A 62,741-nucleotide genomic window follows, 5' to 3' on the forward strand; every position below is an offset into this window, starting at 1 on the left:
GCCCTGAGAGGACATGGTGGCACCATGGGTTAGGCCACTGAGCAATGCACGCTGCAGGACTGCGACGGCGCTGGCATCTGAGAGGCAGCTGAAGGCCTTGCCCCTTGCCCCTTGCCACCACGTGGGACCCTGCTCTGTGGGGCAGAGAGAGCTGAGCTGGGTTTACTGAAGTGCTTGGCAAGCGCACCCTGGGCAGCAGGCAGTGGACACAGCGGCGGCAGCGCCAAGCACCGACTGTCATCTGAGGCCGAGTGCCCAGGCCGGCGGCTTTCCTTGCTGCTCGGGGTCTTTACGGGGCCTCCTTCTTGCCGGGGTCCCCTGTGCCCCCCACAAGCTCCAGATGGAGCGCCTGGCTTTGCCCTGGTCAGGAAAGCACAGCTGCAGAGGCAGACAGCTCCTCGCCTCAGCCGCAGGGTGAACTTCCCGGCGCTCTGGGGCCTGGCAGCTGAGCTGGGGAGGAGGGACCAGGAGCACCAGCGTGGCACTTGCAGGGTTAACGAGCCTCAGGCCTGCCCTGCCTGGGGCGCCAATCCGGTGGGTCCGAGATCCCGACAGGGGTCAGACTCAGACGGAAGGGAAAGCTAACACCTCGGGGGAAGGCCAGGAAGGGCCAGGCAGTCTCCCGCAGCACCCTCGCCAGGCCAGGCTGGGGTTCGCGGCCCGGGCCCCGCCCGGCGCGCAGGCCCCGCCCCGTCACAAGGCCCGGCTGCGTCTCCCCCGCCGCAGCGCAGGCCCAGCAGAGCCGGCCGCGGGGCTGAGCGGCTGCGGGCCTCCGGCCGTCCCTGTGCGCAGCGGCCTGCGGCGCCCCGCGAGCGGTGAGTCCTCGGGCCGAGCCGGGGCGGGTGCGGGGGGCGCGGCGCTCGGCGCTCGGCGCTCGGCTGCCGGCCCGACCCCACAGGGCCGCCTGCGCTCCGGCCGGGGGACGGCCGTGGGGGCGGGGGGCCGCCGTGGCCTGCGCTGCGCCTGGACGCACGGCCCGAGCGCCCCCTGCGCGCCCCCGAGCGACCCGAGCGCCCCCGGCCGCCGCGCCCCCGAGCGCCCCCTGCGCGCCCCCAGCAGGCCCCCCGCGCGCCCCCGGCTGCCGCCCCCACCCGCCTCGCTCCCAGGCCTGTTCGTTCCGCACGCCCTCTGAACGGCTCCCTCCCGCACACCCCCGCACCCCGCTCTTCCGGGTACCCCGCTGGCAGACACCCCGCCCCAGAAGGCCGGACAAGGACGGCGGGCTTCGCTCCGGGAGGGGGCCGGGGCCGCGGTTGGTCACAGATGGTGCAGGGATTTCGTGGGATGGAAATATCCCCCTAGTCGGCTGCTTACGGGCCCCTTAAAGCTGCTTACGGGGCGGCTGCGAGCGGGAGGGGAGGGCCTTGGGACACCCCCACACGGCCCCTGACCGCGCCCCCCGCCCCTCCCCCGGCTGAGCGGACCCTGGGGGCGCCACAGCGGGGCGACGCCTGTGCAGCCCTGGGTGCATCCCTATGTGCCCCCGGCCCTGGAGCAGCCCCTGCAGAGGCTGCCCAACCCCTGCTGCTTCTCCTGGCACTCTGGGGTCCCCCTGCCTCCCCGTAACCCTTCCTGGCCTCTCCTCTAGGGCCAACCGCAGGACCCGAGGCCATGTCCCACGAGAAGAGTTTCCTGGTGTCGGGGGACAGCTACCCTCCGCCCAACCCCGGATACCCTGGGGGGCCCCAGGCCCCCATGCCTCCTTATGCTCAGCCTGCCTACCCCGGGGCCCCATACCCACAAGCCCCTTTCCAGCCCTCCCCCTATGGCCAGCCTGGGTATCCCCATGGCCCAGGCCCCAGCCCCTACCCTCCCGGGGGCTATCCCCAGGGGCCCTACCCTCCCGGGGGCTACCCCCAGGGGCCCTACCCTCCAGGCGGCTACCCGCAGGGGCCCTATCCGCAGAGCCCCTTTCCCCCTAACCCTTACGGACAGCCACAGGCCTTCCAGGGACAGGATCTTGACTGTGAGTAGGGGGCGGGGAGGGGGGCAGGGCAGGTGGCTGAGATTGGTACCAACCCTCTGCTCCCTTGGCCCCCAGCACCCCAGCATGGGAACTACCAGGAGGAGGGACCCCCATCCTACTATGACAACCAGGACTTCCCAGCGGCCAACTGGGATGACAAGAGCATCCGGCAGGCGTTCATCCGCAAGGTGCGGGGGACCAGGAAGGGTGCCGCCCACCCTGCCTGGTGGGCTCTGGGGCTCAGGCTCCCAGGTGGGCTCTGGGATGCTGGCTCCCAGGTGGGCTCTGGGGCTGTGGGCTCCCAGGTGAGCTCTGGGGCGGTGCTGGCTCCCAGGTGAGCTTTGGGGTGCAGGCTCCCAGGTGGGCTCTGGGGCGGTGGGCTCCCAGGTGGGCTCTGGGGCTCAGGCTCCCCAGTGGGCTCTGGGGTGCGGGCTCCCAGGTGGGCTCTGGGGTGCTGGCTCCCAGCTGGGCTCTGGGCTGTGGGCTCCCAGGTGAGCTTTGGGATGCAGGCTCCCCAGTGGGCGGGCTCTGAGGTGCTGGCTCCCCAGGTGTTCCTGGTGCTGACCCTGCAGCTGTCGGTGACACTGTCCACGGTGGCTGTGTTCACCTTTGTGAGCGACGTGAAGGGTTTCGTCCGTGAGAACGTCTGGACCTACTACGTGTCCTATGCAGTCTTCTTCATCTCCCTCATCGTCCTCAGCTGTTGTGGGGACTTCCGGAGGAAGCACCCCTGGAACCTCGTGGCCCTGGTAACACCCCCGACGTGAGCTCCGGGGCCCTGCTGTGGGTGGGGCTGAGCGTGACCCCTCCCTCCGCCCACATTCCGTCCTGACCGTGAGCCTGTCCCATGTGCTGTCCTGGCCCCCACACCCCAGCTGAGCGTACCCCTCTCTGCCCACAGTCCATCCTGACCGTGAGCCTGTCCTACATGGTGGGCATGATCGCCAGCTTCTACAACACGGAGGCCGTCATCATGGCCGTGGGCATCACCACGGCCGTGTGCTTCACCGTGGTCATCTTCTCCTTGCAGGTGACGGGCGCCCCAGGCAGGGGTGGCTGGGGTCCCAGGGTCCCTGGCCCTGCTCAGCCGGCCCGGGGCGGGGGTGCCCTGCTCCGCCATCCCGGGGCGGGGGTGCCCTGCTCAGCCATCCCGTGACGGGGGTGCCCTGCTCAGCCATCCCGTGACGGGGGTGCCCTGCTCAGCCGGCCCGGGGCGGGGGTGCCCTGCTCAGCCGGCCCGGGGCGGGGGTGCCCTGCTCAGCCGGCCCGGGGCGGGGGTGCCCTGCTCAGCCGGCCCGGGGCGGGGGTGCCCTGCTCAGCCGGCCCGGGGCGGGGGTGCCCTGCTCCGCCATCCCGGGGCGGGGGTGCCCTGCTCCGCCATCCCGGGGCGGGGGTGCCCTGCTCAGCCGGCCCGTGACGGGGGTGCCCTGCTCCGCCATCCCGGGGCGGGGGTGCCCTGCTCAGCCGGCCCGGGGCGGGGGTGCCCTGCTCAGCCGGCCCGGGGCGGGGGTGCCCTGCTCAGCCATCCCGTGACGGGGGTGCCCTGCTCAGCCGGCCCGGGGCGGGGGTGCCCTGCTCAGCCGGCCCGGGGCGGGGGTGCCCTGCTCAGCCGGCCCGGGGCGGGGGTGCCCTGCTCAGCCGGCCCGGGGCGGGGGTGCCCTGCTCAGCCGGCCCGGGGCGGGGGTGCCCTGCTCAGCCGGCCCGGGGCGGGGGTGCCCTGCTCAGCCGGCCCTCTCCCCCAGACCCGCTATGACTTCACCTCGTGCATGGGGGTGCTGCTGGTGAGCATGGTGGTGCTCTTCATCTTCGCCATTCTCTGCATCTTCATCCGCAACCGCATCCTGGAGATTGTGTACGCCTCGCTGGGCGCCCTGCTCTTCACCTGCGTGAGTGGGGTCGGGGCGGGGCCGGAGGTGTGCGCGTGGGGCCCCGGGGTGGGGGCAGCAGGCCCTCAGCCGGACCCTGCTGTGGCCCAGTTCCTGGCAGTGGACACCCAGCTGTTGCTGGGAAACAAGCAGCTGTCGCTGAGCCCGGAGGAGTACGTCTTCGCCGCCCTGAACCTGTACACGGACATCATCAACATCTTCCTCTACATCCTCACCATCATTGGCCGTGCCAAGGAGTAGCCCGAGGGGCCGGCTCCCCCGGGCCCCGTACTGCACTGCAGACACCCCCTCTGGACGGGCTGTGGTCACAGCCTGCCCCTTCCTTCCCCTCCCTGTCCGAGCCACTTCCTGTCTACTTGTTGCATGAATCCTGTTGGGCAGCCCGCTCCAGGGCCTAGGCGTGAGGGCTGGAGCCAAGAGCTGAGGGTGCACGTCTCCCCTCCCTGCCCCAGCCCCCTGGCCTGGCCTAGCGCACCCCTGCCCCGCCTTAGGGCGCTGCGGGGCGGGGGCGACCCTGACACTCCTGGGCCCTGAGGGCAGGAGACGGCATGTTTCAGGGGAGGACAGAGCCGTCCCACCAACCTGCTGTCACTCAAACCCCAATAAATGGACCTTGCGCTGTCTGCCTTCCCACTCCGTGAAGGACACTGTCCGCCCCGGGTGCTGCTTCAGCTCCTGTCCCCTTGCTGTCACGCGGCCGCCCCCTCAGGTGTGTGCCAGGATCCCTGGGCAGGGGTCGGATCCACAGCAGCCTGAGGTTGCCAGCTGCACATGGTGTCCAGCCCGCACTGGAGATGGCAGGGCTGTGTGTGCCACCGCCCCTTCTGGACACGAGCCAGCATGACAGCTGGTCTGTGAGCCGCTTGCCTCTTGTCCGGGGCTGAGGACAGCAGCAGAGTCTCTGGCCCCAGCCCAGGCCTCCCGGGGTCTCCTGGCTGCTGTCCAGTCCACCCTGGGGGGCGGCTGGGCCAGAGCGCTCCGCCTCTGCATCATCCCTGCAAGAACGCTACAGACAAGAGCGCCCGTCGGAAGCCTGAACCAGGACCAGAGGCTCAGCCGGGCAGGCTGCTCTGTGCTGCCACCCCCTGCCATGGACGCTGGCCAGCCAGCTCCGCACCCTCCCCTGGGGGCCTGGTTGCCCGGGTCTTGCGCATGGCCCTCTGTGGCCCCTGTCCCCACGACTCCATAACTCGGCCTGAAAACCCTGTGGCTCCTCTGGCTGCCTGTCGGTCCGCACAGGGAGGGCCCCACATCCCAGGGCTGTCACCCGAACAGGGGGGCCCCCACGCCCAGGGACTGTAGGCACCTCTTCTACAAGACCAGGTTAGTCCTCCCAGGACCCGCTCCTTCCTGGCTCCTCGGGCCAGAGCACAGCTGCTCTACCTCCTGCCCTGGCCTCGGCCTCGCAGGGCAGCCTCCGGCCCTCAGCTAGTGCTAAGTCATCTGTCACAAGACCCACCTACTTGGAAGCCGTGGCCAGGTGCCTTCAGGGTGAAGTCCTGACGCTCGGGCCCTGCCCGTTGCCCCCTGGCCACTCCGGCAGCCTTGCCACCTCAGCCCCAACCCTGACCTTGCACGCCACGAGCCTCCCAAGATGACCACAGCCCTCCTGGGGCAGGCGTCAGGCTCCAGACTGTCCCACACCTGTCCTGCGTTTGCAGGTGCTATAAGCAGGTTGACAGGTGAGCCAGGAGCCCACCGAGAACTGGAACACAATGCGGAGAGTCAGGACATCCCGCTGAGGCAGAAGCAGCAGCCCGGGGTACCCACCCCAGGGACTGCTTGCACAGAACCTTCTGGAAGGAACACCAATCGGCTGAGGGGGAGGTATTAGGGGTTGAAGGTGCCAGCCTAGAATCCAGGGCAAAGGCCCCAAGACCCAACAGCCAGTGGGAGAGGCGGGGCCGGGCAACGGGGAGGGGCTTGGGCCGCACTGGGCACAGGGTGTGCTTAGTGGGGGAGGCAGGGGTCGCACCGGGCACAGGGTGCGGTTAGGTGAGTAGCCACAGCAGGGTCAGCACAGCGTCCCGGCAGCTGGCAGGGAGTGGGGTTGGGGTGCCAGCACCCTACGGTCTGGCCGGGCAGCCCAACAGAAAGTGGGTGATGCGTGGGACTGTAGGCTGTCAGCTGTGAGGCCACTTCCCAAGAAGCAGCAGGTCCTATCCGTGGGGCCTTGTGGCTGGGTGCGGGCCTGGCACTTCAGATAGTGGCTGTGCGATGCCAGGAACTGGCCTGGTACCCCCCGATAGCGGGCCTGCTGTTCTGGCGCTGAAGCACCCAAGATGAGGTGCTGTGGGGGAGAGGGACCCAGGCAGAAGCAGCCCCACGTGGCCCCCTGAGGTGGCGTCGGCACAGGCTCTGCCCCAGCCCTGGCCAGGCCCACACAGCTCATCCTGGTCATCTTCCCCCACCTGCACCTTCGCTCTGCAGCCGGGCAGCACCCCCGGAATAGGGCCCCCACCACGTTCCCTGGCACCTGACTGTCCACCCACAGGATATCCTGGCGGCTCTCATGGGGCAGCAGCGACATACCAGGCGGAGGAAAGCAAACTGATTTCCAGTGGACATTCATTTACAGAGGCCACGCTTGAGCCAGCTCCTGTGAGGAAGGCTGAATGACACAGCACCTGTGAAGGGAGATACACCTCTCTAGAACATTCTAGTACATTCTTCCTGGACCTAGGCTCACAGGGTCCCTGTCCACTGCATAGGGCTCACCAGGGCCATACTCCCTGGATGGCAAAGACTTTCAGAACAGGGACCCTGGCTCTCTGCCTGGGCCTGGGCACACCGCAGGCTGGCACTCAAAATGCCCGCATCCTGAACGGTTTCGCTGCTTGTAGCCCAGTCTCCTGCTAAAGCCTTCTAGGAAGCTGTGGATGGTGGCCCAAGTGTGGGGCCCCTGCACACAGCTGGGAGACCCAGGAGGAGAGTCAGGCTCCTGGCCCCGCCCTGCTGTTGCAGCCAACTGGGGCACGGACCAGCAGAGGCAAGATCTCTGTCTCCTCTCTGCCTGCCGTTTAAATACACACTTGGAAAACTGAAGCAAAGGAGTGGACGCACAGAGCACACACAGCAGGGGCCGCAGAGCAGCCGTGGGAGCTTGACCAACCTCAGCAGCAGCAGCAGCGGAGAGCCACAAAGCTTGGGGGCACAGGGGTGTACTAGAGGCAGGGACAGCTGAGCAGGTGGCCGGAGGCCAGCATGGGGAGCTCCCGCACTCGCCCTGGGTGAGCAGCAGCAGCAGGCCGGTGAGGACGACGGGGAGGCTAGAGCAGCAGGGGAAGGGGCAAGGCCAGGGCTGCTGGGCACTGCTGCTGGCCCAAGGCTCCGAGCGGTCACTGCCCGAGGGTCCAGTCTGGCACACCACCCACACCCGCATCTCCATCTGCTCCAACCCTACTCAGACGGTGCCATGGACCTGCCCCGGCATGCAAGTGGGCAGTCGCCTGGGCCCAGCCCCGTGACCTGAAGGGCCTACCCCTGCTGCTAGTGTCTGTGACACAGAGGAGACCCGACAGACGCTGACACACTCGGCCGAGCAGGAATGCAGGAGGCAGATTCAGAGAGACGCTGCCACGCAAGGGACCATCAGACCCCCAACATGATGGGCGAGTGCACCCAGTGGCCTGGGTCACGTCGACCTTGAGGGCTCCGGAGACCAGAGCCTGGCCCATCCGCCCCCTCTGCCACAGAGCACGGGAGCTTTCTCTCTGGAAGGAGGTAAAATGGTGTAGAAGGGGCAATTTTTATACACAATTACCTTTCATTCAATTACAAATTGCTAACCCTCTCGAGCAGCATTGTGCCTGAAGACAGAGAGCAAAAGTAAGACAGAAATAGATGTGGAGGTGACTCAAATATGAGAGCCAGAAAATACATACTTTCTTAAAAATCGTTCCTTTCTGGCTCACGGGTTCTGTTCTAGGTTCTGTTTTCTCTCTTTCAATATTACTGATTGGAAAGGCAGATTGAGGGAGAGGGCCGGACCATGGGAGACCTCCCGTGCTCTCCCCTCAGATGGCCGCAGCAGCCAGGCTGAAGTCTGCAGCCTCAGTGTCCCAGCTGAGTGCAGGGACGCACACACTTGGCCGTGTCCGCTGCTTTCCCAGGCGCGTAGCAGGGGGCTGGACTAGAAGTGGAGCAGCCAGACTTGAATGGATGCCCCTGTGGGATGCCAGTGCCGCCGGCAGAGGCTCCACATGCGGCCCCAGGAGCGACATTCTAAAGCACAGGTGATTACAGGTGGAAATGGGGGACAGTGGACACTGATACAGAGAAATTACCCCAGAGAACCAGCGTCTACGAAATAACACAGGTGAGCTTGCTCGCGGAGAAGGCGAGGGCTGGTGCCGCCGTACGGAGCAGGAGGTTCCACAGCCCCTGTCCGGGGAGCCGCCTCGAGGTCCCAGCGTCCTGCTACTGTGCCTCTGGGGAGGGAGCACCGTGAGCTGAAGGCCAACAGAAGACACACACGCGTGGAAGCCCACGAGACGAGAGAAGGAAGGGGAGCCCAAAAGCCAGCCACGACTGTCAGGGCACCAGCCTTCATCTACAACACACACACAAGAGGAAGCCTTGGCTGCCATTTCACAGACCCCCGTCACAGCTGAACTGCACCCCTGTCACAGCTGAACTGCACCCCCGTCACAGCTGAACTGCACCCCAACACAGCTGAACTGCACCCCTGTCACAGCTGAACTGCACCCCTGTCACAGCTGAACTGCACCCCAACACAGCTGATCTGTACCCCCAATGTCACAGCTGAACTGTACCCCCGTCACAGCTGAACTGCACCCCCACATCACAGCTGAACTGCACCCCGCCACATCACAGCTGAACTGCACCCCCACATCACAGCTGAACTGCACCCCTGCTTCCAGGCTGAACTACACCCCCTAAAGCCCTCGCATGGGATTTCTCATGGTGAGCCCAAGCTGGAGGAGGCCACATGCAGGGCTGCAGGCGCGACACATGTCCCATGGCACACCCTGAGGAAGTGGCCATTGCCCAGGGCCTGGCATGGTGACAGGCCTGGAGACCCTGCTCCTGGGACCTCCTGCCTCCTATTGCTCTGGTTCTGCAGGCTGGGAACCACTCTGTCCCCAGCAGGATGCTGACAGCAAAGTGCGACAAACCCCTCCCGGGCAGGACAGTACAGGTCCCGGCCTGCTGAGCACCCTGCAAACCCGCTAGGCGCACAGGAGCGCATCAAGCTGGCGACGTCCAGACGGCTAGCTGAGTGGGAGCCTGTGAGGCTGACCTGACGCACACAGGGCAGGGGCAGGGCCAGTGACCCAGCACACACCCACTGACAAGCGCATGCAGTGAGGAGAGTTGAAGAGAATCATACACTCATGTTAAGATGAGAACTTCCTTGTGAGAAATACCTCAGGGGCCCAGTGCGGTAGCCTCATGGCTAAAGTCATTGCACGTCCGGGATCCCATAAGGGCACTGGTTCTAATCCCGGTGGCCCCACTTCCCACCCAGCTCCCTGCTTGTGGCCTGGGAAAGCAGGAGAGGACGGCCCACATCCTTGGGGCCCTGCACCCGTGTGGGAGACCCAGAAGCAGCTCCCAGCTCCTGGCTTGGGACCAACCCAGCAGGTAGAAGAGCTTTTTCTGCCTCTCCTTCTCTCTCTAACTTCCTGCAGCACACACACTTCCTGTGGAAGCCTTTCTCCCTGGAGCTGGGAACAGGCTCAGGGTACTTCCTGTGGCGCCTCCTACTCCACACTGTAGAGACTGCCCCGTGCAACAAGCAAGAAAATTAAATGGCATGAAGACTAGGATAGATGGAATTAAATTTTCATAACTTGGCAAAATAGTGACCACAAAAGAGAAAAGTCCGCGTGATACCCAGGTACTGAGGTTCACTGTGATCCCGAGCCCGGCGGCTGTGTGCTGTCAGAAAGGGCGAACCACGCTGGAGGGAAGCTGGACCAGCAGTCAGGCCCGTCACCAAGAGCAGGTGTGAGACAACGGAAAACCTTCAGAGTACAGGGAGCTGGGAGGCCGAGACTCCTGCCTCCTGCGCCCTGCGAGGACACCTGGGCTGGGCTCTGCGCTCGCGGCGTTGGCCGGGCCCAGTCCCCGTCCTTTCGCGGGCGTCTGGCGGCTCTCCTGTGTACCGTCCCTTTCTGCGCCTCTGAATGCTTAAGAAGTCCAAAGGACTCCACCCACACCAGGAATGCAAGGCGTGAGCTCACCGCACACCAGGCTGAGCTGGGACATTACCAACAACTCAGGTGAAATAGAGCAACTTTGAAAACCGCGAGTTTTTCAACAGTGACTCAACAAGAAATGGCAACTGAACAGCCTCGACTTCCTCAATTAGACTCATAATTAAAACCTCATCATGAAGAAACATCCAGACCTGAGCAAATCCTGTCGAACATTTGAGGCAGGAGTAATGCAGAAATGGCACACTTCCTTCAGAAAACCAAAGTTGAGGAAACGCTTGATAACCCACTTGGAAGCCAGCAAAATCTGAGGACGCAAACGAGGCAGACATGTACAGGTCTGGCAGAGCCCAGAATCCGTCACGCACAAACCCTGCAAACAGTATTATGACCAGGGAGTACCACCTTGTTAATACAGTGTGGGCCTGCTGCAGCTGAAAGGGAACATTTGGGATTGGAAGGACAGTGAAAGGCAGTGAAATATTTCATGATAGAACCTGGGGGCCTGAGAGATAAGGAGCACCTGCAACTAGCCTCCGCCCCTAACTGCATGGCCCCCTCCCTGTTTATGTTACTGGTTCCCCTCCCCTGTTCATGGTTATTGTTTTATGGTTTTATGATTTTAGCCTTGGTTTAGCCTTTAAAAAGGATGCTATACCATGACTCGGGGTCGATGCCTAGCCTCCTGCGTGAGGAACTGGCCCCGGCCTCAGCGCGCTGGTGATTGAATAAAGCCTCTTGCTTTTGCATCAAGTCTCGTCTTCGGTGGTCATTGGGGAAACTCACTCTCTCGAGACAATTGGTAAGGTTTTTCCCTGTTGGGGGGCCTTACACAGCCACACCACAGGCCAGGCACCACGGCGTGGACTGTTGCGGCCCTGGCCACAGGCCAGGCACCACGGCGTGGACTGTTGCGGCCCTGGCCACAGGCCAGGCATCACAGCGTGGACTGCTGCGGCCACGGCCACGGGCCAGGTGTCACGGTGTGGGCTGCTGCGGCCACGGCCACGGGCCACGCGTCACAGCGTGGGCTGCTGCAGCCACAGCCACTGGCCAGGCGTCATGGTGTGGGCTGCTGCTCACGGCGTTCATCTCCTTGGCTCATGGCTGCAGACACAAGGCCTGCTGACCTCAGAGGTGGTGTCTGGCATGGCCTCCTTCCCAGCGTAGGCACTGGAACCTTCCCCTTCCTTCTAGACACGAGTCCCAGTGGACAGAGGTCTGATGCACCTGTCCTCACGTCACCTTAACCCCCTCACTGCCTGAGGAGGTGATGTCACCCCGAGTAACTGACCATGTCAAAGATTGAGAGTAGCAACCTCTGCAGAAGGACACTGTGACCCTAGAAGGTCAGGAGCACAGGATTACAGTTGACTGGATAATATTTGCATGAGAACAACAGAATGGGTGCCTTTTGTAGGACTGACTAGATACCGTTTGTATGAGAAAATAGATGTGTGGCCAGCATGAGAAATATACAAGACAAAAGGAATTCCAAACAAAAGCACAGAAACGGTTGATGGGTTTGTTGGTAAGCTCCATACCTCCTCCCTTATCCCACGTGACCCTCAGTGTATAAAGTCTGATGCCACCAATGAACTCCGGCTCTTGACCATCAGAATCCACACATGTTATTATCGGCTCCGTGCCCCAAGTCCATCGCTGCGGGACAGCGACAAACCTCAAAGGGTGTAAAATGCCTGAAAAGCTCAGTGTTCGCTCACGGTTAAAGGAAAACGACAAACTTTCCACAAAACAAGAAGCTGGGAAACTGGTGAAGGAGCTGCAGCCTCCATCGGTTAAGGAAAAGGAGGGTATTTTTACTTGGAAGGGAGATTCACAAAAAAAAACCGAACGAACGAAAGAAAGCAAAAAAGAAGAGAGAAGCACCTTCCATCTGCCACTCCATCCACGGCGGAGAGCGGAGCCCTGTGACGCAGTCCCCGGACCTCTCCCCGTGGTCAATGAACCTGAGTGGCCTGAGAGGAGGCAGGAGGGGTGGGATGTGGAAGGTCAACCTGACAAGCAGGTGCTGGCCATCAGCCAGCTGCACTCCCCATTTCTTCCCAAGCCACAAGCAGGGAGCTGGACGGGAAGTGGGGCAGTCAGAACTCACACCAGTGCCCATACGGGAGGCAGAGGATTAGCCTGCTGAGCCACCACGCCAGCTGCGCAACATTTACAGGGGACACAGTGGTGTCCACCTCATGCTTAGGATGAAGGGGGGCTTTTCCCATCACGGAGCCATTGTGGCTTTCTGAGAGTCAGGAATGAGATGTTCTCTGCCCCTGGGAGGCCTCAGGCAGTTAGTTGTCCTGCCCCAAAAGGAAAATGCTGACACTAAATGCTACCGGTCCGGCTTGGGTGAGCGTGAGAAAGGTGTGCAGGCTGCACGTGTCCCAGGAGAGCAGAGGCCTGGTGCGAGGGTCAGCCCTGAGGTCATGGGGCGTGCCAAGCAGGGCCCGGAGCAGACCACGCACAGAGGGGCGGTCCTGAGCAAACGCCCCTTCCAGCACCGTGCGACCAAACAAGCAGAGAAGGCAGAAGCAGATGTCTCTGCTCACATCCCAAAGGACGACAGGAAAGAGGAAGCAGCCCGAGCGGCAAGCCACCCAGAGGCGGGACAGGCAGCCAGCAGGGCTTAACAGGAAGAGCCGGAACCGAAAGCCACCAGCCATCTGTCAGGGACGGCATGCACGAGCTGGCCTTGTGCCCGGGTCACGGACAGCCCAGAAAATGACGGACGCCTTCACACGGTCTCCCTGACAGGCCTCATCTGAGGCTACAGACCAAGTGGGGAAACGCCAGTACTGTGACATTCCTGGACACCGCCAGACAGCACTGTACATCAGCGTGGCGACTCAGCAGGCTCAGCCGCTGCCGGCAGCGACGGCATGTCCGTCCAACCAGCACCTCGGTGGAATCCTGGCTACTCCGCTTCTCACCCAGCCTCCTGCTGCTGTGTGCCCTTGGAGCAGGCAGCAAGGGCTGACTCGAGCACTTGGTCCCTAGGAGACGCGCCTGTGGCTCAGCCCCAGGGCTTCCAGAAACTCGGAGGGGGAACCAGCAGATGAAAGATAGCTCTCTCTGTCTCTGTTTTTTTCCAAATAAAATGAAAAGTTAATCGAAATAAATGCATTGGACAGGGTATATGAGAACTGGGGGCGGGGTGTGTCAGGCTACCCCCAGCTGGAATGCTCCCTTGCTGGGCCCACGGGACTCGAGCAGCCATGTGGCCCCTGCGTGGTTCGGGAACAGACACGAGACAGAGTGGGCAAGTGAGGACTGACAGGAAGTTGCAGGAGACCAGGCACCAGTGCCCACAAGCCTCCTCCCATGGGCTGCCCACCACTGGCTGGGCCAGCGTGCGCCCAGTGCCCACGAACCTCCCCCCACGGGCCCCCTCAGCACTGGCTGGGCCAGCATATGTTCAGCGTCCACCAGGCAAGCCTGGGACAGGCTCAGGGCCAACATTTTAACCAGAGGCCAGCTGCTGCTTGCACGGACCAGCATTCCACTTAGGTCCCGTTGTGGTACAGTTCCAGCACCACAATCACGCTCACTGGTTCTGGGGGCTGGAGCTATGAAATGTCCCCAACCCAGGCTCCCAGAGGACAGCCCAGGGCTAGCCCGAAAGGCATAGCTTTCAGACGGTGCATGGTAATGTCTTTGAAGACCTGCCTGAAACCACACTCCTGGTCAGCTGACCACGGTGGGCCCACAGAGCCTGGAGGCCCTGCAGAGCCCGACCCTGATGTGGAACCAGCAGGACACTGAGAAGCAAACAGCAAGCAGAGGAGGATGGGGAGGCCAAGGGCGCCGGGCCGTCTGACGTGGAGGCCCAGGGTGCCGGGCCATCTGACGTGGAGGCCCAGGGCGCCGGGCTGTCTGACGTGGAGGCCAAGGGACTCCCGAAGAGTAGCCCGTGGGGACCCCAGAACCGTGCCAAGACAGTGCTCCCGCGAACCCTGGCCTGGGAGCCTCCCCGCCTGCACGGGGCACCCAGTGCTGGTGCTATGGGCTGCCTGAGCCACTCACGGACGCCTGCAATAGAGAGGAACCACCTTGGCAGTGGCCAGCTCTGTCCTGCTGGGCACGTGGGGGCCAGGGGGCAGCCAGACACTGAGTAGAGTGAGCAGCTGTGGTGGATACTGAGCTAAGTCTGGCCCCGCAGAGTGTGGCCGGCTAGAAGACGGAGGTGACAGGCCCGGGCACTCATCACCCATCCCCACGGGGGCACAGGTTGAGCCCCGAGCAGTGCCTGGCACTGAACATGGACTCCATGTCAGTGGAGGGACTGAGTGACATCAGACCGCAACAAGACACCAGTGCGCAACCACTGACTTTTTAGAAAAGAATTATTTCGTCAAGTTTATTTGAAAGGCAGCATTCACAGAGAAAGAGAGATCTTCCATCTGCGAGTTACTCTCTAACGCTCCCAAGAGTCGGGTCTGTTCCAGGCAAAAGCCAGGAACCCAGAACTCACCCAGCGCCTCCCCCGTGGGTGATTGGCCACCCGCCGTCTTGGCACAGCAGTGGAGAGCTGTTAGGGAAGCAGCTGGACCCACGTGGAGCATGGACTCCAGGCTTCCGCCTGAGCCAGCTCCGTCTGCTGCGGCTCTCTGGGCAGGGAACCAGTGGATGGTCTCTCTCTGTCTGCTTCTCCTTGTAACTGCCTTTACATAATAAATCTTCAAAAAAATTGCTTCCAGTACCCTTGTCCACGTTAGCAAAATCCTGTGTCGGAGGAACTGAGGGCATGGGCAGAGCTGGAGACACAGGGCGACAGCGCCCAACAAGCCAAGCAAAAGGTAGGCAGCCGGGGCCAGCACGCAGCGACCACTGCACGTCTGTGGCATGGGCGTGCCTGCGTGGGCCGTGCTGTGATGGCCGAAGGGGTGCCCCGTGCACCTCCAGGCATGAGCACCACGGCCTGGGCCCTCACACCACACGCCGGGGTCCAGCCCTGTCTCTGACAGTGTCAAGGCCTTGTGGGCCAGGCACAGCTGCCATCCCACCATCCCTTGTCTCCGTGTGGCACACCTTCCCTGAGCTCTGACCTGGCTGGCTCCCTCTTAGCATTAGAGCGCCCCTTCCTGCCAGGCTGGATTACCCCCGTCTGGTCCCTGTGCCCCACCTCACAGTCACTTCTGGGACCGTGTGGCACGGTCACCAGCTGAAGGCACCGTGTTAGCAGGTGGGGGTGTGCACAGCAGGGGTGCGACCTGTGTGCTGCTGGAAAGGGGCTCCCTGACCTTTGTGGGGCGCTGACAGGTGCTGAACGGGCGCCTGAATGCCCTGTGAGCCTGCAACCCTTCCCAGTCATGAACCTGTGCCTTACAGACAAAGCTACTCGCAATACAAACATGACACTTGTCAGAGTTGGTCCCATATACACCCATCAGCTTCAAACAAATTCCAAATTTCAAAACACCCCAAAACTCACTCCCTGGATTGGCCTCCTCTAACCAGCAGGCAGCAAGATCTAAAAAGCTCCTGTGTCTGACAGGTTTGTCAGGAACTTCACTCTTGATTCAGTGAAAGAAGCGAGAAGTGACACACGCCCGGGACCAGCCAGCGAAAACCGAAAGTGCTGGAAGGAAGTAGTCACGCTTCCCAGAAGGGATGCCTGCCCCGAGGTCTGGCTGGGACCCGGCGAGGGATGAGCAAGCCCCATCCACGGCGCCCAGCTCCGGGAGTGATGCCCCTGTGCCTGCCCTGCACAGACACCAGGCATGGCAGTCCTGCTGGAACAGCCTAGTGCAGTGTGCGTCACTCCACACGCCATTACGCCAGCCCTGCTCACAGTTGGCACTCACAACCTGGCAACTGCTGGTCTCACCACTCACCAGTGGTCACATGAGCCCCAAGACAACAGGCTTGGGTGCAGTTCCTCACTTCCACGTTCCCACAGACGCCGCAGGACAAGCCTTTAGAAGGGCCTGCCCGCCGGGACAGGAGTGGGCAGGAACCGGCCCACTCCTTCACTGGGGACAGGCTGCAGTTGGCCAATGCTCCTGCTGCTCCCACCCTTCACCGTGGGGAGTTGGCAAGGGTGAAGCCAAATCTAGAATTCCAGAAGGGTGGAGGGCAGGGAGGGCAGAGGCTTCGCGTGATGCCAAAAGGAGACAGGGTGAGCAGCCGCCAGCAAGGGAGGGCGTCCAGGAGTGAAGCTCGTGGCAGTGCAGGAGGCGGAGGAGCCGGGGGACCGCACTTGCTCCTGAGGCCCGAGACAAGGGAGTGAACTGTCTCCCAAGGGCCAGTAGGGGACACGGAGAGGCCACCTCCTGTGGGCCCAGGGCTCCGTGCTCATTTAATGCTACAACTGGCTGTTAAAAAGCAGGTCAGTGGCTCAGTGAGTGGAATTGCCACCTGTACAGCCAACAGCCCACATGGCACCAGCTCAGACCAGTCGCAACACTGGTGATGTGCCTGGGAAAGCAGCAGAGGGTGGCCCAAGCACCAGGCGTCCACTCCCACGCGGGAGGCTCCGGGGTGGGCCAAGCGTCAGGCGCCCACTTGCACGCGGTAGGCTCCGGGGTGGCCTGGCCTAGCCCCGAACTTGAGACCATTTGAAGAATGGCCTGCAGAAAAACGGTACCTCCCCGTTCCACAACTCTACCTTTCAAATAAATAAGTCTCTATTTTGGGGGGATGAACACTTAGCCCAGCAGCTGACACGCACGTGGGATGCCCGCACTCCGCATCAGAACGCCCGGGTCTGAGCCTCCCTGCCAACAAGGGCTCAGAGAGGCAGCAGGAGCTGGCACACAAGGGCAAGCCCTCGCCACCCGTGGAGGAGCTCGGAGCACATCCAAGTCAGGAGATGAAAGATCTCTCTCTCAAATAAGTAAGTTCTAAAAGCTGTGAGAACAGAGGGCCAATTAGTCAGGCTGCTGAGGTCCCAGGCCCGACATCCCAGCGTCTGGCTCCGATTCCAGCTGCTCATCAGCTGCCCACCGGAGCAGAGCCAGGGCCGACATCGGTCCCTGCCCTCCATGGGAGCCCGGCATGGAGCTCCTGGCCCTGGCCTGGCACGGTCCCTGCTGTGGGCACTTGAGGAGTGACCCAGGCGCAAGCGATCTCTGCCTGCCCTGCTTTACTCAGATAGCCCCGGGAACCTGAGCAAAGCATTCTACCATTGTCGAGCACCTCCCCTTTGCCTAATCTCTGTGCCACTTCTTCAGGGAAGGGTGCCTGGGACAGCTGGCCTTGCTGGGCACCAAACCTCTCAGCACCTCAAGGGCCACTGGCAGCAGGCATAACCAGGCTCACAGGATAGAACCAGGTCAGTTGACTGACAGCCACTCCTCACTATACTGTGGGTGTGACATGATGTGCCTGCTGGGGGCCAGTAATGAACCCCAGGCCCCAGCAGGACACCTCCCCCAGTCATCCAGCAGCCGGCACGCCATGGCTGTTTGTTAGCGTTGCAGGTTACCTTAAGGAACCTGTCTACACTGTAGACGTTGGTGAGTCTGAAGCCCGGAGGACCGGAACCTCACACAGCATCTCGACGTCACAGCCATTTCTCAAATGTCCGTTGGCTTTCATCTTCTTTGAAAGGCAGACAGAGAGGTCTCCATTCGTTGGTTCATTCCTTCCAACGCTGCAGCAGCTGAGTCTGTCCTGCCCAACTCCCAGGGCAGTGCCACAGCCGGGCGGCGGGCCTCACCCGCGGCTGCCTCCCAGGGCTGCTTGGCAGGAGGCCGGAGTGCGAGGATGAGCAGCCAGGACGCAGGGGCCGGTGGGTGTCCGCCGCGCCCCAAGCACTCACTCCCCTGAGGCAGACCAACCCCGAGGCCTTCTGCTCCGGCACATGTCAGCTGGAGGGCTGGCCAAGGGCCTCCCCCAGGACTCGACACTCCTGACCCCACATCCACAAACCTTCCCCGCAAGGTCCAGACCCTCATCAGCCCAAACACCTGGCACCACGGCCCAGTATGTGAAGTGCCTCCACCGTGATGGTCCCCACCCGGGCCAAGAGGTGCTGGAGGGAAACCCAGCTGAGACGCCATGCAGACAGGAGGCCAGGCAGAGGTGAGCGAGGTCAGACCCCATTGTGAGGTCTGGATGGAATGTAGCTCTCAAGCTGAAGCCCGCCTCAGCTGGTCTCCCCCCGCCTCGAGCCCACCAGCAACCCCCCACCGGCCCAGCCCCCAGGACACGGCAGCCCCTGACTCCCAGGGTCAGGTGTCCCCTGTGGCCAGCTCCGGTGAGAGGAGGTTCACGTTCCGGGAGCCAGGGAAGAAACGCCACCTCGGCTTCTGGAAGGACTGAGACAGAGACCCCAAGGAGCCGCCCGGACGAGCAGGCCAGGACGCAGGAAGTCCACCCCGTGGAGGAGGGCACCCACGGCCAGCAGCCCCAGGCTGACCCTGGGCACAGGGGCCAGAGGAAGACAACCTGCAGTGGGGCACTGCCCTTGGCAGCCTCAGCATGAGCAAGAGGCGCATCTGGCAGGGTGTCAGGGCGGTGCAGCTCCCCCCGTCCCCGTCCCCGACCCACACCTGCCGTCCCTCTGTCCGCGCGCTGCTCACGCAGGATTCCGTTGAGTGCCAGTGCCAGGCCAGGTGGGCTGCGGAAAGCCGGAGCGCAGCAGCGAGCTCTGCCGGCCATGTCCCCCAGCTGTAGCCTGAGTTTGGCAGGGCAGAGGGCAGAGTAGGGCACAGCTCTGACCTCACAATACCCAAGTGCCGCTGGGCCAGCCTTGCAGACTCTGGCGCCCTCTTCCAGCCCGGGCAAGGCCCAGGGCCCTGGGCAGCCTGAGGTGCCCTCCGGAGGGCCGCACCCCTCCCGCTGGCCCGGGGCATGTCTCTACTCACCAATTACGAGGGGCTGCGCCATCAGATAGAGAGGCTTGTGCGAGAAAACGAGGAGCTCAAGAAGCTGGTGCGGCTGATCCGGGAGAACCACGAGCTCAGATCGGCTCTCAAGACCCAGGCTGGTGGCCTCGGCCTCAGCGGCTTCCCCAGCGGCCTCGGGGAGGTGGTGGCAGGCTCTGCGACCCGCCAGGGCAACAGTAAGAGCCGGGGGCCAGGAGGGCGGCAGAGGAGGGCAGCGGGGGCTAGGCGGGCAGAGAGCAACCCTCAGACCACTGGCCCCAGCAGGCAGGAGGAGGACAAGGCCCGGGGCCCTGCCCTCTGGAGCATTCCTGAGGGCAGCATCTGCTGCCCCAGCACCCCTAAAGTGAACTGCCAAGCAGCCCCCACCTGCCCCCGCTGCCCTGTCCCCATCCCCCACCCTCTGGGGGCGGGAGACCTGCAGGACCCAAGCTGGTGTTTCACCAGGCCAGGGCAGGTGCCGGCTGGACAGCCGCCCAGGCCAAGTGCTTGGCCCCAGCCTGGAGCAGCGACCAAGCTGAGGGTACTCGAGGCCAGGAAGCCGAGGGACGTGGGCGGGCAGTGGGCAGTGTGGTGACAGCCCAAGGAGGACTTCTCACAGCGGCAGGCCCCAGTGGGGTCCCAACGGGCACAGGGCCAACAGCAGGTGACAGATGAAATGCTGGTGACTGTTCCCTCTACCCCCTCCCCACGGCACCTTCCTTCTCGCCCATGGTGTCCTGAGCCTGCCCAGCCCCCGGGGACCCGCCCTGCCACAAGCCCGGCTTCACCCACCAAGCAGGAGGCCGCCCTGCTCCCGAGGGCACATCACTGCTGCCTTCCCTCCCACATCTGCCCATGGCACACGTCCAGCGTACCACTCAAGGTGTCTCGGAGGCACCAGCAGGCCCTGCCATCACACCCAGCTCCGCAGCATCTTAAACGCTGTGCCAGTAGCGCCATGCTCAGGGCAGCGGGCTAGGCAAGCCCCCTTTCCAATTCCATGCAGGGGTCTCAGGCCCCTTCAGCCTGCCCAGCTTCCTGCAGCATCAGGCTGAGGGGAGCCCACACAGCTGGGCAGGGCGCACCCCCGGATGGTCCCTTGCCGGCAGTCTGGCCTCCAGGCCTCAGGAGAAGCCCGTTGACTGTGGCTCAAGGACCGGCTGTGTGTGCGAGCGCTGGGGCACGGGGGCGAATGGCACACACCAGAGGCTGAGGTCTGTGTGGTGGCTTTGCGCACGAGGCAGCCGCAGCGGGTCAGCAGGGGCGGGGCCCACGGCAGCAGCTCCTCACAGCAAGAGTGCCGTCTGGGTCCAGCATGAACTCCAGGGAGAGCAGGTCAAGTCCGCCAGGGTCCCCAGCATCCGTGGGAGACAATGAAGGGACAGCAGGTGGAGAGGCCTCCACTCCTGCTAGACACTGGCAAAGCCATCTGCTTGGACACAAGGGCTGAGGGGGGTGCAGCCCCCGGCTCCCTGGGGCGGCCCACTGCGCAGGCCGGGCCCTGCAGCCGCCTCGCCGCCCACCTCGCCACCCGCCTCGGCCCCCTCCTCGCCAGGCCTGCTTGTCCTACTGCTCCTGGAACCAGGCTCCTTCGTGGGTCAGGCCAGGAGTTAGGGCTGTGCCGCAGCAGAAGGTGGGGGCAGGAGGTGCTGGCTGAGGAGTTCAAAGTCAAGTCCCCAAGGGCAAACAAAGAGGCCGACTCTGCCAAGGGCGGCAGGGGACGTGTAGCTTGGGGGCATGCAGACGCATTGGGCCCCTCTGGCACAGGCCTAGGAGCAGCCAGGAAGAGCGTGGGCGCAGGAGGAAAGAGGGGGGCCTCCCCAAGCCAGCACATCCAACCGCAGACCTCCAGGGAGGCCTCGAGTCTAAACTCCCGAGTGACCTTCCAGGTTTTCTCGAAGGTTGGCTATCAGGGTAAGACGCAGGAGGCCGACCAAGTGAGTGGAAATGCTGGCTTCTTCACGCCGGACCTGTGGTCAGGGCCCCCAACTGTGCACCTGCAGGTGGACCTGGGAGAGGGCGGGGTGGAGAGGCGGGGGCTAGGGGCTGTGGTGTTTGTACATGCCATCCATGTGGAGTCTGTGAACACCCAGGAGGCGGTCGGGGCTGGAGCCGGGGGACAGCAGGGACAGGGAGAAGCTGGCCGGGGAGCCGTCAGAGCAGCAGGGCAAGGTGGAGACACAGGCCCTCAGCCAGGCAAGCCCCCAACATGCCCGTGGCCTGGACCAGAGCGGCTCAGCCCGAGGCGGGCACAGGGAGAAGCAGCCGAGAAGAGAGGAGGGTTTCAGAGGTCCCCGGTGAGGGGCCAGGCAGGAGCTGGAGCCAGCTGTAGGGACAGGAACCAGGACAGGGACAGGGCCTGGCTGGTGCCCTGAGGACACGGCCGCATGTCTTCCACTGTCCCTGGAGGCAGGAGCAGAGCAAGTGAGAGGGACCCAGGGACCTCTATTCTAGAAATGTCCTCTGAGCTGGGAGCCACGCAGCAGCGGCCCACGTGGGAAGTCAGCCCCTGTAATCCAGCCTCTACAGCAGCATTGGGGATGGGAGAGGCAGAGCCGCCCCAAGCGGCCCCTCAGGAGACACCCACGGGAGCCCAGGGCCACATCCGGGGCGCTGGAGCCTGTGGGTGCGGGCCGCCCCCTTGGGTCCTCAGAACCCCCCCACCGTCCCCCTGAGGGGACACCCCCTTCCCCCTAGGGCCCCCTCCCGCCTCAGGGCCCCCCTCTCCTGCCTCAGGACCTGCCCTCAGGACACCCCCTTCTCCCAGGACCCCCCTCCTGCCTCAGGACCCCCTGCTCCTTAGACTGGTCCTCTGTCAGGACCACCCCCCTTTTCCCCTTAAGGCCCCCTTCCTCATACTTCGAGACCCTCCCCTCCCGTTGGACATGTGGACATCCTGCCTGCCCCCTAACTCTTCCCTGTCCCCACAAACACCCCACTCCCACTGGAAGCTTCTGCCTGAGGAAGCCCAGCCCTTCCAGGCCCGTGTGGAGAGCCTTGGCCTCCAGGTGTGGCCCCCGCGCCAGGACCCTCGGTCAGCTGTGTCTGTCCTCGGAGGACAGAGGGCAAGGCCGGCCATTGGCTCAGGGCTCTAGAGGGGCGTCGCCAGTGGTGGGCCTGGGCGGGAAGTCGGATGCCGGGGGCACAACAACTATGTTTCCAGGGAAAGCAGGTTGTCCAAGGGAGCAAACCCAGAAAGTGGCCCTTCCCGAGGCCCTGGTCTTGGCTGAGCTCACAGACTCAAGTCCCCTTAGGAACAATGTGCAGAAGGCAGCCCCTGGGGTCCACGCGGTAGCCTAGTGGCTAAAGTCCTCACCTTGCATCTGCCGGGATCACGTATGGGCACTGGTTTGTGTCCTGGCCACCCACCTTGCCATCCAGCTCCCTACTTGTGGCCTGGGAAAGCTGTCAAGGACGGCCCAAAGCCCTAGTAGCCTGCACCCGTGTGAGCGACCCAGAGGAGGCTCCTGGATCCTGGCTTCAGATCTGCTCAGCTCCGGCCGTTGCAGCCACTTGGCGAGTGAGCCAGCAGATGGAGGATCTTTCTCTCTGTCTCTCCTGAGACAGATCTTTCCAATAATAAGATAAATCTAAAAAAAAAAAACCAAAAGGCCATCACCACGCATGTTGCTGTCCATACAATGAGCACCCCAACAGACCCCAAACTCCAATTGGACCCACGGCTGCACCCACGGCCCCTAACCCCTATCCCTGCAGTAGCCGCCAGGGCTCCGGCGCCTGAGGGGTGTCGGGTCTTCACGCTGAGGGACAGTTCCTCGCCGGGCGCTCCTGCCAGCCACAGGGGAGGGTTCTGGTTGTGTCACGGCCACCTGTGGGGATGACCCAACGCCCCTTGGGGCTTCCTGACCATAAAGGAAAAAGGCTTTTCCCATTTTTCAACCGGGCTCTTTGTCTGTGTAGGACTTGGGTCTTTTACACTTGCTGAGGTCTGGGTGACGTGCCATGTCTCTCGTGCCTAGGCTGTGCATCTGCCACAGCCACGGCCGTGCCGATCCTCCACGATTTCGTCTCCATGTCACGCGTGTGTGCAGTGTGGCCGGAGTCTCTGACCTCACTCCCGTGGCCGTGGACATCCAGCCGGCCGCACACCCCCGCCTGGCACCCTAGGTCACAATTAGTGGGTCATGGACGTGTGGTTTTGCTCTGGGCACCAGTTCTGCCCACTCTGCGAATGCAGGCACGCAGCGCAGGGACCGTGTGCCGGCGGGCAGTGGGACGTGCAGGCGAGCCCCTGCCTTCCTCTCCCGGGTGAGCACTGGCTGTTCGGGACCCACAGCACCCCGTGTACGGCAGCCGTCTCTCCCATCCGCCTCAAGCTCTTCCCACGAGGCCTGATTTTGTGTGTCTCTTGCTGAATCCTAAGCAGTTATGCTTTTTGATGTGGTCATAGTTTGAGCTCTTGTTTTAATTTTTGCTTGCAAGGGTGTGAAAGTACGTGGCCATCCCACGTGGCTGCCTCCACAGCTCGTTTACCAGGCCACTCTGTAAACACTGACACAGCAGCTGGGCACTGTCAGGGGACCCAGGTCCCTCTCCCGTGTGGGGACACAAGGCTGGGCCCTACTGTCAGTGGCTGGGCAGGGTAGCATGCCAGCAGAGAACACGCCCCGGGCGAAGCCTCGGCTGCCCAGAAGGCGGCCAGGGGACCAGCAGCTCCTGCAGGAGGCCAACAGACAGGACGTGCACCCCAAATCGACGCAGGCCCTGACAGGCAGGGGCCACTCGCCCCAGGACCCCACCCCACCCCCAGGAGCGAGCACAGCGAGGCTCCCCAGGGCAGCAAGGTGAGAGGGTGCTGGGGTTGCTTGAACCCCTCACTCTGGATCGGGGTGTGGGCCTTCCCAGCGGCAGCTCAGCCCACTGCGCCACCCTGCCCCCTTTGCCTCTGGCCAGTCGCCCTCAGGCAAGCACCAGCACACAGTGGTGTGGTCACGTCTCCTGGACCTGTGGATGCCAGGGGCAGCCTCACCCGGGGTCTCACCCCCGCCCCACCTCACAGGGACAGTGGCCCATAGCCGCCTTCTCTCCTGCCATCTGCTGCCCAGAGGGTCCCGACTCTTCGGAGCAAGCCACAGCAGACTTACTATGTGGTCTGGGAGACCATCAGGTGGCCAGTGAATGTGGGGCACCACCCCGCATGGGGCCTCTCGTATTGGGTTCAGGGAGGTGCACCAAGGGTGAGGGTACTGCCTGGATCTCCACCGAAACACTGTCCCTACACATCATGCTGCCAGATCGTGGGGCTGCCCTGCGCCGAGCTGTGAGCTAGGTCAGGCGGCTGTGGTTCCGACCACACAGACTCAGTCCCGGGACTCTCCCTGTGACCCGCCAAGTAACTCCCACGCCCTCACACAGCTGTCTTCCCACACCCGCGTTTCTGGCTCAGGGCAGCCAGGGGCACAGGCACTGGGCTGTGGGTGGCTCAGCCTGGTACAGCCATTATGCCCCACCCCAGGCCCCACTGCTCTGGGACCTCTGGAGATCAGGCAGGCCAGGGAGAGGCTGGGGCAGCTGGGGCAGCTGAGGCAGCTGGGTTGGGCCCACCGGCTGGGGCAGGGCTGGGCTGGTGCTCCTGGTCAGGCTCACCTGGGGCCTTCTCTGTTGCCCCTCAGATGTCTTCCTGCCCACGGCCACAGCGACAGCCAAGGAACCCACGCTGGAGGAGATGGGAATCACGCCCCTGGCGCCGCTGGCCGACATGCTGGGAAGCCCACAGCCTGGAATGAGCCCCCTGGGCACCCTGCTGCCCAGCCCCACCCCAGCAATGCAGAGCAGCCCCATCTCTGGCCTCCTGAGTGGGCCACTGCCCCGCCACCTGCCCAGCCACCTAGCGCCCTCGAGCACTTTGTCCAACTCCCTGGGCCTGCCTCCCCCTGGCCACCTGGCAGGGTCGGTGGCCATGCCCTCCATGGGCACGCTGACCGGCTCTTTGGGCATGCTCTCCACTGGCTCGCTGACTCCCAGCAGCCCCCTGGCTGGCCCACTGGCCGTGTCGCAGAGTAGCCCTCTGATGGCCCCCATGGGGAGCCCCGTGGCGCTCTCGTTCAGCAGCCCCCTGCTCAGCTCCACAGCTGCCCCCATAGGTGTCCCTCAGAACCTTCTGGCCAGCCCCATGGGCAACCTGGTGCTATCGGAGGCCCCCAGGGTGCAGGTGGCGGAACCCCTGCACTCCTCGGGGCCCCAGGCCTTGGCCACCCCTGCGCCCGCGCCCAAAGGTAACGCAGGGGGCCGGGAGGGGGCGGGGGACATGGAGGGGGCCCGGCGCCGGCTGTGCTCGCCGCTGTCATCCTCACCCCTCCTCCCCAGAGCACGCACGGATGTCCCAGGATCCAGAGCCCCCCGGCGTGACGTTCGCGGATGCTCCCCTCCAGACCTCCACCCCCGCAGGCGCCACGGCCTTTGCACATGGCACCTCAGACCGGGCCCAGCCCGGGGCCCCCCAAGCACAGGGGGTCCCCGCCGCCTCTGCCCCGCAGTCCACCCCGGGCTACGGCTCCACTACCGCCGCGCCCGCGCCCTCCCAGCCCCCCAGCCACGTGCAGGCCTCTGCCGGCCCCCACTCAACCCCGCGCAACTCGCAGCCCTCCCCACCGCGCACCGTGTCCTCCCCGGCCTCAGTCAGCGACACCCGGGGCTCGCGCCCCTTGGAGGCGGCCCGCAAGAGTGTCCTGGAGCTGGATCGGAAGATGACCCACCGCAAGAGCAGCAAGTTCCCAGAGAGCTCCCGAGACGCGCCCCGAGGTCAGTGCCGCGGGGGAGGGGAGGGACGGCTGGCCCTGGCGGCTGGCCGGGGCGGCTGCCAGGCCCCTGCTACCCCCTGCTCCGGCCTCTGCAGAGTCCAAGCAGCTGGCCTGGGAGAGGCTGGTGGGCGAGATCGCCTTCCAGCTGGACCGTAGGATCCTGTCCAGCATCTTCCCGGAGCGTGTGCGCCTCTACGGCTTCACCGTGTCCAACATCCCGGAGAAGATCATCCAGGTGCGGGGCTGCCGACGCTGCCAGGGGCCTGGGACCCCTCCCACACACTGGGGGAACCCTCCCACACACCTCCAGGGGCTGCGGCGGGACCCCCCACACACACCTCCAGGGGCTGCGGTGGGACCCCTCCCACACGCCTGGGGGGGCTGGGGTGGAGACTCCCTACACACACCTCCAGGGGGCTGCTCTGAGGACCCTTGCGCACATCTCCAGCTTGGAGGGGTTGGGGGTCCCGGGCATCAGGCGCGGAAGGCCTCCAAGCCCGGCCCCACAGCCTCTCTGCAAGCAGACAGCGGGAGCAGGGGCAGGCACCGCAGGCCTTGGAAGAGTGGTTCTCTCAGTCTGGGTCAGCCTGCCCAGCCCGGCCTCCCCTGTGGGGACCCCGGGTACCTGGGGAGAGTGAGGTCACCGCCCAGAGCCTCTGGCTGGCAGGGGTGGGGTGGGCAGCCTTAGGCACGCATAGGCGACCTTGGCAGCCACTGGACATGCAGCAGCGTGCTCCAGGGGCCACTGTGGGACTGCTGTGGGGCAGGCCACGTGGCAGGAGTGAGACCATGGGTGTCCCTGCCTGCAGCCAGCACTGCGCGGGGTCCTTGGTTGTCCCTCCTCGGGGTTGGCACCTGTGGAGGGCATGCCTCTGTGAGGTCAGCTGTCATGGTGTGAGGCTAAACCTCACTGAACAGGCTTCTCATTTTATTGAACGATTTATATATTTCTTTGAAAGGCAGAGAGAGAGACATCCCAAAGCCCCGCACCAGAGCCGGACCAGGGCAAGGCCAGCAGTGCAGAGCCCCACCCTCGTCTCCCACGTGGGTGGCAGGAGCCCAGGACTGGGGTGCTGCTGAGCGGGAAGCTGGCTGGGAAGGGCTGTGGCTGCCCCGGTCCTCCACACCAGCCTTCCCAGCACTGTCCTTCCGCACGTCCACAGGGCTCTGCCTTCTTGCAAGGGCTCAGTTGGCGAGTTCCTTAGCTCAACTCCGCCACAGTGCTGGCCAGGTTGTTTTTAACTGGGGCCAGTGCCACGGCACAGCAGGTAGAGCTGCTCCACCAGCACACTCTGTGATTGCCGGCCCAGTCCCGACTGCTCCAAAGAGGGTGTGAAGCCGAGAGTAACACAGCGGGGCTTGAGGCAATGGGGTGCAGCACCCACGAAGCCCCTACAGTGCAGGCATCCCACATGGAAACACTGCTCCCAGTCCCGGCTGCTCCACTCCCATCCAGCTCCCTGCTCATGCACTCGGGGACACAGTGGAAGGATGGAACCCAAGCAAAAAGCCTGGACCCTGTGTGGGAGACCTGGATGGAGTGTTGGGGTGATGATGATGGGTGTGGGGGCCCTGGAATGTGAGGGATGGAAGTTGACCCCATGCCTTGTCCTAACTCACCACACACACACACGCCTTCTGTTTACATCCACCTTGGGGCAGCGACAAGGCCCTCCCTGGGCCTGGTACTGACCACACACGTGCTGCTCTGAGGTGGTTTTGTTCAACCCTTACACCTGCCAGGCCATGAGAGAAGCATGCCCACCCTGGGCAGAGGGGGTCCCCTGGGAGTCTCAGCTCGCTGGGCTCACTGCCCCAGAGCCCCGGGCAGCCGCCGCCACTGCCCATCTGACGGCCAAACGCCCTGCCCGCAGGCCTCACTGAACCCCAGTGACCACAAGCTGGACGAGGAGTTGTGCCAGACGCTCACACAGCGCTACGTGAGCATCATGAACCGGCTGCAGAGCCTGGGCTACAATGGGCGGGTGCACCCGGCGCTCACGGAGCAGCTGGTCAATGCCTACGGCATCCTGCGGGAGCGGCCCGAGCTGGCTGCCTCCGAGGGGGGCTCCTACACCGTGGACTTCCTGCAGCGGGTGCTGGTGGAGACAGTGCACCCCAGCATGCTCACCGACGCTCTGCTGCTGCTGTCCTGCCTCAACCAGCTGGCACACGACGACGGCAAGCCCATGTTCATCTGGTGACGCAGCAGCCCCTCCCCAGGCAGGACCATTAAAGCCCCCCAGACACCAAGCCACCAGGCTCCTGCTCTGCTAGGTGGGCTTGCCCCGCAGGCCACCCCTTCGGCACCCCAGACATGGGCTGAAGGCACCGATTGGAAGACCCCCCAGTCTCCCCCAGCTTGGCCACCAGGAAAGCAACGGAGGCCCCTGAAGTTTGGAGACAGGCACAAACCAGAGGGAGGGTGGTGGGCACATGTGCAGCGGAGGGCAGGGCTGCAGGGCGGTCAGGGCTAGGGCCCCTGGCCCACAGGCCGACAAGCAGAGGAAGGAGGAGCCTCTCTGGGGTCCGGTGCAGATGCGTCAGCAGCCAACAAGGCGCCCAGGCCCGCACTGGCTGTGAGAGGCTCCTGGTCCCTCCGTCATTCCCAAGCTCCAGCAGAGGGCAGGGGCGTCCAGTCGGACCGCTGGGCCGTTTGTCCCCTGGGCACTCTGCGACACATAGCAGGCAGGCCGGTAGAGGCAAGTGTCAGCCCCAACCCAAGCCACCCAGGGCCATTTCGGGCTCCCACACCGGTTGCGGATGCGCCATCAGAAAGGCGGGGCGCAAGCCGTAGCTCCTGTGCCCAGGAGTTCGGACCCTGTTAGCGCCGAGGGAGCTGGCTTCCGGCCGGCTCGCGAGCAAGCCGCGGCCTTAACGGTCCCGCCCCACGACTGAGTTCCTTGGGGTAGGACCTCAAGGCCGCACCTCCGCGGCCGCCCTTTGGGGTTCTCTGCGGGGCGCTAGGCGGGAGGCTGGACGGTGCCCCTGCGTTGTCTTTGAACTCAGACGCCTGGCACCCTGGGGCTACGCAGGCTGGGAAGAGCTGGCGGGTCCCCTGGTGCGGCTCTCCGACCTATTCCCGCTGATCCACCAGGACGCTGCGCGCACGGTTCTTGCCGCGGGGGTGGGGTGCTGGGGGCCGGCTTGGCTCCTCCGTGAGCGAGGCTCGAGGCGGGGTCCCTTTCTCTCTCTTTGGCTCTCCACAGCGGGCGCCCCTCTGCCCTGCGCAGGGCGCGCATCGCCCTACCGACCCTCTCGCCCATCGCCGCCCCTCGCGGACGCACCGACAACTCCACGCGCGGTTACAGTTCCTGGGGCCTTGCGGCAAAGGAGGCCTGCGTTCGCACCATGCAATCCCTACCCGACTGGCCCCCGGCCCCTGACGCCCTGCGGCCCTCGCCCTTCCCGCACCCGGCGCTGCATGCCCTGCACAGTCTGTCCCGTGTGCTGCTCTTCCCGACCTACTGGGCCCTGGACCAGCTGCTGGGCTGCTGCGCTCCCAGGGTGCGCCCCCCGAGGCTGGCGTGGCTGCGCACCGCGGCGGTTGGCTGCGTGGCTCTAGCGCTGCTGCTGCTGCTGGCGCTGTCACTGCCTCTGGCACTCCCAGGCCTGCTACTCTGGCTGCCTCTGCAGGCCACGCGCCGCCCCTTCTGCTACCAGCCCCCTCCGCAGTCCTGGGTGCCACCCCTGCCCTGGTGCCCTCCCGCCGAGGGCACGCGCTGCTTTGTCTTCCTAACTGCTAACCTGTGCCTGCTCCCCGACGGGCTGGCGCGCTTCAGCAACTTGCCACACAGCCAGCGGCGCGCGGAGGCCATCCGCACTGCGCTCCTGGCCGGCCTGCAGTCCTCCTCCGAGGACAGCCACTGCAAGCAGCGGCAGCCAGGGGCGCCCTGCGGGGTGCTCCTGCCTGTGTTGCCTGCAGGTCCGGACTTCGTGTGCTTGCAGGAGGTGTTTGACGTACGCGCCGGTTGGCGCCTGGTGCACTGCCTGGCGCGCAGTCTGGGCCCGGTGCTGTATGACGTGGGCACACTAGGCCTGCAACGAGGCCCCTACCTCAAGCTGCTGGGCAGTGGGCTGCTGCTGGCCTCGCGCTACCCGCTGTCGCGTGCCTCCTTCTGCTGCTTCCCCAAAGCATGGCGGGAAGACTCCCTAGCCTCCAAGGGATTGCTCTCGGCCCAGGTACTGACCCCAGAGAGCCCCGGCCCAAGGAGCAGGGGGTGCCTGCTTGGCTGAGACCTGCCAGTCGAGCTGGAACCCAGCGTCCCTGGTGTTGCAGGCGCAGCTGGGAGTACTGGACGGGCGCCATGTTGTCGGCTTCGTGCACTGCACACATCTGCATGCGCCTACGGGTAAGTCGCGCGTGGGTCGTCGGGCGCCTGCTCGGCTGCCGCACACCACCCAGAGTTCATAGAGAGCAAGAGTGGGGTGAGGGGTTCATTCAGGACGCACCCCGCAGAGGACGGGCACCTACGCTGTGAACAGCTGACGCTGCTGCTGGACTGGGCTGCGCAGTTCGAAGCCGAGAGCCGCCCCCACGACGAGACTGTGGCCTTCAGTGTGCTGCTGGGCGACCTCAACTTCGACAATGTGTCCCAAGGTCAGGTGCAGCTGCAGGCCAGCTGGGGCGGGAGCCGAAGGCGCTGCCCCACCCACCTGACGCCCCGTCTCTCTCCACCCGCAGACCACGCACAAGAACAGGAGCACCAGGTCTTCCGTTGCTTCCGGGACCCGTGCCGCCTGGGCACACGCCAGGAGCAGCCCTGGGCCCTGGGTATCGCACCCAAGTGCAGGTAGCATGGGGTGGCAGGGCACACCAGACCTCCTAACACCGCCCTCCTGGCCTCCACAGGGACCCTACTGAGCACCAGCACGCTGCACCACTCGACGGCCAACTCACCTGCAAGGTTGTGCAGGTGAGCAGCCGCCTAGGCCAGGCTCCCCTGGCTCGCCGTCCCCAGACACAGGGCCTGGAGCCCTGCCCTGGTGACCCGCCCCTCCCCCAGGGCCCTGAAGCAGGAGAAAGGCCGGCTGCTCTACCTGGAGGGCCCTCCCAACGGAGGCGCCCGGCCCAGCCCCTGGCAAGGCCGGCGGCTGGACTACATCACCTACCGGCCACAGTCCGAGGGCCCGCTGAGCCCAGTAAGTGCCAGGGAACTCGGGAGCAGACGGGCAGGGGACGACCCTGCGGCCTGAGTCCCGTCTGCCCACCCGCAGGAGGTGGAGCAGGTGAGCTTCAGCACAGCACTGGCCGGCCTCACCGACCACCTGGCCGTCGGCCTGCAGCTGCGGGTGTCTGCGCTCTCCTGACCATCCACAACAGACACACGGGGACAAGCCGCGGAGGCCCGCAGGTGTTTTATTGCCCTTCACACGGCCTCCTGCGCCCGGCGGTACTCGTAGACGCTGCCACGCTCGTGGAAGGTCGTGGGCTGTGGAGGCGAGCCTGGCGGGGCTGCGGGGTCCTCCGGGTCTCCGTAGCCCCCGCCGCCCGGCGTGTGCAGGCAGAACACGTCCTGCGGAGGGGTGCAGGCTCAGCAGGGGCGGGAAGGGAGGTCGGACGTCTCCCTCCGCTTGGCTACTTTCCAGGACCCCAATTAAACTTGGTTTCTGATTGCCTCCGCGCCCGCCTCCGCCGGAAGCAGGGCACACGGCCACAGCGCTTACCCCCGGGTACACGGCGACCGACGTCTTCCCACCCAGGTTCACGGTGCGGCCGTCCTTGCGGATCAGCAGGTTGAGGCCCCGGGCGCCAGGCTTGCCCCCTGCAGCAGAGGTGAGGCACAGGGCGTCCAGGGAGGCCCGGGCACCACAGAAGAGGGGTCCCCAGGGGCAGTCGAGGGTGGGGCGCACCGTGGAGGCCGTAGGGCTGGAAGGCACGACGCTCGCTCAGCACCGACAGCAGGGCCTCTTCGCGGAAGAGCAGCTCGCGAACCACACCGTCCCCGCCGCGGAAGCGGCCTCGGCCCCCAGAGCCAGGTCTCAGCTCGAAGCGGCGCAGGATGACGGGGTACCTGTGCGTGGCGGCAGGGCGCTCAGCGTGCACGAGGGGGGGAGGGTCTGTGCGTGGCAGGGTGCCAGCGCGCACGGGGGGGGGGTGTCTGTGCGTGGCAGGGCGCTCAGTGCGCACGGGGGTGGGGGTCTGTGCGTGGCAGGGTGCTCAGCGCGCACGGGGGTGGTCTGTGCGTGGCAGGGCGCTCAGTGCGCACGGGGGTGGTCTGTGCGTGGCAAGGCGCTCAGTGCGCACGGGGGGTGGTCTGTGCGTGGCAGGGTGCTCAGCGCGCACGGGGGAGGGTCCTGTGCATGGCAGGGTGCTCAGCGCGCACGGGGGGGGGGGGGGGGTCCTGTGCGTGGCAGGGTGCTCAGCGCGCACGGCGGGGAGAGGGCCTGTGCGTGGCAGGGCGCCAGCGAGCACGGGGGTCTGTGCGTGGCAGGGCGCTCAGTGCACACGGGGGGTGGTCTGTGCGTGGCAGGGTGCTCAGCGTGCACAGGGAACCATGCTGCAGGCTCCCGCTCCACCCTGGCCCCCCCGCCAGCCGCTCACCGCCGCTCCAGGATCTCGGGGTCCGTGATGCGTGTGTTGGTCATGTGGCTGTGCACGCCACTGCGTCCGTGCCAGCCGGGGCCCGCGCCCGCTCCGCCCGCCACAGTCTCGTAGTAGCCCATGCGAGCGTTGCCCAGCGTCACGTTGTTCATGCAGCCCTGGCGGGGCAAGCGCAGGGCGATCGGCGACCCCTTCCCGCCCAGCCCTGCGCGCTCTCCCACCCCCCAATCCCCGCAGCCGCGCCACAGCGCCCTCCGCACCTGCGATGCAGCGCAAGCCCCGAAGGCTCCCAGGATGACGTCCACTACTCGCTGGGAAGTCAGCACATTGCCGCCCACCACTGCCGCCTCGGGGGACGGGTCCAGGATGGAGCCCGCGGGGATGACGACACGGACGGGCGCCAGGCAGCCCTGTGCAGGGGACCGGGCAATGCTCAGGGTCAGGGCGCCCCGAGAGCGCCGGGAGAGGCGGGCGCGCGCGTACCTGGTTGAGCGGGATGTCGCTGCCCACGAGGCAGCGCAAGCAGTAGATGAGCGCGGACAGCGTGATGGCCCGCGGCGCGTTCAGGTTGCCGAACACCTCGGGCCCGGTGCTGCTGAAGTCGAACACGGCGCTCCCCTGCGCGGCACAAGGCGGGGCACCCAGTCAGCAGGCGGCCGGCCCTCCCCACCGCAGCCGCCCGTGCCCTCGCGGCCCACCTGGCTCAGGTTGACCTGCACGCGCAGGCGGATGGGGGAGCCATCGTCCATGTGGTCCTCTGCAGACACCTCCAGGGGCAGGCCCTGGGCCTGCCGGGCCGAGCCGAAGGCGCGCAGCATGTCACGCACTGCCAGTTCGGCGTTGGCCTGCGGGGAGAAGGCCTGGGCTGCAGCTGGCGCCCAGGACCGGCCACCCAGCGCCCACGCCCAGGCCCCAGCGCACCTGAATGTGGCCCATGTAGGCCTGCACCACATCCAGGCCGTACTGGCCGATGAGCTCGCCCACCAGCTGGATGCCCTTCTGGTTGGCGGCCACCTGTGCCCGGAGGTCCGACAGGTTGTCGTGCAGGTTCCTGGTCCCGCTGCAGCCCGAGATCTTGCCCGGTGCCCGCAGAGCCTCGGTCACAGCTGCAGTGAGAGGGTACCCCGCTCAGCCCTTTGAGCCCCGGGACTCCCCCATGGCCCCGGCTGGCTGCTCCGGGCAGGATGCAGGGAGACCCCAAGCTCACTGCCCTGCAGGAGTCCCCATGCTCAGCCAGCCTGGCCTCTGTCTGCCAGGCCAGGCTTGCCGCAGTGTCCTCACGCCGCAGCCCGGGCTCTGCTCCCTTCACTCGCAACCCAGGCCTCCCCATCCCCACATGCACACGTCCCCCTGCCAGCTTTGCCCCAGTGCATACACCACTGGGTGGCCCGGGCTGAAGCCGGCAAAGGCCCTGACCAGTAGGAGCCACAAAGGCCTCAGGTGGCTGCCACCTGACCCCTGGGTGTCCTGGCCACCCATCCACTGCCTCCCCGCCTGCAGCTCACCCTCCTCCTGGAAGACGCCACCCTGGACCAGCTTGAAGGACAGGAAGACAGCCCCCTCCTGCTGCAGGGAGGTGGAGTGCGGTGGCATGGAGCCCGGGGTGATGCCCCCGATGTCAGCGTGGTGTCCACGGCTGGCGACATAGAACACAGGCCGCGTCTGGCCTGGCCAGAACACCTGCGGGTGCAAGGGCACCAGTCACCCCACAGGCTCTCCCGGCAGGTCCAGCTGGCCTGGCAGGGGGGCAGGCACCACTCACCGGGGTGATGACCGTGAGGTCCGGCAGATGGCTACCGCCTGCGCTTGGGTGGTTGCTCAGAAGCACGTCCCCGGGGTGCAGGTCTGCCCCCAAGTGCTGGATCTGAAACCGGGCACAGGGAGGGGGCTGGAGGGACCGCGGGGGGTGGGGCGGGCATGGCCGCATGCAGGGAGGGCGTGGCCTTGAGGGAGGGCGTGGCCCGTGTGCACGGGGAGGCAGGGCCAGGAGGGCGTGGCCTGTGTGCGTTGGGGTGTGGTCAGAAGGGAGGGCGTGACGTGTGTGGGCGGGGCCTTGTGCAGGGGTAGGGCGTGGCAAGGAGGGAGGGGCAGGGTCTGTGTGCATGGGGAGGGCGTGGCCTTGCTGGCCGGGGCGTGGCTGGGAAGGCGCACCTGGAACTGCACTGTCTCCTGCATGGCGCCCAGGTGCACAGGGATGTGGGGGGCATTGGAGACCAGCCCCCCGTCCGGCCCAAAGAGGGCGCAGGAGAAGTCCAGCCTTTCCTTGATGTTGGTGGAGATGGCTGTGCGTTGCAGGATGCGCCCCATCTGCTCTGGGGGGGCACAGAGGGACCCGGTGCCCGCCAGCTCCACCCACCACGTGGCCAGAGGGCTTCAGGCCTGGCAGGGGGCACACGAGCACAGACCTGCCTCCCCACCCTGTCCCCGCCTGGCACACCGGCATCCGGCTCTTGGGCATGAAAAGGGTTCTTGGGCCCGGCCAGAACCTGGGCCTGGACAGAGTCCCACGGCTCCCAGTGAGAAAGAGTCCCACGGATCCCAGTGAGAAGTGCCAGTCCCCGCCCGCCGCAGGGCCCGAGCCAGGGCCACAGGCAGTCGGGACTCACCAGCAATGCTCATGAAGCGGTGGGAGAAGATGGATAGCTGGATGGGGTCCAGCTGGGTGCCCACCGTGCTTGGTGCCTCGGCCCCCACCGAGATGCGGATGTCCCCTTGCTCGGTCACCTCAGCCTGGCAGCCTGGCTCCACCAGGATGGTGCTGGGGACAGCAGCACCAAGGGGTCGTGTGGGGCCAAGGAACACACCGAAGCCCCCAGAGCCCTCTGCCCCGAGCCAAGAGCCCCAGCAGGACAGCGGCCAGGCCCCAGCCCACCTGTTGCTGTCGATAATGAGGCACGGCCCCTGCAGCTTGTGCCCGTAGCCCAGCTCTCCCAGCAGGTACACGGGGGTCTCCTGGTAGCCCCCCTCGAAATAGCACTGGGTCATCTGCAGAAGACGTAGTCAGCGGAGGCTCCCGCTCAGCACACTCAGCTGGGGTTGAGGTCCCTATGTCTCAGGGCCACCAACCTTGTCCACTCGGGGCGGCCCGGTCTGGGCTTTGGGGACATCCTCAAGGCGAAGACCACTGCAGCCAGTGCCCCTCACCCGCACATCGTCCACCAGCACCAGCCGCTCGGGGATGATAAAGCCAAACTCCCTCATGTACCTGCCCGGTGGGGTGGGGGGCAGCTGTGGGCGGGCAGGGCAAACCACCCCCAAGGAGCGAGGGGGCAGCTGTGGGCGGGCAGGGCAAACCACCCCCAGGGAGCGAGGGGGCAGCTGTGGGCAGCGCAGGCCACCCCACATGCCACATGGACAGGGCACTCCTGTACCTCTCCACAAAGGCTGCCCCGAAGTCGCCGGCGCGGGGAGAATGGGCAGTGGCTGGGTGCTGGTGGGCGGTCACCATCAGGGCACAGTCAGTGCCATGATAGCGCAAGTGCAGGAATCCCTCCGTCCTGATCTGGGACCTGGGCAGGACAGGGCAGGAAGGGTGTTGGCATGGAGTACACGCAGTCCACTGGACACAGGACAGGAGGAGAGCTGGCCAGGCAGCCCACCTGGGGAAGCCCTGGGCTTGCAGAGCATCCACACACTGCCCCTCCAGCTGGCTCAGCCGCTGGTCAAGCTGCGCGAAGCTGTCCGGCGTGTAGGGCAGGGAGCAGGGCTCCTGGGCCTCATGAACAACATCAGCCAGGGCCAGCCCCATCGCCGACAGCAGCCCGCTGTGCCTGCAGAGAGAGGGGGCACGTGGGGACCTGGGCACAGGGCTGGGGGCACATGGGCACGGGGCCATGTGGGGGTACATGGGCACAGGACCGGGGGGAGTGTGTGGGCACAGGACCAGGAGGGGTGCATGGGCACAGGGCCAGGGTGGGGGCAGGCTGTCCCTGACCTCCCACTGTTGCCTACCTGTGAATATGCACAGTGTCCATGCCCAAGGCCCGGGCGATGGCGCAGGCGTGCTGTCCTCCAGCTCCCCCAAAGCAAGCCAGCACATGGGCCGAGGGGTCGTGGCCTCGCGCCTACAGAGCCGGGCAGGATCAGTGGTCTCTCCCGCTCCAGCCAGGCCAGCCACTGGCTTCTGCACACCCCCGCCCCCTAGGTAGGCTGGCCCGGCAGGCACAGGCTCACCTGCGTGAGTGCACGAATGGGCCGGCACATGGCCTCGTTGGCCACACGCACGAACCCCATGGCCACCTCCTCCAGGCTCAGCGGTGTGGCCGGGCAGGGCCCTTGGGTGAGGAAGCTGTTGACCTCGGCGGCCACGGCGGCCAGGGCCTTGCGGGAGGCCTCGGGCGACAGGGGCTGGTCCTCTCCCGGGCCGAAGATACAGGGGAAGGAGGCAGGCAGCAGGCGCCCCAGCACCAAGTTGGCATCTGTCAGTGTCACGGGGCCCCCTGGGAGTGGACACAGTGTGTGGGGTGCCAGGTGGAAGGCGGGGTGTGTGGCACAGCCAGGACAGGGGTGGTGCCAGCTCTTACCTTTGCGGTAGCAGGCAGGGCCCGGGTGGGCGCCCGCGGACTCGGGCCCCACGACAAAGAGGCCAGACCTTAAGAGAAGGACTGGTGTTGGAGGTGACAGATCGGGGGCAGGCAGGGAGCCCGGGAGCACCCGGGAGCCCAGGAGCACCAGGGAGCCCAGGAGCACCAGCCCAGGAGCACCCGGGAGCCCAGGAGCACCAGCCCAGGAGCACCAGGGAGCCCAGGAGCACCCGGGAGCCCAGGAGCACCAGGGAGCCCAGGAGCACCCGGGAGCCCAGGAGCACCTGGGAGCTGACCTGAAGAAGAGGCGCGAGCCCCCACCAGCCGCCACTGTGTTGATGTCCAGCTGGGGCGCCTGAAGGGTGACTCCCGCGACGCTCGCCTCAAACACGTGCTCAAACTCCCCGGCGTAGCGGCTCACGTCCGTGGATGTGCCTGTGGCGGGGACAGGCACGGGTGCTGGAGCAGCCCCGAGGATGCCCCTGCCCGCCCACTCACCCAGCCATCTCTGGGGGCGCCTCAGGCATCCGTACCTCCCATGTCGAAGCCGATGACTGGCTGGCCACCCTCCAGCTGGTAGGTAGTGGCTGCATAGCCAACTACACCGCCAGCAGGGCCAGACAGCACGGCCCGGGAGCCGCTAAAGGCATCCATGGTTGCCAGGCCGCCATCGGAGCGCATGAACAGCACCTGCACGTCCTGCAGGTGGGCAGCGGGCAGGTGGATGCCAGGCAGGGGTGGGGGTGGGGGAGAGGATAGGGGCGGCCATGAGCGCCTGACAGGTGCTTGAGGCAAGGGGGACTGGAAGCCCCAGGGACCTCACCTTCAGCTGGCCCTGGAACCCACGGCGGAAGCCCTGCACATAGCGCTGAATGGCAGGCGTGAGGTAGGCGTCGGCGCAGGCCGTGTGCCCACGGGGCACAATGCGCACCATGGGCATGGTCTCCGAGGAGAGAGACACGTGCAGGAAGCCCAGCTCCCGGGCCAGCATGCCCACCTGCTGCTCGTGCTGGGCCCACCTAGGGCGAGAACCTGGGTGTGTGGGGGGCTGTGCCTATCCCTGGGTCCATGCACCCTCCACCGGCCCACAAGGCCCCGCTCACGTGTAGGAGTGCATGAGCACCACGGCCAGGCTGCGGATGCCACGAGACAGGAGCCCCTCCAGCTTCCCACGCAGCGCCCCCACGTCCACCGGCTGCTGCACCTCCAGCAGGTCTCCTGTGCGGCCTGCAGGAGACCCACGCCACCAGTCCAGGTCTCTGCCCATCTGCCACGCACCCACGCGAGCACTCGACCCGTGCACACACCTTTCACAGGTGTCCCAGTGCCTGGCTCTCCGCGGTACAGCACCAAACGCTCATCCACCTCCACCACCTCCTCGTACAACACCTCGGGCATGGGCACGGCCTGGGGGCAGGCAGGGGCTCAGGGAGGGCCCAGCCAGGTACAACACCTCGGGCATGGGCACTGCCTGGGGACAGGCAGGGGCAGAGGGAGGGCCCAGCCAGGGGCTCAGGGAGGGTCCAGCCAGGTACAACACCTCAGGCATGGGCACTGCCTGGGGGCAGGCAGGGGCTCAGGGAGGGTCCAGCCAGGTACAACACCTCGGGCATGGGCACTGCCTGGGGGCAGGCAGGGGCTCAGGGAGGGTCCAGCCAGGTACAACACCTCGGGCATGGACACGGCCTGGGGACAGGCAGGGGATCAGGGAGGGCCCAGCCAGGTACAACACCTCAGGCATGGGCACTGCCTGGGGGCAGGCAGGGGCTCAGGGAGGGTCCAGCCAGGTACAACACCTTAGGCTTGGGCACTGCCTGGGGGCAGGCAGGGGCTCAGGGAGGGTCCAGCCAGTCCAAGGTCCAGGACAGTCACCCCGGGGATGGCTCTGCCTCTAGACACCTGAACACAACCAACAACCTGCCCCCACAAGCCAAAGCCTCCTCCCAGGAACCCGGGACAGCAGGTGGTAGCAGGCAGGACCCCTCAAGGACTGGGGGGCACGGAGGAAGGGTCCCCAAGGAGCTGGGAGTCAGCACCCCGAAGGGGACTCACCAGATCAAAGAGTTTCACGCGGGCTTGGGTGCCAATGTGCAGCAGGTCCTTGAAGCCGCGGGTCACCAGCAGGGCTACCCGCTCCCCACGCCGTTCCAGCAGTGCGTTGGTGGCCACTGTGGTCCCCATGCGGATGCTGGCGATGTGACTGGTGTCCAGTGGCCGGTCCCGGGGCAGCAGCGTACCGCTCTCCTGCAGACTGCTGGGTCAGTGCAAGGCCTGTGGCCGGCCAGGGCCCCCCACCCCAGCCCTCAGGCTCTGCGGCCCCACCTGCTCCAGGATACGACGGATGCCCTCGGTGGGTGCATCTGCATAGTTAGCTGGGTCTTCTGACAGCAGCTTCAGGACCCGCACGTGCCCACCAGGGCACTGAGCAAAGACGTCGGTAAAGGTCCCTCCCCGGTCGATGGCAAAATGAAAGCGGCCTTCAGGGGCGCCCATGGTGGAGGCGCTGGAGTCCGGCAGTGGTTCTTCAGCTGGTAGCCCTGGGTGAACTGGACAGAGTGGTTGGGTGGGTGCGTGCACGCACAGGCCTGAAGGCCCTCCTCTGCTGTAGCCCTGGGCTGGGCAGGGATGAGAAACGGGAGGGAACCCGGGAGGGCAGCTGGGACTGGACAGAAGGGCGCCCAGTGCCCTGCTGAGGGCAGGAGCCAGGATCCTCTGCCCAGTAGGTCGGAGTTCTCTTGGCACCAAACAGCACGGGATAAGCCAGGGCAGGTGAGGAGACCCCACTGCCCACCTTGCTCGCTCTTTCCTGATGGCCCAGGCCTAGTGGGGCACTGGGACGAGGCGGGCCGGAGGCCTGGAGGTGGTGAGGAGCTGGTCCAGGCGGCAGTAGGGAAGAGGCGGCCGAGAGGAGAGAGCCCAGAGCGCTACCCACCTGCCTGCTCCGCTCCGGGTGGCTCACTGGCCCGGGCTGCGCTCCCGGTCGGCCCGACCCTCGCCTGCGTCCACCCCGGGGAGGGGCCTGTGGGGCCCGCCTCCATGACGCCGGGCCGGGCGCGCCCCACCCCCGCGGCTGCGTCGGGCCGGCCAGTTCCTGGGCGGGCCCGGTGCGGGGAGGTCACCTTGGCTCTGCGGGCCGCCGGGGCCCCCGCACGGGCGATCGCGCTGCAGATGGCCTGAGCTCCAGAGAGAGGCCCAGGCGCGCGGGGCGGCCGAGGGCGCAAGGGCGGCGCTCGGGCCGCGTGCGCGCTGGAGAAGGCCCCTTGCTGCAACCCGATGGTCGCCCCTCACCGCATGCAGACGGGGCTGACGCCCCCACCCATTCCTGTGCCCTGCACAACTCAGCCGTGGAGGAGGACGTGCCCGTAGGGCTTCAGCCGCTGAAAGCCGGGATCCTCCCCCACCTGGCTCCCGGCTGACCCCTGCCCTGGACACACACCAGGCCACCCAGCCCGCAGTTGGAAACTTGACCTAGGAGGTCTCAGCTCATCCTGAAGGCTTGGGGAGGTGGGCGGCTGGTGCACTGGCCAGTGGCCCCCGGGAGGAACTGCAGCCGCCCCTGGAATGAGTTCTGCTGGCCCTGGAAGTCGGCCAGGCCTAGGAGGCTGAGGGCATGTGGGAGGCAGGCTCCTCCACGGGGCTCCGCGTCCAGCTCCCCAGCAGCCAGGGACCTTCCTCCACGGGGCATGCCACAGTGCTTTCCCCAGGCCTTTGGACTCCCTGCCGCTGTCCCCACCGCCCCTGGCCAGCCAGGAACCTGACCACCACAGCATAGCTCAGGGTTAGGAACCCCACTCCTGCCTGCCCTGAACTGCTTCTGGAGGGGCAGCACTGGTGAGCGACTACGGCCCCACTGCCCGTGGGCCTCAGGGTCCCACTTACACCCCAGCACCCTGGCTGACTCATACCTCTCCCACCCAAACCCAACACTCCTTCCTGCCTCAGCCCCGCCCAAGTGCCCCCCTGCTGCCCACAGGCATCTTCAGCTGGCCAGCTCACCAGCCCAGGCTGGCAGGGACCTGCCCCCAGCGGCCCACTGCCCCCCTCAGCCCCTGACCCGCGACACCCAGAGCCCCACCCCCTTGTCAGTCCTGGAGGCCTCCCCCCCACACCACCAGCCACTCTACCTGCAGTCCGGAACACTCTGCTCACAACCCTCCTGGCTCACCTCGGTCAGCATCCTTGAACTTGATGGTCCTGCGGCGGGGTGCCCGGGGGCTGACGGCCACCTCGGCCAGGAAGTCGGGGCCACAGAAGCCCAGGCTGCCGCGGCTGTGCAGAGCCAGTTTCAGCTCGTGGTTCTCCTGGAGGAGCTGCACCAGCCTGCGCAGCTCCGCATTCTCCTGCGCCAGCCGCTGGCTCTCCTGCCGCAGGCCCTCATAGCTGTTCAGGAGGGACATGCCCGGGGGCCGGGCGGCGGGGCGGCAGCTGGCAGAGCCATGGCTGCGAGGGACCCAGACTCAGTCATTGTGAGGTCAGGGCCGTCCCAGCCCCTACGCATCAGCCACATTCCGAGGCTCAACATGGGGCGGGGGGGGGGGGGCGCCCGGTGTCCCGCTGCCTGCAGTGGGCCTCGCCTGTTCCCCTCAGCAGGAGTTGGGCCTGAGAGTCACATGGGCAGCCATCACTCACACCTGGCCAGTGCCAGCCTAGACCAGGTGCCTGCAGGGACAGGGAGATGGAACCCCTACTGGGCAGCCCAATGGCCACATGCCTGATCCTCCCGCCCCTCATGCCAGGCTGTGGATCGAGGTATCTGGAGTGATGTCCATGCAATCACAGTGGGGAGGGGGACAGGAACTGGGCAGTGGTGACCAGGTCAGGGTCAGGGTAGTGCCCGGTAGAGCTGTAGGGGCAACAGGATCCTGATGGAGCCCCAGCCCAGCAGGCTGGAGTGGAGGTGGGTGGCACCCTAGCTCTGGTCACACGGGGACCCCAAGGTCACCAACTGGGTTCCAAAGGCGTAAGGGGTCAGGGGCTCCACCTGGGAGGCTCCCAGGGTGATGCAGGATGCCCACAGAGGGAGGCAGGGAATACCGACAAAGAAGGACCTTTCCACCTGCGACGCCATGTCCAGTCCTGGACACTGTGCCTGCTGCCCGCTGTCCAGCCCTAGCACTGTGCCTGCCACCTCCTGTCCAGCCCTGGACACTGTGCCTGCTGCCCCCTGTCCAGCCCCGGGACACTGTGCCTGCTGCCCCCTGCCCAGCTCCGGACACTGTGGCTGCTGCCCCCTGTCCAGCCCCGGGACACTGTGCCTGCTGCCCCCTGTCCAGCCCCGGGACACTGTGCCTGCCGTGCCTGTCCAGCCCGAGCTGAAAGAGTTGGTTGTAAAGGTGACTGTGTTCCTGGAGTCTGGAATCTCCAAAGAGACACCTGTATCCTGTTACGAGCAAAGCTCCTGTTTCCTGAAGGACCAGGAGGCAGGCAGGAGCCAGGGAGAACCTTGGAGTTTTTGGATTTAGGGAGACAGCTGCCTCCAAGGCCTGCTGGCTCATTACTGTCTGATTGAAGTGGTATGATCAGGACCCCAGGCCTGTACACTGTAAATTCCTGTCCATGCTTCCTGTTTTGTGTCACTGTTAGCCCCTAATCATATACTTGCTCACTGTCACGTGGCTTTTGATTCTCTCACTATAAAAAATAATCCCTGTAAACATAAGGACTTTATGTTCATAGTTCATCAGCCCTACAGCCACTGCAGTCAGACTCAAATGCTTCCCGAGAAATACTTTCAGAAATGGAGCCTTCTTCTTCAAGGCCATATCAGTCAGCAGGTGAAAGGGTGTTGTACCCAGATTGTGCGATCCCCAGAAAATCAGGAGTCAGAAGTTGATGCAAACGCATAAAAGCAGTTTGTTCAGACTAGGCTGCCAGCCGCCGGCCCGCAGGGCTCGGGGGAGGGGTGGCTGCAGCAGGAGCAGCAGGGCAGAACAAAGCACAGGGTTCATTTCAGGCCAATTCCATATACTCATGATTGGTCACTTTAACCTTTTTTAGAGATTTTTTTTTTTTTTTTATTGCAAAGTCAGATATACAGAGAGGAGGAGAGACAGAGAGGAAGATCTTCCATCCGATGTTTCACTCCTCAAGTGACCACAACGGCCGGTGCTGCGCCAATCCGAAGCCAGGAGCCAGAACCTCCTCCAGGTCTCCCACGCGGGTGTAGGCTCCCAAGACCTTGGGCCGTCCTCCACTGCTTTCCCAGGCCACAGGCAGGAAGCTGGATGGGAAGTGGAGCTTCCGGGATTACATATGGGATCCTGGCGCAGTCAAGGTGAGGACTTTAGCCACTAGGCCACCATGCCGGGCCCATGATCGGTCAGTTTAACTGTTAACTTTTTTAAAAAGAGCAAGTTGGCAGGCTTCTATTGGTGGCTTTGAAGCAAGCAACTTTGGCCAAGTGCAAACAGGTGGGCTCCAGGGCGGTGATGGACTTCTCTAACAAGCACACCAGGGGCCGCCTTCCTGAGCAGCGCTCTGCCCACGGGGCCTGCCAGACTGCCAGGCCTGGGGTCACACAGCCTCCCAGCCAAGCAAGCAAGGCTGAATCACAGACACAGAAAACACCGAGGTTCCTCACTGGTTTCTCAACCTTCTCCATCTGCAATCATCAGTGTAAACTTGGCTCAAGGGAAGCGTGGAAGGACAGCCTGCAGCCGAGTGTCCCTCACAGTGCAGGGCGACAGGCCCTCCCGGGTCACAGGCCTCACCCTCCAACAAGGCAACACACTCTCAAAGTTTTGCGTGCTTTCAAAAGTTCCAGGGTGACAATGAGGATGGACTATGCACAAAGAGGCAGTAAAAGTTGCATGTCTGCAGTTTTGTTAATGTGGCCAGGTTGTTCACTGCAGGCCGCTCAGGGTGCTTTATCAGCTGAGGCTGCACACAGGTCTGCAGAGTAACGGATGCATTTCACGGCAACAACCATATTCTCCTCTCAAGGTTTTGATTCAAACTGGCTTATCATGATGACTTTTTATGTAATAATTTCTAGTTGGGCGCAGGTTCTAATCCCGGCAGCTCCACTTCCCATCCAGCTTCCTGCCTGTGGCCTGGGAAAGCAGTCGAGGACGACCCAAGGTCTTGGGAGCCTGCACCTGTGTGGGAGACCTGGAGGAAGTTCCTGGTTCCCGGCTTCGGATCGGCACAGCACCGGCCATTGTGGTCACTTGGGGAGTGAATCAGCGGAGGGAAGATCTTCCTCTCTGTCTCTCCTCCTCTCTGTATATCTGACTGCAATAAAAAAAATAAATAAATGTAGGAGGACACTGTGACCCTAGAAGGTCAGGAGCACAGGATTACAGTTGATTGGATAATATTTGCATGAGAACAACAGAATGGGTGCCTTTTGTAGAACTGACTAGATACCGTTTGTATGAGAAAATAGATGTGTGGCCAGCATGAGAAATATACAAGACAAAAGGAATTCCAAACAAAAGCACAGAAACGGTTGATGGGTTTGCTGACAAGCTCCATACCTCCTCCCTTATCCTGTATGTATAAAGTCTGATGCCACTAACAAACCTCGGCTCCATGCACCAAGTCCATCGCTGTGGGACAGCGACAAATAAATAAAATAAATCTTAAGAATTCCTTAAGAAATCCTAGCATGATGCCCCTAGAAATCTGGCATGATTTTACTTGCGCCCTGCAACATTTCGGGGCCCCAGAGGGCAGCGACAGTGCTGAGCTGCAGAGCCTGGCGTGCTGGTCTGGGGAGCCCACCGTGACGACTGACATGGCCCCAGCACCAAGCCAGGAAGCCTGGCTCACAGGACCTGCACTGCCCTGTCTCCAAGGGACCAGCTAACTAGTCTATTCTGAGTGCTCACACAGGGTCCCAGGAGGCTGGATGGGCTTGAGTCGGGGTCCAGAGGGCCCATCAGGTTTCTGCATTGTGTGTAGGGGCCAGTTGCCTGTCTTGATGTCTGTCTTTTCCTTAGAAGGGATTCTATATGTGTCATGCGCAGATAAAACTGCTAATCAGAGGACTATGTTGACAGTTCCCCGGGATGAATATGTATTTTGCACAAAAAGATGTCATCTGCAGTGACATCTTTTGGCTTCAATGCCTCACGAGACTGAGCAAAGGAGTGATCTCACAGTAAATTTTAGGTTTATACCACTCTTCTTTTACTTTAAGAAAATCTCCAAGTTGTTACTCTGAACTACTGTCTGGGCTTTGTTTATTGTGAACTAGCTTTTTGAGTTTTCTGTAACAGAAAAAATATTTTGAAAAGTAAATGTACTTGTTTGTATGATGCTTAAGTCATCTTGGTACAATTAATAAGTTCAGGTTGGACAAAAGTAAAAGATTATTTGGGTTGTTGGAGTAACAGGTGGCCATTCTTGCTGTTTTATGGGTCCAGCCAAATGTTTGAGATCTGACTATGTAAAATCTTTCCTGTAATTCCATGTATTTGAGCATCAACATTTTAACACAGATACTTTCAAAGAACTCAAGGAGGCCTCACACGGAAGGCATTCTGCCTTCACCAGAGGGTTAGTACAGCCGCTGGCTGCTCAATACCGCATGAGTCCTTAGGGCAGGAACAATTTAGCTACAACAGTTTTGGGCAGGAATCCATTTTTACAGTTTAGGCGTTGGTGACAGGATGAGGCCCAGCAACAAGACAGGAGAAATTATAAGACTGACCTGTGCAGGTGTCTCAACGCCCAGCTTGGAGGCCAGGGAGCAGTCCCGGGAATCCAGGCCCAACTCCAACACGATGCAATCACTCGGGCTCGGAGTGCCTTGAGGGCCTGGGACCGGATAGAGGACTCAGGGGGACCTCACCAATCCTTTTTGAAAATTCGTCAAGACAGCCAGGAGGCCTACACAGACTTCACAGCTCCGTTGACTGAGGCTGTCTCCTGTGCCATTTCACAAACACATGTGCGAGAAATGCTTTTGCAAACTTTGGCTTGTGAAAATGCTGCCTCAGATGGCCAAAGGCCCTACACCCTATCCGAGTGGCGGGGCACAGCCTCAATGACTATATTAAAACGTGCGTTGAGATTGGATCAGAAGTTTACAAAGTCGACCAATTAGCTGCTGCTCTATATGCTGGAATGAAACAACACTGTCTTACATGTTATGGTGGGGGAGAATTAGGACATACGTGCTGTGACTGTCCTAAGGACAAGGCACTGAACTCTTCCAGGCTAGTCCCACAAGCAAGCGCTGCCCCTGCCCCAGGGCCTTGTCCAGGCTAGTCCCACAAGCAAGCGCTGCCCCTGTCCCAGGGCCTTGTCCAGGCTGGTCCCTGACAAGCAAGCGCTGCCCCTGCCCCGGGGCCTTGTCCAGGCTGGTCCCTGGTCCCTGACAAGCAAGCGCTGCCCCTGCCCCGGGGCCTTGTCCAGGCTGGTCCCTGGTCCCTGACAAGCAAGCGCTGCCCCTGCCCTGGGGCCTTGTCCAGTGGGTTAGAAGTAATTTCACTGGGCTGTTGTTGAACGTCCCATGCGACATTAAATACACTTCTTTTTTTTATAAAAGATTTATTTTATTCTTATTACAAAGCCAGATATACAGAGAGGAGGAGAGACAGAGAGGAAGATCTTCCATCCGATGATTCACTCCCCAAGCGACCACCACGGCCGGTGCTGCACCGATCCAAAGCCGGGTATCAGGAACTTCTTTCCAGGTCTCCCACACGGGTGCAGGGTCCCAAGGCTCTGGGCTGTCCTCGACTGCTTTCCCAGGTCACAAGCAGGGAGCTGGATGGGAAGTGGAGCTGCCGGGATTAGAACCAGCGCCCATATGGGATCCTGGCATTTTCAAGGCGAAGACTTTAGCCACTAGACCATGCCGCGGGGCCCAAATACACTTCTTTTAAAACAAGAAAAGGGGAAAGGATGGGAACCCCATCACCAAAATACAAACTAATGAAAGCAATATTCAGATGTTTAAATCAATAAGAAGAAGGAAACACAAAAATAGACAAAGATTGACGCACTCCATGTTCACAGATATAAGAACTACCAGGAAGCAAAGGATGGGAAAGGGGACTGTAAAGTTTGTGTTTTTTGAAGGGCGAATAGTCAGAGGAGGGGAGACAGAGGAAGATGGTTTTTTTTCACTGTAGTAGGTTTATTCCAGCGGGGCAGGAGCGGGAGGGAGGTGGCGGAAGGGCAGATGCAGGCACCTGGGGCTCCTGGTGTTCAGCTGAGCCAGCCAGGCACAGGGGGCTGGGCCTGGGAGGGATTAAGGGCAGGCCCCTGGGCATTGGTGCCTGCAGGTGGATGTCTGAGCACAACTGGCCAGTGGGCAGGGCTGGGAAGGGGCTGGGAGCTGGGGGAGAGACTCTTTCAGGGTGCGGACTGTGGCTCTTCGAGCCTGTCTGAGCGCCCCATCCTGCTCTCCGGGGCTCCAGTGGCGCTTGCTGGGATGGAGGAGGCCGGCGAGGACGCCTCGATCCACCGCTTGGAAGGCGCTGACCTGGACGCTCAGGTGGGCGGCCTCATCTGCAGGACCAGAAACGCAGCCAGCGAGCAGCGCCCGGGCCTCGTCCTTCACGCCTGGGGCTGGACCTGCTGGCCTCCCTGAAACGGAGAGCGCGGGAGGCGCAGGACCAGTGGGACGGCAAGAAGCAGCCCCGGATCTCCTACAAGGACTGGGAAGACAGCGAGGATGAGCAGAAGGGTGCCGAGGAGGAGGGCGGCGAGCAGGCTGGCCGCAGCGGCCGCAAGGACAGACACTACCGCTCTGCTCGGGTGGAGACGCCATCCCACCCCGGCGGTGTGAGTGAGGACTTTGGGAACGCAGCCGGCAGAGAGAGCGGGGGCGGCGGGAACGTGGGGTCTACGCCTCCTCCAAAGAAAAGGCTCGCAAGAAGGAGAAATCACGGGATGGCGACTATGAGCGTGAGAGACAGAGGTGAGCGGGCTGGAGGCAGGCGCAGGCGCAGAAGGAACGAACCGCAGAGCCCACGCCATGGACCCAAAGACGCAGCCACCCCTTCCAGGTCCAGCTGGGAGGAGGAGGAGGAGGACGGCCAGGGCTCCTCCAGGCGCTCGCACTGGGACTCGCCCTCTCCAATGCCATCCTACAAATACGAGTGGGCTGTCGACAGGAGACACCTGGGCTCCACCCCGCATCTGTCCAGGGGCCGAGGAAGGCGCGAGGAAGATCTTCGTCCGATGGTTCACTCCCCAAGACACCCGGCAGGAAGTTCCTGGTTCCCGGCTTCGGATCGGCGCAGCACCGGCCATTGTGCTCAACTGGGGAGTGAATCATCGGAGGGAAGATCTTTCTCTCCTCCGCTCTGTGTATCTTTGTAATAAAAATAATTTAAAAAAAAACTTTATCTTGGCTTCTCACAGGCGTGGCAGTGGTCCATTTGTGGGAGCACTGGGCTAAAGCTGAGTGTGCGATGTTCACTGCTAAGGCAACTTCCTGCGCGCTGCACACGGAGCCTGCGGGGTCCGCGGCGCCCACACCTCCCCGGCCTGCGCTTCAGACTGCTGGTTCCAATCAGCCGCTGTGTCCAGGCGGCCTCCTGCCATACTCTTTCGTTCTACCCGTCCCAATCTGTCCCCCAAAATAAAGCCTTCTCTATTTTTTTTTCAGTATTTATTTTACTTGGTTTTTGACTTGAGTTGCAGAGAGACACACTGAAAGCTCTTTCACCCACTCCTCAAGTGGCCGGAGCTGAGCCAATCTGAAGCCAGGAGCCAGGAGCTTCTTCTGGGTCCCCCACATGAGTTCAGGGTCCCAAAGACTCACCCTCTGCTGCTTTCCCAGAGCAGAGGGCTGGACGGGAAGTGCAGCAGCCAGGACTCCTGCACTGCAGGCAGCAGCCTAACGTGCACACCACGACATGGCTCATTTTAAAGGCTGTGGGTTGCAAAGGAAGGAGCAGGGCCAGCTCTGCGCCTGGACACTTGGGATGGCCACTAGCCCAGGCATCTGCTGCCTGGAGAGGGCGCTCTGGGCTCGATTGGGAGAGGCCAGCTGGGGACAGAGTACCCAGGACGGCCACCTGGCTGCTCGCTGACACTGGCCGAAGGGTGCATGTCAGAGCCAGACTTGCTCATGGGAGACCTAGCAGTTCTGAGCCATCACCCCTCACAGCCCAGAGCCCAACTCCGCCGGGCAGCCAAGGCGCATCTACCGCCCGCAGGCCCCGCAGGCGCTCCCACGCAGCAGGCCCGTCGAGAGCTGCTGGGGAGGCTTCGTGCTCTGGCTCCTGCAGGTTGTGGTGGCACAGCGCAGTGCCCAGAGCAGCTCCGCACAGGGGCCCGCATGGCGGTGTGGCGGGTGAAGCTGCCACGTACGGCTCGGGCATGCCGTGTTCAAGTGCCAGTTGTGGTTCCAGCAGCTCTGCCTCCCGTCCAGCGGCTGCGGGTGCCCTGGGAGAGGCGTGAGGGCGCCCTGGGCTCGGCCCGCACCCGCATGGCAGATGCTGAGGAAGCTCCAGCCCGGCTCTGCCATGTGGGGCGTGAAGCACTGAATGCCGCTGAGCTTGTCACTCGGGCACCCCCCAAAGCGCCTGGGTGGCCCAGGCCACTCAGCGCTCGCTCCCTCCTGGCCCTGCGAGGCCGCCAGGGCCGTGGGCAGGGCAGCCTCCAGTGCCACCAGGCACCAGGCAGGCCACCTCCGTGGGCACCAGGACGGGATGCGCTGACGGCAGGGCCCGGAGGTCCTGGAAGCTGGCAGCTCATGGAGAAGATGCCCGCAGTTTGCCCAAGGGGCCGCCGCACCAGCTGTCCTGCTGAAACCACGGAAACAGCGGACGCAACATGTTAGAGAGGTGGACATCACGGCCAGCTGGACTCTCCTGAGGGCAACAGGAGGACGAGGGGCATGAATGCAGGACGCGCTAAGGCACGTCGGGCAAAAGTGCAGGACGCAGCGAGCCAGGAAACGTGTCCCTCCCGTGTCAGTCAGTCAGTCAGTCAGGTGACTAACGTGTCCTCCCGTGTCAGTCAGTCAGTCAGTCAGGTGACTAACGTGTCCTCCCGTGTAAGTCAGTCAGTCAGTCAGGTGACTAACGTGTCCTCCTGTGTCAGTCAGTCAGTCAGGTGACTAACGTGTCCTCCCGGGTCAGTCAGTCAGTCAGTTAGTTAGGTGACAAGATCACACCAAGCCATCCCATGCGGCACCCAGTGTGCGTTAGTGAGCAGGGTTAATTGGGGGTCCTGCCTGCGCTCCAGCCCCGTTACCCCAGCAGGGTTGCGTTGTCCCCGGCAGTGCCCCTACCGCTGCCTCTAGTAGCTGGGGTTTTTTTTCCCTCAGTGCCAAAATGTATTCCAAGGTTTTATTGAGGGCCTGGCAGCGTGGCCTAGCTGCTAAAGTCCTCGCCTTGAACAGCCGGGATCTCATATGGGCACCAGTTCTAATCCCGGCAGCTCCACTTCCCATCCAGCTCCCTGCCTGTGGCCTGGGAAAAAAGTCGAGGACGGCCCAAAGCCTTGGGACACTGCACCCGCGTGGGAGACCTGGAAGAGGCCTCTGGTTCCCGGCTTCGGATCGGCGCGCACCGGCTGTTGCGGCTCACTTGGGGAGTGAATCATTGGACGGAAGATCTTCCTCTCTGTCTCTCCTCCTCTCTGTATATCTGGCTGTAATAAAATAAATAAATCTTAAAAAAAATAAAATAAAATGAAACCCTTTATTTATTTATATTGCAAAGTCAGATATATACATCTTCCATCCGATGGAAGTGAGCGCAACTGCTGGTGCTGTGTCAATCCGAAGCCGGGAACCAGGAACCTCTTCCAGGTCTCCCACGCGGGTGCAGGGTCCCAAGGCTTTGGGCCGTCCTCGACTGCTTTCCCAGGCCACAGGCAGGGAGCTGGATGGGAAGTGGAGCTGCTGGGATTAGAACCGGCGCCCATATGGGATCCTGCGCGTTCAAGGCAAGGACTTTAGCCTCTAGGCCACGCCGCCGGGCCCGAAGGGTTTTATTTTAAACCTGCCTCACTGCACATCATTAGCCAAGCTTTTCTGCATACCGACAGCCAACTGGAAACAGCGAAGCTGGATTTGCCGTAACTTGATCTTTTACCAAAACTTATGGCAAGTTACTCATCACAGAACTTCTTTTCACTTAAGTCCAATTCTCTTAAAAAGTACACCAGTGTGTCCCTCGCGCCCCGCTCCCCTTTGGCCATGGCCTCTCAGTGCCGGGACACGCGCCCGGGCAGCACCCGGCTCCCTGTGCCCCCGTGGCAGGAGGGTTGGCTCACTACACCTTGCGGGGCGCCGACGGGGCCGAGGGTCTGCGGCTGTCACACGCTCGTCCTGCTCAGCAGCCACCCAGGACACACTTCACTGAGCTCACGGCCGACGCGGCACAGGGTACCAGCCCCCCGCTCGCCGTCTCCAACCACACACCCAGCCCGACCCCCGACTTCTGCGCCCAGTCGCTCACGCCTTCCCAGGGCCCCCTACATCAGGCCCATGCAACCGTAGCCTAGCCTGGAGTCGAGGGGCTAGCTAGGCTTGCTCTCCACGAATCAGCAGCTTCTCCCAGGGCTGAAGCCAGCACAGCTAGCCAGGAGGTCCGTCCTGCGTGGGACCCCCCGCGCGTCGTGGTTCCCGCGTAAGCACCAGCTGTGCTGCACCTCCCTCCGCCCCCAGCTCACGGCCGCCCTTGGCACCCTGCCACGCAGTCAGAGCCAACCCAGCTGTGACGGGGCCTTCTGGGCACACGGTGCTACACCGTGCTTCCGCTGAGCTTGGAAATAAAATCATCTCATGCGGCAAACACAAACACAACAGAAACAGCTTCTGAACCCAACCTCGGGTGCCGGCCACCAGGCAAAGGTGGACAGCCGTGAGGACTGGCACAGCTCGGCCAGCAAGGGCAGGGACGGGGCCAGCCGAGGCTGGGTACACCCTTCAGCCCAGGAAGGCCCAGAACAGAGCCAGGGCCCTGCGCGGGGGCCGAGCTCAGCAGGACCGAGGGTGGAGAGTGGCCGGGGGTGGGCACGACCCCTCCCGGCCCCAGGCCACAGCGGAGAGCAGGCCGTGGGGGCCGCCCGGGACACGGGCCGCCCTGGACCCAACAGGCTGCCCGGGACACGGGCCGCCCTGGACACTGGCTACCCCACCGAGGGGCGCAGGCCGCGAGAAGGGCCAGCCCCCCGTTAGGTACCTGGGGCTCGGGACCTCCTCGTGCCGGCATCGCCACCGGGGCGGGGGGACGGGGCGTCCACCTGCGCCTCCCGGGGAGGCCGGCAGCCGCGCGCCCGAGGGCGAGGGCTGACGGGAGTCGTAGTCCCCCGGAGCCTCGGCCGGAAGCCGGGGCTGACGGGAGTCGTAGTCCTCCGCGAGGCGAGCGCGGGACTCGCGGCCATGGCGGGGCTGGAGCTGCTGTCGGACCAGGGCTACCGGGTGGACGGGCGGCGCGCCGGAGAGCTACGCAAGATCCAGGCGCGCATGGGGGTGTTCACGCAGGCGGACGGCTCGGCCTACATCGAGCAGGGCAACACCAAGGCGCTGGCGGTGGTGTACGGGCCGCACGAGGCGAGTGCGCGGGCCGGGCCCCGGGCGCGGGCGGACTGGGCCGGGCGCGCTCCGTCCTCGCGTCCGCTCGGGGGGACGCCCGCAGCGCGCCCGGCTCCCTGCGGGGCCGAGGGGTGCGGGCGCTGGGTCCGGCTCCCTGCGGGGCCGAGGGGCGCTGGGTCCGGCTCCCTGCGGGGCCGAGGGGTGCGGGCGCTGGGTCCGGCTCCCTGCGTGGCCGAGGGGCGCTGGGTCCGGCTCCCTGCGGGGCCGAGGGGTGCGGGCGCTGGGTCCGGCTCCCTGCGTGGCCGAGGGGCGCTGGGTCCGGCTCCCTGCGGGGCCGAGGGGCGCTGGGTCCGGCTCCCTGCGGGGCCGAGGGGTGCGGGCGCTGGGTCCGGCTCCCTGCGGGGCCGAGGGGCGCTGGGTCCGGCTCCCTGCGGGGCCGAGGGGTGCGGGCGCTGGGTCCGGCTCCCTGCGGGGCCGAGGGGCGCTGGGTCCGGCTCCCTGCGGGGCCGAGGGGTGCGGGCGCTGGGTCCGGCTCCCTGCGGGGCCGAGGGGTGCGGGCGCTGGGTCCGGCTCCCTGCGGGGCCGAGGGGTGCGGGCGCTAGGTCCGGCTCACGGGCTGCCCCCCTCCAGATCCGGGGCTCTCGCTCCCGCGCCCTGCCCGACCGGGCCCTGGTGAACTGCCAGTTCAGCTCGGCCACGTTCAGCACCGGCGAGCGCAAGCGGCGGCCGCACGGGGACCGCAAGTCCTGCGAGCTGGGTCTGCAGCTCCGTCAGACCTTCGAGGCCGCCATCCTCACGCAGCTGCACCCGCGCTCGCAGATCGACATCTACGTGCAGGTGCGAGGGGGGACAGGAGGGAAGAGGGGCACCCCGGGGTGGAGGATAGGGGTGCCCCGACGGCGAGGACTGCGCATGACAGGGTGCCTGTCTCAGGTGCTGCAGGCCGACGGAGGGACCTATGCAGCGTGCGTGAACGCGGCCACGCTGGCCGTGATGGACGCGGGGATACCTATGCGGGACTTTGTGTGCGCGTGCTCGGCGGGCTTCGTGGACGGCACGGCGCTGGCCGACCTGAGCCACCTGGAGGAGGCGTCCGGGGGCCCGCAGCTGGCCCTGGCCCTGCTGCCCGCCTCGGGCCAGCTGGCCCTGCTGGAGATGGACGCGCGGCTGCACGAGGACCACCTGCCGCGCGTGCTGGAGGCCGCGGCCCGCGCCGCCCGGGACGTGCACGCCCTGCTGGACCGGGTGGTGCGGCAGCACGTGCGGGAGGCGGCGCTGCTGGGGGACTGAGCAATAAAGGCCTGCGCGCACTCTCGGCTCCTGCCTGGGTCCCGAGGAGGAGGGCAGGGGGCGTCCCGCGGCTCCGCCCGCACCGCGCGCCCCGCACAGCGGCCCACCGGCAGGCGCCGCGCTGCGCACGCGCGGGAGGGGCGCTGACGCCGCCCGCCGCTCCGAGCATGCGCGGCGCCGCGAGGCCCGCCGGGAGCGGAAGCGCGCGGAGGAGCGCCCGTGGTCCCGGTCCTGGCCGGCCATGGGCCTCCTGTCGGACCCGGTGCGGCGGCGCGCGCTCGCCCGCCTGGTGCTGCGCCTCAACGCGCCGCTGTGGTGAGAGCGCGGGCCGGGTGGGCACCGGGGCGGGGCACGGTGGACGAGCTGCCCCGGGGTGGGCGCGGGGCTCGGGCGGACACCGGGTGGACGGGCGGACACCGGGTGGACAGGCGGCCCTCTCGCCCGGCCCCGCGCAGCGTGCTGAGCTACCTGGCGGGCGTCGCCTGGTTCCTGGCGCTGGCCTTCCCGCCGCTGACCCAGCGCACCTACATGTCCGAGAACGCCATGGGCTCCACCATGGTGGAGGAGCAGTTCGCGGGCGGAGACCGCGCCCGCAGCTTCGCCCGGGACTTCGCCGCCCAGCGCCGCAAGTCGGGGTGAGCGGCCGGGCCGGGGGCGCGGGCGGCGGGCGGGGCGGCGGGCGCGGCTGACCGGAGCCCCGTGTCCCAGGGCGCTCCCGGTGGCCTGGCTGGAGCGCACGATGCGCGCCGTGGGGCTCGAGGTCTACACGCAGAGGTTCTCGCCGAAGCTGCCCTTCCCCGATGAGCTGCACGAGCGCTACGTACGGGGGCTCCTGGGGGGCCGGGGGCCGGGGGACGCCCCGCTGGCCCGCGGGGTGACCCCACGCTACCCTGTGCAGCTCGTGTCCGGCACCAACGTGTACGGCATCCTGCGGGCGCCCCGCGCCGCCAGCACCGAGGCCCTGGTGCTCACCGTGCCCTGCGGCCCCGACGCGGCCAACAGCCAGGCGGTGGGGCTGCTGCTGGCGCTGGCCGCCCACTTCAGGGGTGAGGCCCTGGGGCCGCCGGGTGGGGGCCGTGGCCCAGGCAGCTGCTGAGCCCGCCTCGCCCCCGCAGGGCAGATTTACTGGGCGAAAGACCTCATCTTCCTGGTGACGGACCACGACCTGCTGGGCACCGAGGCCTGGCTGGAGGCCTACCATGACGTCAACATCACAGGTACGGGCGGGCGAGCTCCCGAGGGCGCCACCCCCAGCGCCCGCCCGCTGGGCACCCACGGCTGGCCCTTGCAGGTGTGAAGTCGTCCCCCCTGGAGGGCCGGGCGGGCGCCATCCAGGCAGCTGTGGCGCTGGAACTGAGCAGCGACGTGGTCACCAGCCTGGACGTGACGGTTGAGGGGCTGAATGGGCAGCTGCCCAACCTGGACCTGCTCAACCTTTTCCAGACCTTCTGCCAGAAGGGGGGGCTGCTGTGCACACTGCAGGGCAAGGTGAGCTGGCCGACCAGGACGGGGCACCTGCCGGGGGCCCTGGAGCCAGCTGCCCTGACCTGTGCCGCCTCCCTGAAGCTGCAGCCTCAGGACCGGAGCTCACTGGACGCGCCCCTGCAGGGCCTGCAGACGCTGCTGCTCCTGGCTCTGCAGCAGGCCTCCGGCCGCCCCCACGGCCCCCACGGCCTCTTCCTGCGCTACCGCGTGGAGGCCTTCACTCTGCGTGGCGTCAACAGCTTCCGCCAGTACAAGTACGACCTGGTGGCCGTGGGCAAGTACGTGCTCTGGTGTCCTGTCGGGCCGGGCCGGGCCGGGGGCTGGGCAGCTGTGGCAGGTCTCGTGTGTGGCAGGGCGCTGGAGGGCATGTTCCGGAAGCTCAACCACCTGCTGGAGCGCCTGCATCAGTCCTTCTTCTTCTACCTGCTGCCCGCCCTCTCCCGCTTCGTCTCCATCGGCCTCTACATGCCGGCCGCCGGCTTCCTGCTGCTTGTCCTCGGTCTCAAGATATCCTCTACCATGCCGACCACGCGTGGGCCCACCTGCCGTCCACGTGTGGGCCCGGGCCCCCACCTGCCATCTGCATGTGGGCCCCCCACCTGCCTGCCGTCCGCGTGTGCCCCCGCCTGCCGTCCACGTGTGGGCCCGCCTGCCGTCCACGTGTGGGCCCCCCGCCTGCCGTCCGCGTGTGCCCCCCGCCTGCCGTCCACGTATGGGCCCCCCGCCTGCCGTCCACGTGTGGGCCCCCCGCCTGCCGTCCACGTGTGGGCCCCCCGCCTGCCGTCCGCGTGTGCCCCCCGCCTGCCGTCCACGTATGGGCCCCACCTGCCGTCCACGTGTGGGCGCCCCGCCTGCTGTCCACGTGTGGGCCCTCACCCTGGCACTCCCAGTACACCTGTTTTGGCAGTGTCCTTGACTCAGTCACGCCCTGGAGCTGTGGATGCGGCTGCACGAGGCCGGTGTGGGCCCTGAGGAGGCTGGAGGGGGGCCCGGACCCAGCCCCTCTCTCCCCCTGGTGCAGGTGCTGGCCCTTCCCTCTTGAGTCCTGACTGGTTCCCACCACTGCAGTCAGTCTCATGCTGGCCATGGGGAGGGCTCTGGGGCTTCCCTGGGCCCCAGGCGTGGACCCAGCTCCCTGTCCCCCCCATGCAGGGTGTGAGCCTGACCTCGCTCGTGGCCCCTGTGCTCATCTCGCAGGCCATGGGCCTGGCCCTCTACGCCTTGCCGGTGCTGGGCCAGCATGTGGCTGCTCAGCACTTCCCGGTGGCTGAGGCCGAGGCCGTGGTGCTCACACTGCTGGCCATTTACGCAGCTGGCCTGGCCCTTCCGCACAATGCTCATCGGTGAGGGGCGTCCGGGTGGGGGTGGGGCAGGCCGGGGGGGGTGAGGGAAGCCCTGGCCTCGAGGTCCTGGGCTGCCGCTGAGCCCTCACCTTGCAGGGTGGTCAGCACACAGGCTCCAGACGGGGGCTGGATGGCCTTGAAGTTGGTGGCGCTCATCTACCTGGCCCTGCAGCTGGGCTGTGTTGCCCTCACCAACTTCTCCCTGGGCTTCCTGCTAGCTGCCACCATGGTGCCCGCTGCTGCACTCGCTGAGCCCCGTGGGCCCCGGTACGTACGTCCCTACCTTTCCTGGAGAGCCCAGCTTCCCCTACCAACACCCTCCTCCCTGCTGCCCTATGCTCACAGAGCCCGCCGTGCTGCCCTTGCGCAGGCCACTGTATGCCGCCTTACTGGTACTGACGAGCCCGGCGGCCACGCTCCTGGGCAGCCTCTTCCTGTGGCGGGAGCTCCAGGAAGCACCAATGTCACTGGCCGAGGGCTGGCAGCTCTTCCTGGCCGCACTGGCCCAGGGTGTACTGGAACACTACACCTACGGCGCCCTGCTCTTCCCCCTGCTGGCCCTGGGCATCTACCCCTGCTGGCTGCTCTTCTGGAACGTTCTCTTCTGGAAGTGAGTGCCCGTGAGCCAGAGCCTCCCACAGCCCTCCATCCTACCTCCTGCCTGGGAAATAAACATGTTCTCTCTCAGCCACCCTGTTTTGGGCATTGCCTGGCATGGGGCATGGCCTCTGGGTGCAGAGCCTGCTGTCTGGTCTGGCAGCCAGACACTGCTGGCCCAGCGTGAGGGGGCGCCCAGCGTGTCAGCCCCTGGCGGAGAGCCTCTGGCTCTAGCTCGTGGGAGGGCACCTGCAGGATGCCACTGTGGCCTACCAGCTCCGCGCACCCTGTTTGCTTGGAGCAGGCCCACTCATGCAGGATGCCAGCACCTAGAGTACCTGCTTAGCACGCCGTGCCACCGCTCCTGCACCAGAGGCAAGTCACTGATGGTTAGGGATACGGCTGGGCCAGCATTGTGCTGCAACTCTAGGGCCTGCCTACACACCTGCAAGTCCCAGCTGCATGGGGTGAAGCTCCAGCTCTTGATGGGGAGGAGCTGGAGCACTAGCAGGAGTTGGTGTGGGGCCAGCCCAGCTGCCTGGGGGAGCAGAAGGGCCTGGGCTGTTGGCTGGTTTTGCACGGAAACTCCTGCACTCAGAGCCAGCGTGGTTCTCCCTGGGGCCTACGACCTTGGAGAGTCTGTGCAAGGGAAACCATGTGGTCCAGCTTCATGATCTCGTGTCCCTGCCTTAGGGAAGGGGACGCTGAACGCACTGTTGAGGGGGTTTTGGGAGCAGGCCCAGCGAGGGCAGCAGCCCTGGGCAGGCTCTGGTGGCTCATACAGGGCTTCCGGGAGAGCCACAGGCCACACACCTCTCCCTCCTCCTCCACAGTGACCTCACCCACCCCAGGCAGGGCTCCCAGTCACTTGCGGGGTGAATGCTTGGTCCGGCCAAGCTGCTGCCCACCGGGAGCTCCTCCGTCCTGCCCTGTCCCGGTCTGGCAGGAGCTGGATTGGCACGGCGTCCAGTGTTCTATGGGTGTCCCAGAGGTTCCGCCCTGCACGCCTGCTGGCCTGTCGTACACTCACTGTCCTTGGGTGGGCATTGACAGCACAAAGCCTGGCCTTTGTTTACATAGTTGATCAGGGTGGAAAGGGTTGAGGTTTAGGAAAAAGCGGGTGAGACCATTGTTTCCAAATTCTCTTTCTTTCTCTTGTATCTGGGGGAGGGGGAAAAAGGGGAGAAGCTGCCCCCAGCCTCCCTGTCGAGCGCATCCCATGAGAGAGCTGTGAGCTGTTGGTCCGCAGTACTCTTACTTAACCATTGGAACGTGGAGGGCGAGTACCAGGGCACAGGTGTTTATTGGGGTGCCAGAGTGTCGTTTGCGTCACTTTTTGACAGGCAGGGTGTTGGAAGTCCTGCCTGTGCTGGTTCTCCCCTGCAGCAGCCGTGGTAACCCAGGTGTTCTGTGTAGGGGCAGGCCCCCCGCTGGGGGAGTTGGGACTTGAACCAGGTACCCAAGTGCTGTGCCAGACACCTGCCTGGGACCTCAGTGTAGACCCAGGCACGTGCCGCCTGCAGCCGCTGGTGACCATGTGAGTCGGGTGGAACCTGGGGTGCATCAGAGCCAAGGGGCAGCCAGCTTGAAGGAACAGTGAGATGGACTCTGCACTGGGGTTCGCAGAGGAGGAAGATGTGCAAGCCACACGCCATCCACGGGGTGTCTTCCAAAGTGCTGGTCCAAATGCCGTTCGTGCAGGTGGCGCCTCAGAATGGAATAGCACGGGAGCCCAGGTGGAGCTCCGGGAGGGTAGCCGATGCTCTGGCACATCCAGCCCCTGGCCGAGGCCCTCGCACCGAGGGGGATGGAGGAGCATAAGCCCCTCTGTCATGGCATTACAACAGAACAGCCCTCCAGGGTCATTGTAAAGCTTGTGTGTTCTTGTTATTACAGCAACTGCTCCCATCTGCTGATTCACTCCCCCAAATCCCACACAGCTGGCACTGAGCCAGCCTGAAGCCAGGCACTCCATGGGTCTGCTGTGGGGCTTGCAGAGACCTCCCCACTGCCTTCGAGGTGTGAGGCCAGAGCAGGGCCTGGCACCCCTACCCAGCAGCTGCCCTTCCAGGAAGCCAGAGTGAACACTGGATTTCAGATGAGCATTTATGAACACAGGCATCAGCTTGATGCTGTCGCCATTCATAAGCCACAAATGTGGCTCCCAGGTACCTGGAGCAGATAGCACCTTGGCAGCCACAGCTCAGTCTGAGGGGCTGGGAAGGCACAGGGGTCCTGGCCATCGTCACTGCAGGAACAGAGGCCAGCCTGGGGACAGGGGCCAGCTGCTGTCCACCGTGATGTGGTGGCCATGTGGTGGAGACCTGGGCCAGCACCTGGGAAGCGGGGCCCCCCGGGTTAGAACTGGCGCCCATATGGGATCCCAGTGCATGCAAAGCAAGGACTTTGGCTGCTAGGCTAGGGCTGGGCCTGAGGGTTACGGTGTGTTGTGTGTGTGTGTGTAGTTAACAAGAATGCAGGACCATCAAAGAGCGTGGGGAGGCTCATGCTAGCGGAGAAGCTGGGTGGGGCAAACACTTCAGTTTTTCTTCACTTTCTCCTGTATGGGGGACGGCAAGGACCATGCCCAGGTGCCAGCTCCATCAGTCCCCAGGGATGGGGGATGTCCACTCTATGTCATCTTACAAGGGTTTGCCCGGGTGGTTTTGACACCCGACATCTGTGGGTTTCACTGCTCCAAGCTTGAGGAAATCCTCCCCAGGTCCGCTGGCTGACAGCCCACCCAGTGCATCCACTCACCCAGACACCTACTGCCAAAGCTCAGCCAGGAGTTGTCCAACCTGTCTGCTCTCCGTCTCCCGACATGGCCAAATGAGCTGGCCAGCCCGTCCCCCACGTGCACCTGGGCACGCTGTCCACTGCACAGGCATCAGCAATGGAGAAAGTCCAGTCCTGATATGTGCATTCCAAGGTTGGACCACAAATCCTGTGGTTCTCCCTGTGGCTGCACTTTTGAGTCCAGTGGTCCAGTGAGGTGTCCCCCCAAGAAACCTCACCTGGGGTGACCCCCGACCTGACTCGCACAGGCCAGCCAGCACAGGGTCCAGTTCAGTCCGTCACCCGCGTCAGCCTATGCACACACTGCTGATTGTAGTTGCCTGGTCAGGCCCAGCCCCAGCCCCACGTCCCATGCCAATGGGTGCTGCACCCCAGCCCAGCCCAGTGTGCCACAGATCAACGGGAACTGCAGCCCAGTCGGGGAAACTCCAAATAACCCACACAAGGCCAGCCCCCACCCCGGTTCCTGTGCGTGCCAGTCTGTGTCATATCCCAGTCAGGTTCTTGTATACACCTATGGGTGTTGCAGCCTAGCTCAGTCCAACCCACCCTACAACCCAGTTCACACGTATGCTGCCTTGTCTGGCTTGCCCCCAACCCTGACTCGCATGCTCTCCGTCAGGAGCCGCAGCTTAGTGGAGGAATGCCGTTTCTCTGCCAGTCTAGTCTGGTGTGACTTCCACCCTGTCCCAGCACTTGTTAGTGGATGTTGCGGCAAAGCCCGGCCTGTCAGACCTTGTCCTGGCCCTTGCTTGTACCAGCAGATACAGTGGCCCGGTTTAGCCCAGCCCTTCCCTAAACTCAGCGCTCAAGCAGCCCAGGGGCTGTTGCAGCCCTGTCTGCCCCCAGTCCCAGCTCTCACACCAGTTGAAGCAGTGGCCCAGCAAGGGAGCCCCCACTGCCCTCCACCAGGTTTGCTCCCTGCCTGGAGCCTTGCATGTGCCAGTGGGTGCTGCAGCCCAGTCTGGCATGGCCCATCTCACCTCAGCATGTGCCAGTGGGTGCTGCAGCCTGGCTCCTCCCAGCCTGCCTCCAGTCCAAATGTGAACTGGTGGGTGTTGCATCCAAACCTGGCCTGGCTTGCACCTCCTCCTGACCCACAATGATTACCCCAGCCTGGACTGGGCCATCCCCAGCTTCAGCTCTCACACTTGCCAGCCTGGCTGTGTCTTGACAGGGGAGTTCCCCAAGCTCCCCAGTCAGACCATCTCCCTGTCATGATCTTGCAAACACCAGTGTGTGTCTGACTCAGCCTGACTTAGCCACCTCCAGTCCCAACATGCATGGGTGGGCACCAGACAAGCCCACCCCCAGACCTGGCTCTCCTGTGGACCAGCCACCAGACCCCATCCAGATCCAGGACGCGCACAGGTCAGTGGGTGCTACCCGGTGCAGTCTGACTCGCAGTCTCAGCTTTTGTGTGTGCTGCTGCATGTCATGGCTCAGCCTACCCCACACCCACTTCTTGGGTGTAGACCCCAACCCCAGTTCCTGTAAGTCTTGGGGATTCCATGGTCAGCTTTAGCTCAGCCCATCACCACCCCAGCTCTTGAGCAGACCAGCAGGTACTGCAGTTCCACAGGGGTGAGCCCACATATCCCCCACAGAATTAGCCACCAGACCCAGCTCTCTTGCATACTGGTTAGTGTCATGGCCCAGCCTAACATGGTCTACCCCCGCCCTAACACTCCTTGGTGGGTACTGTGGTCTAGCCCAGCCAGGCTGGCCCCCAGCCCCAGCTTTCATGTGCAGTGTGGGAGGTGGCCAATACCAACAGCCCAGCTTAAGTCTCCCACGTGGATGGTGCATTGGTCTGGCCCAGAAAGGTCGTCTGGTTTACCTCCTCCAAACCAGCTGGTCTCGCCCCCTTGCTTACCTGCAAGGAGCCTGGTCGCTGGAAATCCAGCAGCTCATTCCTGCAACATACTCCCTCAGCAGTCCTCCCTTCCACACACCCTCATACCCTCTCTCCTGAGCAATCCACAATTTCCATAACCATGGGTGCACTGGTTCCCAAGCCTGGTCTTCCAGCGGCGTGCCAGCCTGAGGCCCTGCCCACCTGCCTGGGGCCCATACATGCGTGTGCAGGTCCCCAGACCCATGCTGGTATTTGCCCCCACCGCATATCTTTATTTTAAAAAAACAGGAACAGGTAACCATGCTGGCATAGTGGCATAACTAATACAACTTTGGCATTAACCCGGCCCAGAGTGCCCGCCAGTGGTCACATTTACCGAGGGACAAGGCCACCTGGGCAGCTGTTCACAGCTGGAGAGAGGACGCATCAGGGAGTGAAGGCTGATGCGATGATTCACTCCCCAAGTGACCACCACGGCCGGTGCTGCACCGATCCGGAGCCAGGAGCCTCTTCTGGGTCTCCCACGCGGGTGCAGGGTCCTAAAGCTTTGGGCCGTCCTCAACTGCTTTCCCAGGCCACAAGCAGGGAGCTGGATGGGAAGTGGAGCTGCTGGGATTAGAACCGGCGCCCATATGGGATCCCGGCGCGTTCAAGGCGAGGACTTTAGCCGCTAGGCCACGCCGCCGGGCCCTAAACATTTTCAATTAGCATGTCATACATACATATGTATTTGCAAGGCAGAGTTAGAGAGAGAGGAGAGATCTTCCATCGTTACAGATTCACTCCCCAAATGGCTGCAATAATGGCCAGACCCGGGTTGGTCCAAAGCTGGAGTTAGGCCTGACTTCCAGGTTCCCACGTGGGTGCAGGGGCCCAGGCGCAAAGGGGAGGATGAGGGGGCCGCAGGTGCAGCTGATCCGTGGATGCACGCGGGTCACGGACTACCTTGGCGGGGCTGCGCGCGACGCCTCGCCTCGACCCAGAGCGGCCCGGGGACCTCGCCACGTGCCCGCAGTTCCCGCCACGCGTGCACCGAGGCCTGTCCCGCGCCGCAGCCGGGGCGTTACCGCAGCAACCGGCGACGCCGCGGGCCCCGCCCACCCGCGTCCACGGCCCCGCCCCACGCGCCGGGCATCTCGCGAGGTTTGCGCCCGCGCGGCGCGCAGGGACCGACGGGCGCGGGGGCCGCGCGCAGGAGGGCCAAGATGGCGGCAGCGGCGGCCTCGCT

The 62,741-nt window shown here is 64.3% G+C and overlaps 8 protein-coding genes across 11 annotated transcripts in view; 6 read left to right on the forward strand and 2 right to left on the reverse strand.

Annotated features, from left to right (window-relative positions):
• PARP10 (poly(ADP-ribose) polymerase family member 10) overlaps nt 1–15 on the reverse strand; it is a 12,609-nt gene extending 12,594 nt beyond the window's left edge. Inside the window, 1 exon segment of the mRNA XM_058659479.1 lies at nt 1–15. This exon segment is cut by the window's left edge and continues 39 nt beyond it. Coding sequence (XP_058515462.1) covers nt 1–15 — 15 coding nt within the window.
• A 1,551-nt stretch (nt 16–1,566) lies between these two features.
• On the forward strand, nt 1,567–4,124 carry GRINA (glutamate ionotropic receptor NMDA type subunit associated protein 1). The gene is made up of 6 exons (XM_058659424.1): nt 1,567–1,966; nt 2,042–2,154; nt 2,515–2,715; nt 2,868–2,996; nt 3,709–3,852; nt 3,943–4,124. The coding sequence occupies exons 1-6, from the start codon at nt 1,612–1,614 to the stop codon at nt 4,090–4,092; spliced, it is 1,092 nt and encodes a 363-aa protein (XP_058515407.1). The 5' UTR covers nt 1,567–1,611; the 3' UTR covers nt 4,093–4,124.
• Nucleotides 4,125–18,715: 14,591 nt separating this feature from the next.
• Nucleotides 18,716–27,873, forward strand: SPATC1 (spermatogenesis and centriole associated 1). Its single transcript, XM_058659438.1, has 5 exons — nt 18,716–19,056; nt 24,493–25,095; nt 25,187–25,621; nt 25,716–25,855; nt 27,495–27,873. Exons 1-5 carry the CDS (start codon nt 18,846–18,848, stop codon nt 27,822–27,824), a joined length of 1,719 nt encoding a protein of 572 aa, XP_058515421.1. The 5' UTR covers nt 18,716–18,845; the 3' UTR covers nt 27,825–27,873.
• Nucleotides 27,874–28,860: 987 nt separating this feature from the next.
• LOC101524076 (sphingomyelin phosphodiesterase 5) lies at nt 28,861–30,975 on the forward strand. Its single transcript, XM_004580880.2, has 7 exons — nt 28,861–29,802; nt 29,900–29,972; nt 30,080–30,220; nt 30,305–30,394; nt 30,473–30,536; nt 30,627–30,762; nt 30,838–30,975. Exons 1-7 carry the CDS (start codon nt 28,972–28,974, stop codon nt 30,928–30,930), a joined length of 1,428 nt encoding a protein of 475 aa, XP_004580937.2. The 5' UTR covers nt 28,861–28,971; the 3' UTR covers nt 30,931–30,975.
• On the reverse strand, nt 30,959–41,138 carry OPLAH (5-oxoprolinase, ATP-hydrolysing). 3 transcript variants are annotated; one of them, XM_058659440.1, is made up of 27 exons: nt 40,853–41,138; nt 39,010–39,233; nt 38,740–38,931; nt 37,995–38,094; nt 37,791–37,914; nt 37,511–37,706; nt 37,221–37,386; nt 36,984–37,122; nt 36,688–36,755; nt 36,338–36,603; nt 36,116–36,228; nt 35,764–35,934; nt 35,536–35,673; nt 35,231–35,369; nt 35,037–35,149; nt 34,771–34,922; nt 34,316–34,476; nt 33,927–34,028; nt 33,670–33,844; nt 33,086–33,270; nt 32,863–33,009; nt 32,648–32,782; nt 32,425–32,574; nt 32,165–32,322; nt 31,474–31,634; nt 31,288–31,385; nt 30,959–31,136 (listed from the first exon to the last, which is right to left on the reverse strand). In XM_058659440.1, exons 1-27 carry the CDS (start codon nt 41,082–41,084, stop codon nt 30,990–30,992), a joined length of 4,152 nt encoding a protein of 1,383 aa, XP_058515423.1. In that variant the 5' UTR covers nt 41,085–41,138; the 3' UTR covers nt 30,959–30,989. The 3 variants fall into 3 exon arrangements, with proteins under 3 accessions (XP_058515423.1, XP_058515424.1, XP_058515425.1); XM_058659441.1 differs by lacking the exon at nt 40,853–41,138 and adding an exon at nt 39,620–39,723; XM_058659442.1 differs by lacking the exon at nt 40,853–41,138 and adding an exon at nt 39,479–39,600.
• A 10,801-nt stretch (nt 41,139–51,939) lies between these two features.
• EXOSC4 (exosome component 4) lies at nt 51,940–53,451 on the forward strand. Its single transcript, XM_058659436.1, has 3 exons — nt 51,940–52,159; nt 52,772–52,978; nt 53,075–53,451. The coding sequence occupies exons 1-3, from the start codon at nt 51,989–51,991 to the stop codon at nt 53,429–53,431; spliced, it is 735 nt and encodes a 244-aa protein (XP_058515419.1). The 5' UTR covers nt 51,940–51,988; the 3' UTR covers nt 53,432–53,451.
• Nucleotides 53,452–53,587: 136 nt separating this feature from the next.
• GPAA1 (glycosylphosphatidylinositol anchor attachment 1) lies at nt 53,588–56,946 on the forward strand. 2 transcript variants are annotated; one of them, XM_058659445.1, is made up of 12 exons: nt 53,588–53,746; nt 53,887–54,066; nt 54,140–54,251; nt 54,330–54,477; nt 54,547–54,648; nt 54,723–54,919; nt 54,998–55,194; nt 55,270–55,423; nt 55,842–55,937; nt 56,069–56,259; nt 56,356–56,526; nt 56,630–56,946. In XM_058659445.1, the coding sequence occupies exons 1-12, from the start codon at nt 53,673–53,675 to the stop codon at nt 56,871–56,873; spliced, it is 1,866 nt and encodes a 621-aa protein (XP_058515428.1). In that variant the 5' UTR covers nt 53,588–53,672; the 3' UTR covers nt 56,874–56,946. The 2 variants fall into 2 exon arrangements, with proteins under 2 accessions (XP_058515428.1, XP_058515429.1); XM_058659446.1 differs by having other exon boundaries at nt 55,040–55,194.
• Nucleotides 56,947–62,683: 5,737 nt separating this feature from the next.
• The window catches only part of LOC101524542 (cytochrome c1, heme protein, mitochondrial), a 2,244-nt gene continuing 2,186 nt past the window's right edge, over nt 62,684–62,741 (forward strand). Inside the window, exon 1 of the mRNA XM_058659427.1 lies at nt 62,684–62,741. This exon is cut by the window's right edge and continues 106 nt beyond it. Within this exon, the coding sequence (XP_058515410.1) occupies nt 62,719–62,741 (23 nt within the window). The 5' untranslated portion in view covers nt 62,684–62,718.

This window comes from Ochotona princeps, unplaced genomic scaffold (assembly GCF_030435755.1).
Source record: "Ochotona princeps isolate mOchPri1 unplaced genomic scaffold, mOchPri1.hap1 HAP1_SCAFFOLD_121, whole genome shotgun sequence".
Taxonomy (NCBI): Eukaryota; Metazoa; Chordata; class Mammalia; order Lagomorpha; family Ochotonidae; genus Ochotona; species Ochotona princeps.

What these genes read in the sequence shown, in the direction of transcription:
- GRINA (XM_058659424.1), top strand. Translation starts at nt 1,612, where the DNA reads ATGTCCCACGAGAAGAGTTTCCTGGTGTCGGGGGACAGCTACCCTCCG. An exon ending in CCTGGAACCTCGTGGCCCTG is followed by an intron (nt 2,716 to 2,867) that starts GTAACACCCCCG and finishes CTCTGCCCACAG; the next exon opens with TCCATCCTGACCGTGAGCCT. An exon ending in TGGTCATCTTCTCCTTGCAG is followed by an intron (nt 2,997 to 3,708) that starts GTGACGGGCGCC and finishes CCTCTCCCCCAG; the next exon opens with ACCCGCTATGACTTCACCTC.
- SPATC1 (XM_058659438.1), top strand. Translation starts at nt 18,846, where the DNA reads ATGTCTCTACTCACCAATTACGAGGGGCTGCGCCATCAGATAGAGAGG. An exon ending in CTCCCGAGACGCGCCCCGAG is followed by an intron (nt 25,622 to 25,715) that starts GTCAGTGCCGCG and finishes CGGCCTCTGCAG; the next exon opens with AGTCCAAGCAGCTGGCCTGG. An exon ending in TCCCGGAGAAGATCATCCAG is followed by an intron (nt 25,856 to 27,494) that starts GTGCGGGGCTGC and finishes CCCTGCCCGCAG; the next exon opens with GCCTCACTGAACCCCAGTGA.
- LOC101524076 (XM_004580880.2), top strand. Translation starts at nt 28,972, where the DNA reads ATGCAATCCCTACCCGACTGGCCCCCGGCCCCTGACGCCCTGCGGCCC. An exon ending in AGGGATTGCTCTCGGCCCAG is followed by an intron (nt 29,803 to 29,899) that starts GTACTGACCCCA and finishes CTGGTGTTGCAG; the next exon opens with GCGCAGCTGGGAGTACTGGA. An exon ending in CTTCGACAATGTGTCCCAAG is followed by an intron (nt 30,221 to 30,304) that starts GTCAGGTGCAGC and finishes CTCCACCCGCAG; the next exon opens with ACCACGCACAAGAACAGGAG.
- OPLAH (XM_058659440.1), bottom strand. Translation starts at nt 41,084, where the DNA reads ATGTCCCTCCTGAACAGCTATGAGGGCCTGCGGCAGGAGAGCCAGCGG. An exon ending in ACCTCACGGTCATCACCCCG is followed by an intron (nt 33,845 to 33,926) that starts GTGAGTGGTGCC and finishes TTGCACCCGCAG; the next exon opens with GTGTTCTGGCCAGGCCAGAC. An exon ending in CCTACATGGGCCACATTCAG is followed by an intron (nt 33,010 to 33,085) that starts GTGCGCTGGGGC and finishes TTCTCCCCGCAG; the next exon opens with GCCAACGCCGAACTGGCAGT.
- EXOSC4 (XM_058659436.1), top strand. Translation starts at nt 51,989, where the DNA reads ATGGCGGGGCTGGAGCTGCTGTCGGACCAGGGCTACCGGGTGGACGGG. An exon ending in TGGTGTACGGGCCGCACGAG is followed by an intron (nt 52,160 to 52,771) that starts GCGAGTGCGCGG and finishes GCCCCCCTCCAG; the next exon opens with ATCCGGGGCTCTCGCTCCCG. An exon ending in AGATCGACATCTACGTGCAG is followed by an intron (nt 52,979 to 53,074) that starts GTGCGAGGGGGG and finishes TGCCTGTCTCAG; the next exon opens with GTGCTGCAGGCCGACGGAGG.
- GPAA1 (XM_058659445.1), top strand. Translation starts at nt 53,673, where the DNA reads ATGGGCCTCCTGTCGGACCCGGTGCGGCGGCGCGCGCTCGCCCGCCTG. An exon ending in CGCCTCAACGCGCCGCTGTG is followed by an intron (nt 53,747 to 53,886) that starts GTGAGAGCGCGG and finishes GGCCCCGCGCAG; the next exon opens with CGTGCTGAGCTACCTGGCGG. An exon ending in CCTCTCTCCCCCTGGTGCAG is followed by an intron (nt 55,938 to 56,068) that starts GTGCTGGCCCTT and finishes CCCCCCATGCAG; the next exon opens with GGTGTGAGCCTGACCTCGCT.